At 43.2% G+C, this 60,948-nt stretch overlaps 4 protein-coding genes across 14 annotated transcripts; 2 read left to right on the top strand and 2 right to left on the bottom strand.

Moving 5' to 3' along the window:
• Window positions 1-8,757: 8,757 nt before the first annotated feature.
• Window positions 8,758-14,699, bottom strand: LOC306795503 (uncharacterized protein). The gene is made up of 4 exons (XM_079294036.1): window positions 14,282-14,699; window positions 12,236-12,479; window positions 12,009-12,117; window positions 8,758-9,252 (listed from the first exon to the last, which is right to left on the bottom strand). Exons 1-4 carry the CDS (start codon window positions 14,561-14,563, stop codon window positions 9,138-9,140), a joined length of 750 nt encoding a protein of 249 aa, XP_079150162.1. The 5' UTR covers window positions 14,564-14,699; the 3' UTR covers window positions 8,758-9,137.
• A 647-nt stretch (window positions 14,700-15,346) lies between these two features.
• Window positions 15,347-19,191, bottom strand: srsf2a (serine and arginine rich splicing factor 2a). Of its 8 annotated transcripts, none has more exons than XR_013772983.1 (4): window positions 18,635-19,191; window positions 17,246-18,169; window positions 16,879-16,971; window positions 15,347-16,430 (listed from the first exon to the last, which is right to left on the bottom strand). XR_013772983.1 is itself a non-coding variant. In XM_079293837.1 (3 exons), the coding sequence occupies exons 1-2, from the start codon at window positions 18,994-18,996 to the stop codon at window positions 17,848-17,850; spliced, it is 684 nt and encodes a 227-aa protein (XP_079149963.1). In that variant the 5' UTR covers window positions 18,997-19,191; the 3' UTR covers window positions 15,350-16,971; window positions 17,824-17,847. The 8 variants fall into 8 exon arrangements, 1 of the variants encoding a protein (XP_079149963.1); XR_013772984.1 differs by having other exon boundaries at window positions 17,313-18,169; XR_013772987.1 differs by having other exon boundaries at window positions 15,348-16,971; window positions 17,246-17,494; window positions 17,824-18,169.
• An 873-nt stretch (window positions 19,192-20,064) lies between these two features.
• Window positions 20,065-39,005, top strand: rnf157 (ring finger protein 157). 4 transcript variants are annotated; one of them, XM_079293983.1, is made up of 19 exons: window positions 20,065-20,229; window positions 22,763-22,881; window positions 25,319-25,407; window positions 25,967-26,116; window positions 27,126-27,243; window positions 27,350-27,416; window positions 27,510-27,553; window positions 27,870-27,917; window positions 28,070-28,141; window positions 28,304-28,463; window positions 29,543-29,655; window positions 29,747-29,976; window positions 30,322-30,424; window positions 30,577-30,685; window positions 31,436-31,551; window positions 31,654-31,716; window positions 31,793-31,841; window positions 35,033-35,143; window positions 37,015-39,005. In XM_079293983.1, the coding sequence occupies exons 1-19, from the start codon at window positions 20,142-20,144 to the stop codon at window positions 37,161-37,163; spliced, it is 1,998 nt and encodes a 665-aa protein (XP_079150109.1). In that variant the 5' UTR covers window positions 20,065-20,141; the 3' UTR covers window positions 37,164-39,005. The 4 variants fall into 4 exon arrangements, with proteins under 4 accessions (XP_079150109.1, XP_079150108.1, XP_079150111.1 ...); XM_079293982.1 differs by having other exon boundaries at window positions 31,337-31,551; XM_079293985.1 differs by lacking the exon at window positions 35,033-35,143 and adding an exon at window positions 36,199-36,233 and having other exon boundaries at window positions 31,337-31,551; window positions 37,015-37,148.
• A 1,830-nt stretch (window positions 39,006-40,835) lies between these two features.
• On the top strand, window positions 40,836-46,147 carry LOC306794586 (5-hydroxytryptamine receptor 3A; the record flags this gene model as incomplete). The annotated part of the gene is made up of 10 exons (XM_079292700.1): window positions 40,836-40,875; window positions 41,563-41,723; window positions 41,820-41,864; window positions 42,011-42,120; window positions 42,892-43,061; window positions 43,151-43,311; window positions 43,942-44,152; window positions 44,257-44,406; window positions 44,759-44,844; window positions 45,929-46,147. The coding sequence occupies 10 exons, from the start codon at window positions 40,836-40,838 to the stop codon at window positions 46,145-46,147; spliced, it is 1,353 nt and encodes a 450-aa protein (XP_079148826.1).
• Window positions 46,148-60,948: the final 14,801 nt, after the last annotated feature.

Genomic DNA, 60,948 nt, shown 5'->3' with positions numbered 1-60,948 from the left:
AAAACTGTCAGGTGGGACATCTGAAGCTATCAGTCATAAAAGAGGAGAGGGACAGAGAGAGAGAGAGGAATCGGAGGCGAGGGGAACGGAGAGGTGCGTTGGGAGAGACCGGGAGAAGAAATCGAGCCAGAGTCAGAGGAAGATGAGACGGAGGAAACCGAAAAGGAGGAAGGGATAGCACAGACAAATCGGGAGCACATCGGCCCATCGCGGAGTCAAGGTAAAAAAGAGGAAACGAGAGTGAGCATCAGACTGGGAAAAAAAGAGGAAATATGATGAAAAGTATCTGTGTCTGGGCTTCACTTGGATTGGCAACGCAGATTCCCCAAAGCCACAGTGTGTGGTGTGCAGTGAGGTTCTGGCTAACAGTCTGAAGCTCTTATTTACGTCGCCACCTGAACACCAAGCATGCCAGTGCAAGTCAAAAGCCCCTTAATGTTTATATCGAAATTGGAGGAGTTACAAAACAGCCAAAAACAACTGGAGTCTCATTCATGTTGGGTCTATAAATGACGCACTATGGGCTTCATATCTGGTTACAGAATAGCGAGAAAGGGGCTACCGCACACAATCGCTGAAGACGTGAGCTTGCCAGCTGCCAGAGAGATGGTGGAATGTATGATTGGGGAGAAAGAAGCAAAAAAGTTGGACATGATCCCGGTGTCCAACGACACTGTGTCGCGCCGCATCGATGCTTTGTCCGAAGACATCCTGGCTACATTAGTCGGTCATTAATTGTAAATTAAGTGTGATAATCTGCCTCTGAGCCTGTGCGTGTGTGCTCGCATCCGTATTGCTCTTTAAAAGTGACGCCTTGTGTCACTGAAAGTTATTGAAACTTTGTTGCAGTGTTTCAGGGCGTTTTCACACCTTCAGTTCGTTTGCTTTGTTGCAGTTGCTCCTTTGTTCGGTTTGTGTTCACACTGCAACATTTAACAGCGGACTAAATCTTGTAAACAAATGCCACGCGCGAGCAAACTGTTCTCTCATTGGTCCGATTCTTATGCGGCTATGAAGGCTTAAAAGGCTCTGTTTCTTTTTTTTTTTTTTTATTAAGGGGGGGGGGGGGGGGTGCGCGAACCCGGTCGGGATGTAGAAGGGGGTGCGCGGCCTAAAAAGTTTGGGAACCGCTGGCCTAGAGGAAATGACACAAGACATGTGGAACGCCCAGCTCCGACATTACCTCTCCAAGCACATTCAAACGGAGGCTGGAAGTGACACAGAAATTAAGACCTTGTAGAAGGCCCTACTCAAGAAACAACTCAAAGAACATGACGCGGCTGAGGCCGCCGCGAAATCTAAGGCTAAACAGCAACAACAACTGGTAGTCCAACCTGCACCGGCTCCACCTCCAACGGCACCTACTCCCTCTGTCACACTGGAGGCCATGATGGCTATGATGTCAGCAGGCGGTGAACAGTCACGCCCATGGGTCCCTCAGGGCCAATGGGGTGGAAGAGGAGGAGCCAGAAGAAGAGGAGAGCCTGGAGGCAGAGAAGCGTCCTATTTCTTCTACAACTGTGGGAAACCGGGACACTTCGCAAGACACTGCAGGGCAGCGCCACAGCAGACACAGAGAGGAAGAGGACAATACTCCAGAGGAGGAGGCGGACATGGCTATGACGGGCAAAGACCACAGCAAGGGGCCCATCAGGCTCCTTGGGACGAGGGACATGGTCCCCAAGGCGGGGCCCATGCCACACAGGCAAGTAGCCAACAACAATGGCCCGGAGGTTACAACAGTCCTCCCTATTGACACGCCCCTCAATCACTGGCGTCACACACTCTACATTTCGGCCTCACCAGCGAACCCTTAATCAGGTGCTCAGTAAATGGACAGGATCACACCTTCCTCGTCGATACTGGAGCCACCTATTTGAGTGTGATGACTACGCAACCGTTGTCGGACCGGTTTGTGTCAGTGGTGGGAGTCTCTGGCACTCCAGTTCGACAATGTTACACCGCCCCTCTCCCCATCACATTTCAAGATGCAACCCTCATGCACAGCTATCTCTCTGCTCCAAACTGCCCTGTCAACCTGCTAGGACGCGATCTGATGACTCGCCTCAATCTGATCATCTGGATGAACCAAGACGGTGTCCATGTCTCGTCCAACCCACCAACTAGTACGTTGTCCATGCCAGTACGCATTCTCTCCCTTGCTCCCATTACAGAGACAGTGTCCCCCACAGACGAAGAAGTTTACTGGCTACGCTGTCTCCAAACTGGCCCCCAGACCCCTGCCATCCAATATTGGTTCAACATTCTCAAACCAAAAATCACTCAGCTTTTCCCATACAAAACTCCCCTGGACCACGTCCACTGCACTCTAAATGTCACACCAGATCCCGACGACCCCTACACAGAAGACTGGGATGAAAACATGTCTCACCTTAGACCCACCATTCAGTGTCTACACATCTATTGTGGCCAGGAAGGAGTAGCATCAAGAGTCATTCTATCTCCCTTCCTTCGCTCATGGTACCAGCTGGATGCGGACTCATCACCCCATGTCACTTTGGCTGTTGGTTTTGGCCACGAGGCCAGAGGTCTGGGGCCTATGATCAAGAGAGCACTAACTCTCACTTGGGAACAAACCACTACTGAAGGTCTGCTCAAAGCCAAGGAGGAGACCATGTGGAGATGGACAGCCCCTGACACTGTTGAACACACTTTACCGGAGCACCTCCCTTTGCCTCGTCACCATGGCAAATCGTGTTCAGATCATCCAGCTACAACTGCCTGTTTGGCTCAGGTCCCAGGAAGGTTGTGGACCTCAGGGGCCTATGACGTTGGTCGCCTGACCACGGAACCCATCAAAGTCACATTCACAGACCCACAGCAGCTTCCAGTGTACAGACCCCAATATCGCCTGAAACAAGAACAACTGGAAGGCATTTGGCCAACGATTGAAGGCCTGATCCAAGCCGGAGTCATTTTCTAAGATTTTATTTGTACAGGGACAGTTCACATTAATTGACAGCACACATTAATAAAAACATGACTGTAAATGTGACAGTGTTAGCTAAAAAAGCTAATTTTCAACCGTTGTCCCTGGGCACGGTGTTAGAAGCCGCTAAAAACATTTAAACATTTAAAAACTGTTTAAAAAGACAACAACACAAAAACAAGCAAACAGAGCTGTGCAATACAATCCTGCAGACACAGGATCAAACATGACAGACAAGCAGGCAGGCAGGCAGACAGACAGACAGGCAGACAGACAGACAGGCAGACAGGCAGACAGACAGACAGGCAGGCTACATACGGACATGGCAGGCATGAGACTGTTAGTGCTGACACACCTGGTTGTTAATGAGCCAGGCTTTGAGGTTGTGTGTGAAGAACCTGTATGTGGTGCTCTGTCTTATGTGTGATGGGAGAGTGTTCCAGGTGACGGAAGCTGTGACAGAGTATGATAGCTGGCTAAACTTGGTTCTCCTGCCTGGGACCACTAGGTCCCCGCGAGCTGTTGCTCTGGTTAGTCTGCTATTGGTCTTTTGTGCTATGAAAGTGCTCAACGGGGGAGGTGCAAGGCCATTAAGAATTTTAAAGGTTAAGCAGCTGTTATGGAATTTGACAAGACTATCCCAACACAGAAGATGGTATTTGGGCAAGATGTTGCAAATGTGGTAGTGTCTGGGCTTGATGTCAAGTACCTTGATAGCCTGCTTATAGACGGACTGTAGGGGCTTCAGGGTTGTGTTGTGAGTGTGTGACCAGGTGGTTAGACAGTAAGTGATATGAGGGAGGATCATTGCATGAAAGTACAGTTTAGCAGCTTCAGTTGTGAGGTTGTTGCGTATGTATCTGAAATTATGTAGACTAAACTTGACCTTTGCCATTACATGCTTCACTTGTTTTTTGTATGTGAGTGTGGAGTCAAGAATGATCCCCAGATATTTGTAGTTAGGGACCACCTGAAGCTGTTCACCAGATATGTACACAGGATGCTCTGTTGTAATATTATTCACCCTCTTTGAGAAAAACATGCAGACTGTTTTTTTCACATTGAGATGTAAGCAAGAGTCTGACAGCCACTTAGTGACATGGACCATTTCTTCAGTGAGTTTGTCTGCTGCCTGTTTGATGTTGGGTGCATGTACAAAAATGACTGTGTCGTCAGCGTACATCTGTATATCCACCCGTGCACATACTGATGGCAGATCATTAATGTACATACTGAAAAGAAGAGGACCTAGCACAGAGCCCTGTGGAACACCGACACTGTAATTGAGGATGGGGGATGAAACACCGTTGATCTGTACACACTGCGTTCTATTGTCCAGGTAGGATTTGAACCAGCATAGGGTGTCAGGAGAAAAATTAAATTTGGCCAATTTTGTAATTAATATGGAATGATTTACTGTATCGAAGGCTTTCTTTAGGTCTAGAAACACTGCTCCCACCACTCCCCCTTTATCTAGCTTGGCTTTAACCTGTTCTGTAAAGAAGCAGTTGGCTGTTGCAGTAGAATGCTGGGCTCTAAAGCCAAACTTTTTACCCCACCTCATCAGAGTTCAACACTCCCATACTTCCGGTTCCAAAGGCAGGCGGAAAAGGCTGGAGAATGGTCCAGGATTTCCGCCCCGTGAACGAAATCACAGTTCCAACAGGTCATCCGGTTCCAGATCCCCATCTCTCTCTCAGCAACTTGAGCCCTGCACACTCCCACTTCACAGTAGTGGATCTGGCCAACGCTTTCTTCAGTGTCCCACTGCACAAAGACTCTCAGCCCATCTTCGCCTTCACCTTCAATGATCAGCAGTATACATATGCCTCCCTACCCCAGGGCTACAGGTGCTCCCCAGGCCTATTCAACCACCACTTACGCCTTCATCTTGCTGACCTCGCCCTCCCAGAAGGCGTAGTTCTGATTTAATATGTTGATGATCTGCTTCTGGCAGCAACGTCAGCTGCTCTCTGTCTTGATTCCTCTGTCCGACTCCTCACTCTATTGGCCGAAAAGGGCTACAAGGTTAAACGTTCAAAGGTGCAGTTCACCAGACGCCAAGTGTTGTTTTTGGGTCGCAATGTTTCATCAGACGGGATCGGCCTGTCACACACGCACAGGGCCACCATCTTACAACATCCCCAACCGCTCACTGTTGCCACTCTTCTCTCATTTCTGGGTTTAACAGGCTACTCACGAGCCCATATCCCAGACTACACCAACAACACCACCATTCTCAGAGAGATGTTGAAGGAAGTGGGCACCAGAAATCTTACTGCCACCCTCACATGGACAGCAGAGGCTGAAGCAGCCTTCTCCCACTTGAAGCAAGCACTTGCACATGCCGCCGCACTCATGTCCCCAGACTACTCCCTACCATTCCACCTTGATGTTTCCGAAAGAGACAGCCTACTCAATGCTGTACTCTTCCAGAAAAAGGGGGGTGAGAGACAGGTACTGATGTATCATTCTTCAAAACTTGACGCTGTGGAAAATGGTCAATCCACGTGCGCAAGATATGTTGCAGCAGTGGCAAAAGCGATTGAAAAGACTTCTCATATTGTCATGGGCCATCCCCTGGAAGTACACACGCACCATGGCGTGGCGGCATTCCTGATGAGTAAAGAATTCACGTTCAGTGCCGCAAGGAAAACAAAGATTCAACACACTTGCACCATGCCACACATCACCTTTGTGCCAGCCACAAGAAACATGGCGGCTAACTTCACGGATGGACAACCACATGTGTGCGAGGAAGTTGCAGTACAAGAAAACAAATTGAGATCGGATCTCCAAAACACTCCCCACCTCACAGCTGAGGCCTGGCTGTACACGGATGGTTGCTGCTACAAAGGAGAAGAAGGGAACATTGCATCCTATGCAGTGGTCGAACAGAAGAGTGATGGCTATCACCAAACAGTGGAGTCAGGGATACTGCCACAACCCGCTTCAGCACAACTAGCGGAAGTGGAAGCACTGATTCAGGCTCTGAAGTGGAGCACGGACAAAATTGTAAATATCTTCACAGATTCGGCTTACGCCCATGGAGCGGCCCACATCGATGGCCCTGTATGGCGAAGACGGAACTTCACCACTTCAAATGACCACCCCATAAAGCACGAAGCAGCTATGAGAAGGCTGGTAGAAGCAATCCAACTACCAAAGGGGGTGGCCATCATGAAATGCAAAGGACATGACACAATCGGATCACGAATCAGCGCCGGTAATGACGCGGCAGACAGAGCAGCCAAGAAAACTGGAGGCTACACACCTCGCCAAATGGTTATGAAGCCAACATCCGGCCCACCTGAGCTCACAATCGAGCACATCAAAGAACATCAAAAGAAAGCAGGACCTTATGAATGGTCCGAATGGACACGAAAAGGAGCCTCAAAAGACAAAGAAGGTCTGTGGAGAGCCCACGACGGCAGAGTGGTTGCCTCAGCAGAACTGTGTGCAGCACTCCTACCAGGGGCCCACGGACCTACACACGAGGGAAAGAGACGGACATTGGACAATTTAAAACAACTATGGTGGCATCCGCACATGGAAGCGATATCTTTCCTCTTCTGCGATGAATGTCAAATTTGTGGAAATCACAACCCAAGAAAACCATTCAAGACACCGATGGGATCTTATCCCGTGCCCTCTGCCTGTTTCCAAGACATCAGCATAGATTATACAGATATGGGACCAGAGAACAGAGTGCAGGGAAAGAGGTACATCTTGGTAATGGTAGACAGATTTTCAAGATGGGTGGAAGCAATTCCCACCAAGAGAGAAGACGCGCAGACAGTTGTAAAGTGGCTGCAGACAGAACTGATTCCCCATTACGGAGTGCCGAGATGCATCCGCTCCGATAACGGATCACACTTTAGCAACACCATGCTCGCACAGGTAGAGCAATTTCTGGGAATCACACACCGATTCGGGTCAGTCTATCACCCGCAATCTCAGGGCCTGGTGGAACGAGCGAATCAGACCCTTAAGGCCAAAATTGCCAAAGTTTGCGCGGGCTCCAAATTAACATGGGTTGAGGCCCTGCCCCTGGCCCTTATGGCCATGAGGTCCGGAAAAGGGGGAGAAACACATCTCTCCCCACACGAGATCATGACTGGCCGGCCGATGCCAGGTCCACCCAGAGATGGAGGTCATATGCCACCTCTGGATGTACAGCAGATTGAAATGTCTGACTATATGAGTGCCCTAACTTCTCTTGCTGAAGCTCTCTCCAAGGAGATCGAGAGGACTCGAGCAGTACCTGAAGCAGCGGCAGCTGGAAAGCAGATACAAGTAGGTGATTGGGTCAGGGTCAAGGTTCACAAGCGCAAGTGGACTGACCCCAGGTGGACTGGGCCGTACGAGGTGAAGGAGGTTACTTCACACTCGGTTCAGGTCAAGGGCAAATCAGGCGCCCCTTGGCACCACCTGACACATTGTGTCCCAGCACCGGTACCAACCAGAACACTGGGAGAAATTCGCACTAATTTGGAAAATGCATCAGGAACTTAGACGCTGTCTAGGGGACCCTTATGCAAACCCCACCGACCGAGGTCGGCAGCGCTTCACCTGGAAAGGGGTGGGATGTGGGAAGAAAACTATAATGGGGGTGGGTATGGGCATACTAGTTGCCTTACTGATCTGGGGATTAGAAACCAAGTATCAGACACACCAGCACCCATCTCATTCAACTGCCCCTCTTCCCTCACCATCCCCGAATCAGACACACACCCGAACTAGACATAGCACCCCACCAGTTTCCGATCCAGACGATTCAGATGATAGGGACCTAAACATCGAGTTACAGCCATTGAATGAGTAGTTCCAAAACATAGAAGTTCACACCTAGCAGGTGTGAAAAGGGGGATTTGTAAATAAAAATATACATTCATTCAATGTTAAACACAGCTTATACGCAGATATGTGAGTTCTAGTACACGAAGGTCAAAAACGCCAGGTGGGGCACTCTCGCACTCGCCTGAACAAAGTGGAAAATACTAGAACTCTGAAGGATAGCTTTTGCCCCAGTTAAATGTCACATAGTCTTACAGAGAACCAGTCTCAACTGCCTGCTCCATCTTAGAGATAGAAAGAGGCGCCCTTGCATATCTAGCGCCTAGCTTATCTAGTTGGCCGAACATAACAATATGCTGCTGAATCAACATCTCACACACACTGACGTTCCAGAGAAGGCGGATCCCGGACGTGAGCCAGTGTGGGCGGAGATGCCCAGAGCTCCATCAGGTCATCTGAATGCTAAAAACAGATCCACCTCCTACTTTGCTTTGACCAATAGGCTCCAAAAGGAGGACCTAATATATGAACGCATGCGCACTCTGTCTAAGCGCCTTTTAGCTTTTCATTCGCTCCTACAGAGTGAACTTTCTAGGTCCGTGCACGTTTAACTGCTGGACATAATACTTCTGTCACAAATAAACCTTATTGCTTGAATTGAGCTAAACGCCTCGACCTAAGTCTGTTCACCTGAGTTTTCTCCTCAACATGAGATTTATTCTCAACAGCAGCAATGAAAAACCCCTGAAGGTTTGGATTGCCATCCCTAAAGCGGAGAACTAATGTTTGGTTAAATACTGACGAGTGTTTGCTTTCTCCACTGATATTTCTAGACAGGTAACAAGTTATCTTTATTGCATCATGTGCCTAAAGATAAAGGGGTTGGGACGACAGCACGTCTGTCATGAAATCACAATCATGCACACACCTTCCCAACGGTACATTGCACAATAGAAGGAGAGTGAAAAAGTAACTTTTCAGGATTTCAGGTAAGTGTTATTTAATTACAACATTAAAAAAAAGAAGTTGTGTAATAAATTAAGATATTTAATTTATTGTATTACGATACAAAACTATGAGAAACAATAGTCCTTTATCTCCTTTATTTGCATATGGGTAGCTAGAAATCCTGCTCTATGCTGCAAGAGATCCAGCTGCTTTGGGTTTTGTCTTCATGTGTTATGTGAGACAGGTGGATTGAAACAGCAAAGACACAACACAATTCAAACAAAGTACATCATATTGAAATGTGTGAGCAGTAGTTGGGTGGACTGTGCATCTTGTTTTGAATACTGTGAATAAGCATTCAAGCATTCTGTGCGCTTGAGTAGTCTTTCAGTAAGTTACAGGAGCGCCGTCACGGGTGGATCCCAAAACACAAAGATGAGTCTCAGATAGAGTAGAGTCTGAGCTGCTCCTCCATTTCTCCATCAGACACCTCCCCAAACGTTTCCTGGTTGTCTTTCAGCAGCTGGAAGATGGTGGCCAGCTGCTCACGCTGCACCCTGAAGACAAATAAAGAATATTTGACTCGTGAAATAACTGCACCCTTACAATTCTGCACACTCTTTTGGATACATTTTTAATCAACGACGTTCATCAGGTAAATTCATAATGACAAATAGCATCCGTCCTGTAAATATGTGTTATCAACATTGTGTAAAAACACCAGGGCTCCTCCCAGTGCTGATACTAATAATAAATGAGCTCCTCAGCTTTTCAAATGGCAAAACAGGTTTATTTACAAATGTCAAAAGATAAACTACGCAGGTACATGATATTATTCCACATACAAGGATGAACCAAATAAATACATTGAGAATTCAAAAGAATATCAACATTTTTGGAAACACGCTTCAGCGCTTTCTGGCAGAAAGTGTTAAATGAGAAGAATGATAGCGCTCTCCTGCAGTACAGTCGACATGAAGCTACCACCAGCAGCCATTTAGCTTAGCTTAGCATGAAGACTGGAAATGGTGTGAAATCAGTAGCATGGATCTCTCCAACACTTATAAAATATGTCTTCCAGCACCTCTGAAGCTCACCAAATTACACTTTATATATTGTTTATGTGATCTGTAAAAAAAAAAGTGAAAGACTCCTGGAAGTTACTGGCTTCCAGTCTTTATGCTAAGCTAAGCTAACTGGCTGCTGGTTGTAGCTACTTATTTGGCGTACAGATCTGAGAGTGGTATCAATCTGCTCCCCTAACTCTGTGCCAGAAAGCAAATGGGTGTATTTATTTACCTTGTAAAAATGTCAGGATCAAAAAGTAAACAGATCAAGAGTCTGTAGGATTTATTATTTTAGACTGTCTACAAGACTCTCTGGTGTCCAATCACTTTGTAGTCATGTTTGGAGGTGCAAGAGCAGCTTAGAAAAACATGATCATCTTCAGTGTGTCGTTGTCACTCTACTAATACAAGACAAAGGAAACACAAGGACTGACATGACAAAGGGACTTTGTTAGTTTAACTTTGTTAACTTTGTTAGTTTAACTTTGTTAAACTAAGAACGCTCCCCGACCCAACCCTTCCATGACACTGGATGGCGTTGCATTAATATCCCCGCCCCGACGCCCCATCCAGTTTGTTTACCGGAATTAGTCCTTGACAGGTTAAAGGAGTGCCATCAGATCGTGGACCACAAAAACACAAAGAGGAGTCCAGTAGGGCCTTGGATCACAAGGCCCTACTGGACTGGTAGCTATACAACATTACAATATTATAGTATAGATGTATACTGTATTACATTTAACCTTGTCCTATAACGTCAACCCCATAGTTACACTATAATATGTTAGTAAGTCATACTGATTTATTACGTTATATACTAATAATAATAATACAGACTAACACTAATCACATTATATGTTACACAACTGATACTTTTGCCTTGTAATTTTGTCCTTAAATCGCTCTTGTATTACATTTTTAAACATAAATCGATTTGTTTTATATACCTTTTGTTATTTATTTCTTTACTCTTTACTTATTGCCATTTATTTCCGTCTTTGTGCTGCTGCAACAATTCGATTTCCCTTCTTTTTTTTGTTTCTTTCATTTTGTACAATCCAAAAAAATCCAAAAAGCAATAAAAACAATATTATCTGGAGATCAATATCTTACTTGACAAGAACTAGTCACACCTGTGCAGAAGCAAACAGTGTCACACACAACCCTAACCAGCAGTATTTAAAAACGTTTTCTGTAAATATTTGGTCCATCCGCAGCCACAGAGAATACATTAAATACAGGTCCTCTATCAGTGCTGCTACTTTAAAATCCTCTAACATGAATATCATCCCAGCTGTCTGTCCTCCTGACATCACATATTACGATAAGATTTATTGTCAAAGCATAAGCATAAGATGTTCTCGTCAACTCTCTCCATTCCATAGTGCCTGAATAGTTTTTGTGAGCGACTGGCGAGTCAGCCCAAGTGTCCCAGTGTTGCGTTACACCGAGTCCTCCTAGTGGCAGAACAGAGGAGAGTCCTGAGAGGATTAACTTACACTCTTCTGTCAGAGGTGACGACTGGAGACACAATCAACACCTGCTGTGACACCTGAGAATCACACGTCGAATGTGGAATAATGGGGCAGCGGGGAGGCGGGTGCGTGGGATGTTTATCAGTCGCTTCATGGCCACTTAAAGAAAAAAGCTGATGAGGCCCAAAAAAAATAAATCACTGCTGAGCTCGCAAAATGAGAATGCAAAATGGCTTTGGAGTAGTTTTCATACAATGGCCAGAAAGTGACTCCCCTGAGATAAACGGGTGAGAATAACTCATACTTTACCACAATAATTGCTCCTTTTTCAGGCTCACAGACAGTTAAAGTCTGTGCTGGAGTGTATCCTGCAATGATAAGAGCAGGGCATGCAGATACATTATAGAAAATAAAACTTGGTGCTCCTCTGTTTTCTATTTGTTTTTCCCCCAGCAGCCAGCGAACGCTTCGAGTGGTTTCTCTGAGTCTCGTGTCACTCATCCCTCAGCTAATGCCTGGCAGAGACTCAATCTGGCCTTACTCAGTCTAGCCTGAAGAGGACGTGGAGGGAAACGGCAACAGGTTGCCAGGTTGTAGAAAACCCTCAAGCATGACACTCGTCCTCAGCGCTTTAATTAATCATGGACCGTCCGGTGCGCTGCTACATGAGGAGTCGTCTCCCCATTTCATTGTTCTTATGAATGTCTTATGAACTCTTCATGAAGGGGCATTAATCAGAAAGTGGCTCCCATATTTGTAGTTTTCACTGACCTCCGCTCCTCCTCCAGCTCGTCCGAGGACATCATCATTTGCAGGTGGTGGGATCTCGCCTTTCCAGGGACGTACTTCAAGGACTCGTTTGCATTCGATTCCCCTTCATCTGGTGAAAAAGAAGACACAAATCCAAAACCTTGATTTTGAAGGGGAAAAAAAGAAAATAGTGGTATACATTTGAATATTTAATGCCCAACTTTTTCAAAGTCGGTCGAAGTGCTCACCGTTGATCTCCGGGCTCTCTGCGGCTCCTTCAGCCTGAGGGTATGAGAAAGCAAACTTTAGGAGCTCCTTATCAGAGAGCCCAATGAACGGCCTACGGCTCATCCGCGACGAGGCCTCGGACCACGAGTCTGCCTCTAAGCTCCTGTGCCTAGATCCAGGCCTGGGGATGGACAGGCTGGATGTGGAGGATTGCTCAACTGGTGCTGCCAGTCCTTCAGTGTGAGGGTGGAGATGTGCCTCCTCCTGTCAGAGGATTAAGGGGTCAGATCAGGAGCATCAAACTATCACTCTTTCATAGGATTTCCCTCCAGAAATTAGCAATACATGTATTTCTTTAAAGTTTTAAATATGTGCACGTCCATGCAGGAAGGTCGAGATTAAAAACTGCTGTGGAGATATTGAGATCCAAACAAATAGCTCGTTGTGTTACCTGTATTCCTCACCTCACCTGGATGCTGATCTGGCCTACACTCCAGGTGCAGGTGACAGGTTATCGTTGCATGCTTTGCTCCCTGAGGTGCTGATGTGACTTCTCTCTCCCTGTCCTGTTTTGTCCTCTCTACGAGCAGACATCCAGATGTCAACAGGGACCCAAGAGGCTAAAAACAGACCAGGGAGGGTCCTGACAGCTACCTGAGAGGTGTGTGGAGGAGGCTCATCCTGCCAGTTCTCTATTAATCAAACTAAGAGTTCAAAACGAGAGTCAAGCTTAAAGGCAGTTATTGTGTGAAATGTGAAATCCTCGTATACTTGTTGAGCTCTCCGCCTGTTATTTTGGTGCAAACCATGGACTGTATATAAGGTGCCAAGGTGACGGGGATGTCGTCTACTCAAAATGTCCGCAGAGGTGAAAATCAACCACATTTAAGATACTTAAGTACTGGGCTTCGGTACAGTTTTGAAGTACTTGTCCTTTACTTCACACTTCAACCTCTACAATTCACAGGTTGTAATAATAATAATAATAATAACTTTAATTTATATAGCGCCTTTCAGGGGACCCAAGGCCAAAACAAAAACAGTTTAGACAAACAGTCAGAAAAACAGAACAAGTAAACTAGGGGCCGAAAGCCTTGGCGAACAGATGGGACTTGAGGGCCCTTGTACTTTTTATTTGACATATAATGGACTGCAGCTACTTAGTTCATTCTTTTCATTGTTGAATAATCTGCTGATTATTTCCTGGGTTGATCAAATAATCTTTTGTCTACAAAGGATAGCACAGGCCAGTTTCCCAGACCAATGTGACGTCTTCAGACGTCTTCTTTTGTCGGATCAAGAGCGCAAAACCCAAAAAGCTGCACTGTTAAAGAAGAGCAAAGAAAAACCTGAAATGCAAACATTACCTTAACTTATCAAAGTTGATTACTGATTAATGTCCTGTCAATCCATTTATCAAATCATCAAATAATTGTTGCAGCTTCACACAGACAATTTATGATCAGCTAATACAATATAATGCAATGCTACAGATTAAACTATCATACAGCTTCATCTGGACCGACTACAACGTTAAAACGCTGCTTACATGTTCATGCATCACTAATAGTACTGTTTGATAATACTTGTTTTTGCAGGACTTTTACTTCTAAATTTATATTTCATTGTGGTATTTCTACTTTCTCTCAAGGATCTGAACACTTCGTCTGCACTGCTTAAAGACACCTTCGAGGTCATTCTAAGTATTTATCTCTTCAAATAATGTACTTTTTTACTAAATGCTGGCTGCTTCCATTCAATTGAATATCTTTCAATGTTTTGTAACTTCCCCTTTTCTTTTAATTGTGGTACTTGATTACTTTACACTACTGATTTATAATGCAGCTGTACTTGAGTATTTTTCTTCATAGCAATGTTTATTTTAGTTCAATAAAGGATTTGAGTGTTTCTTCCACCTCTGAATGGACACGCAAACTGTACCATGTGGTGGCAGGGGGGGAAGGGGGAGTCAGTAAATGAGATTAGGAGATAATTACATGATAAAATGCAAAAACAAAACAAACAACCGGGGCTCTCTCGTGACCGGCCGATTGCAGCCCACTTACTGAAAGCACAGATTTCACCACATCCCAGTGATCGTGGGCGCTCCCGCTGATCTCACACCAGTCGTCATCCGGCTTCTTCTTCTTCTTATTGTCCGGCAAATGCCCGTTCTGCGTCGGCCCCGGTGGTTGATCTAATCCTCTGACTGCACCATCGTCTCCTGCGCGTCTGAAATAACTTGCAAATAACTCGCCCGCGGACGAAGAGCCGTTAAGTAGCGACGTCGCGACCACGAGCGCGAGCAGCGTGAAGATAGCGGCGGACAGCACAAAAGTTAGATCCATGACCGCGGAGATCGGTGCGCGGTGGTGTTGTTCAGGCCCCGTGTTGTGACTTCTATCCCGCTTTACGGTTCGCCTGAGCTGGCTGCATTCACTCACAGTTGGTCCACCCCACCCCCGTGATAATCCTCTGCAAACATCACCGTTAACGAGCAGCGTTACCGACAATCTCCTCTCTGAGCGTGACGTCACATCCTCCGGTTCAAGGATCAGGTTGGAGCTGGCACGGCGCGTTTCATACTGTACTTTGTGTGTGCCGGTAATCCGATTTTACTGCACAGACCGGGAGATTGAAATGGTTCGTGACAGGACCCGTGGACCAGGTCTGCAGGGAGTCAAGCCGGGTTTACGGTCGGTGAGGGAGTGAAAGGTGTTTTTCTCTCACCTGAGATTTAAAGTCCAATTAGTCTACAGTGACATGTCATTCCTTGGTCAATGTTTTGCACACTATCCTATTTCTTTCAAATAGCCTACCATACAGCTCTTTCCTTAAACCTGATACTTATATAAATGCTATATATTCCAGATGACCCAAATTAAACTAACACTGATACTTCATGTTAGATAATGTTGCATCTTTAACTTTTGGATATCTTTATAATAAAGTAAAAACAAACACACTGATTAAATACATTTTATTTTTTATCTGTAAAACATGTTGATATACTTTTTTTCAACTCAGATTAGTGTCTTCAGGTTTTCCCTCTCAGCTCTAACGAGCTCCACGGATAACTTGTAAGCCAACATGCAGACAAGACCCTGAGAGAGCTTGGAGGAAACACCAAGAAGGAATCAGTCATGTTTAATTAAACTGCAACACTGTTCAGACAAATCTCTTTATTAAAATAAACCCTCTATTTCGGAATAAAGCTTGTTGGCCAATGTGACAACAGTAGAGCTGAAATGAATCACAATAATACAAATATTTAATGAATTATACATTTAAACAAGGGTGTGTTTTCTTCTTGCGCATAAGACAGTTTTCAGTGTTGATTGAAATACATATGCTCTCATTTCTTCTTCTTTTAAAAGCTACAGTGGTACTTTAACTGCTGGTTAAGTCCATCTTCATAACATCTGTCCTGGAAGTTTGACATTCCCACAGGGAGCTGTGCTCAATGCTCATTTTTGTCCGAAGTGCGTTAATCCGACCGTGGATGTTGTGCTTTAACACCTAACTGGCGTTATCCATCACTTTAACATGTGGATGTGTTACACCCTTAAAATACAACAATATAAATGTAGATTTACAAACATTATCCTTTTGACTCACTCCCTAATCACTGAGACGAGGCCCAGTGTCTTCTTGTGTGGCAAATATCGTATTACGATTCATATCATCGTCAAGACAAATTGTCTAGAGACGACATAACAAAACTCCCATCCACAATGTAGTAACAACAAAGATGTTTATTAGCATTCACCTGAAGCAATTACAAGACATTTGAGAGGTTCACAGGGGAATGACACACACACACAAATCATTCATTAAGCAAAATGGACTGCCCTTTAAACCCTTCACTAGGAGTCACACTGGACCCAATTAAAAAAAGAAACAAAAAGGCGAGCAGAGCCAGTTATAACAGTGGATAAACCACAGAGGGGGGGGGGGGGGGGGGGGGGGGGTGAGAATAAAGAGATAAAAGGAAAGAGGAGGGAATCTGTACAGCACATGGAGGGAAGGAGAGGTCACAAGACAGGAGAGGATGGATGATCTGCAACACCTGTGAGCTTACAAACCGGCAGCGGAGGGTCGAGCCCCGGAACAGCGCCGGGCACTCAGCACCGCAACACGCCACACCATGTCACCACCGCACTGCACCGCATCTTAACAGCTAACCAGCATTACTCAACTGCTACACAACTGCGCCTAGTGCACAAAAGATACACAAGAAAGAGGGTTAGAGTCATAGGAAAGCAACTGTAACCAGACAGAAAATAAGAGATTTTACAGAAAAGAAACTGTACGCTGCTCGATTAGCAAGTCACAAATTAAGTAGCACAGCGATACTTTAATGTTTTTGCCTTTACAGTAAGCCAAAGAGTGGTATGACATAGCTGTAAAGGCTTTGAACGTCCAACACGACACCCTGCAAATAAAACTGTCATGAGCATCTAGAAAGAGTTAAACAAGGGATTTCATTAAAAGAAATCTTTATCAATTGAAAAAAGTACAAGTGTAATCAAAACAAACTATTTAAATGAGAAAAACTCTTTGAAACTGCTCAACTTTACAAACAATGACCACATCAAAGTTACAGAATTTGATTATGTAAATTAGGTCAAATTTAAAACATTTTAGACCAAGCGCCAATAACCTTTCAGTCTGCATTCAGTGGTAATAGTGGAGTCCACTTGCTCAATGTGAGACTCTTCCTGATGTCCTCAGCAAAGGCTCAATCATCTGAGACCTGGAAGGAAAGACACAACGGAGTTAAGGAGTGCAAAACAAGATGGCGTCCTCAACTCCTGCAGCTGACCTGGATATTTAAATACAGTACTGGTCTGATATTCTCTCCCCCCCCCCCTGACACTTAACATTTATCAAACTGCATATTTGTTTCCCTGGGCATCCATCTTCATGTATTATACCCAACATTTCTAGTCATTTTCACATTTGTTTACACACTTCCCCCCCCCCCCCCCCTCCAACAACTTACACTCGGGGGAATTTGAAAAACAAACCTCGGGCTCCGTTCCCTTTGTGAGAGGTGGGGACAGTGCTCAGTGCCTGTGATCCCCACGAACGTACCTCACCACACCACCTCATACACCAACTGACAGCCCGAACCACCGCCATTGACGACCTGCTCCTTTAGCAACTGCCATCACTCTCTCAGCAACAGGCAGGTCACATGGGGCGGGTCACACACTAACTGCTCTCACACTGCCACACCCCCATCTCCTCCTCCCTTTGCAAACAGGAAGCCGCAGCTTGGAGGAAAGAATTCCACATTTAGGTGAACGTTTTTTTTTAGTGCAGCACCCCATGTCCCTCCTCCCATACACCCCATTTTGAAATGTATTGTTCAGCAGATCACATCAAATCTCCTGCGGTCCGTGTGTGCTTTAAATTGCAAACCAAAGCACAAGGACATCAGTTGCAATCTTTTTTTTGTGTGTTGAATTTCTAAATGTATTCAGGATTCTGCAGACTTCGTTGCTTGTGTTGCAAATGACTAATATAGCACAGAGACTGCAGAATACTAACCCAAGTGATGAGAGAAAGCCAAATAATAAAATCCACCCTTTCCCCCGAATACCGTCATGTTGTGTCCGAGGCTGGATTAAGTCTCTGCTCCGTTGTCTTCTGGAGATTTAGGCCTACTCTTGGATTTGGAGCGGGACCTGGATTTGAACCCTCTGTTGGAAGGCGGGGTTCGACTTCTTGACTTGGAGGACCGAGACCTGGAGGGAGATTTTGTCTTGCTCCGTCTGGGGGTCCTGGACTTGGACTTGGATTTAGATTTAGACCTCGACTTGGACTTAGACTTGGATCTTGATCTGGAATCAGAGTGGGACCTGGAGCGGCTGTAGTGGTGGCGGCTCCTGGATCGGGAACGGCTTCTGGAGCGGCTGTGGCTCCGTCTGCGGCGGCTGCCTGAGCGGCTGTAGTTACAGAGAGATACACACTTTAACTCAACAACAAGTGAAAAACCTAAATAAAAGATGGAAACTGACGAGTGTAATCAAAAAGTACATATTCATTTTAATGAACAGTCACGTAATGAAGCTTCTCAGACAGAGGTAGCTGCAATGTCAAAAAAGACCAACTTTTTAATTGATGAATCAAACAAAAATAATAAGTAGATCACTTCTGAAGGACAATAATAGCTAGTTGCAAACCTTGTGTATTACATCAACACAGTAGTCTATGCAAAACAAGGTGCAATATATATTTAACTACTTTATGATGCCTCACGAGTTTTAACAACTAGAGACATATTGAAATAATGCTTCAGAAAATCAGGCAGGGAATCATCGTTTTGCACCATAACTCATCTTTTTTTTGTTTTGTTTTAACACAAACATAAAATAGTTCCACAGCTAAAACTCATCACACCGGCCATTTACCTCCTGCTTCTGCGTCCGCCGTACCCTCCTCCGTATCTGCGTGGCGGAGCACCTCTGCGGCTGTATATGGAGTCCGGTGGTCGTCCGTAGCGGGCCATCTGCACCCGGAGCTCCCGACCGTCAAGCAGCGCACCGTCCATAGCGTCCATAGCGTCTTCGGCGTCGCGCTTGTCGAGGAACCGCACGAAGGCGAACCCGCGGCTCTCCTTAGTGTACCTGTCACGGGGGATATACACATCTCCCACACGGCCGTACTTCTCAAAGACTCGGCGCAGAGTCTCCGGAGAAGTACGGTAAGTCAGGTTGTCCACTTTAAGGGAGGTCATCCCTTCGACGTCTGGCGGCGCCCTTCCGTAGCTCATATTATTCGTCCCCTTGCAAGTCGAAACCCGTTAGTCCCCCGCCGTTAGGTAAACGGTTACTGCTAGTTTATAAATATCCAATTGGCTTCTGTGGTTCGAACTGGCGGATCCTTTCAATTGTTTTAATCGTCGTCTCTAATGCGCAGCATTCACGTGAAATGGCGGCAATAAAGCTTTCTTCCCCTCTTTCTTTGCACCCGTGTTGGCCCGCTCTGATTGGCTACTCAACTGTCTCTTCCGTCACATTGACCGTTACACTGCCCCCTGTTGACGCGGAGTCGCTTATAATGGCTACATTGAAACGGACCGTGTGTCCGTCTTTGTTCCATTTAGTTTATTAAAAACATCCCACTAGCTATTTGCAACGGTTCGTTTTTCTAGTTGATCAACGCCTGATATTGTTACTGTGAATCCTGGGTAGTTGTACAACTCTGTTTGAGTTTTGTGACTCTACTTTTGGCGTCAGTCTTTATTGTTGTTGGGCTAAAAAGCGCTTTTTTTTACCCCATTTCCACCCATGTACATATAATGAAAGCCTTTCATTGAAAGGTTAAGGGGATGTGACTGTTAGTGGCTGCTAGCGAACCTTAGCTCCGTGTTAGCTAACAGGAGAGTGCAGTGTATAGATTCATAACAGTCCATTGGGTAATGTAGTTTATGCTCCGTGTATCCCACAGAGCAGTCTGCACTGCAGTCAGAGGAAGAGAGAGAGAGAGAGAGAGAGACTGCGCAAAAAAAAGGCCCGGATTTGTGACGTCATGGGGCGCCTTTGACAGGATCCAACAACCACCGGAGATGTGTGACCGACATCCAGCGGACCGGGAGGTGTCGACGGGTACACGGCTGTTTTGAGCGACACACACTCGGAGGATTTTTCGCTCAGATTGTGCTGACTGCGCCCACCATGAGAGCGCCTCGCCGCTGTTAAGACTCCAACGAACGAGCTGTTGACCACTGAGGAGGAGGAGGAGGAGGAGGAGGGATAAGCAGCTGGAGAACAAACCACTAATCCACCAGGACGGTCACATTCACGGTGGAAGTGGACCGTCCAGGGTAGCGAGGACTGGATTAAATGATAGGGAATAAAAAGAGCGAACCTGAAAGTGTTATGCCCGTTAATCCGCGTGGTCTTTATGTGACTGGAAATGGGAGCTTTAACAAGCAGACAAAACATAGGCGTGGAAGAACTGGACATTCCGTCCAGTTCGGTGTACCGTTATCCACCCAAATCTGGTAAGAACAGACTAACTCTGAAATGCTTTTGAACCTTAATGATTTATTTTGTGCTTTAAAGGCATGTAAAGTAGACCTCACCATGAAAACCATCACCTTCTTACAGCTGCAGGCCTTCATGTGATCCTCTAACCTGGAGGAGCTACCTGTGGAGAGACCAATGCATGGTTTCTCTGTGCAGCCTTTCTTAAACAGCTTTATATTGTACATTTACGTTTATTTACTCCATCTTTATGTACTATTTGATCATGTATTCTAATGTATTTATGGCAGTGCAGCATTGTTGAATTGTCCATGGAGAGAAATTGATAACAACAGTTGGCAAATCTACTTATTTATTCATCTTTTAAAAGTTAATCTTTTAATTGTCATCTATTTGCAGAGTGTTAGACACATAACTGGGATTGGCTCTGTGAGCATCTAGCAGGGTGCTTGTGTTGATGCATCTGTAAAATAAATAAGTAATGATGGAGCCGAAGGGGATGGACATTAAAAGACCAACATAAGCATTAGCGGTGGAGAAATATTCAGTGTGTTGAGTGGAAATTAGTTTAGTTGTTGTTGATCATTTTCCCTTAGTTTGTAGATTTAGTTTATTATATAAAATGTGAGATTAGTGAAAAGTGTCATTCACAGTTTCCCAGATCAGATGTTGATGTATTCAAAGAGCTCCAGAAGAGGCACAAAGCCCAACATGTTGAATTTATTATGATAATAAACAGAGAAAAAAGCAAAGAAATCTTCACACTTTAGAAGATGGAATTAGAGAATATTTGGCATTAGTGCTTTGGTAATTTATTAAAATATAAAAAAAAAAAAATTCTGTGCCAATTGAATACTTGGCAGCTAATTCAGTACTAATTTAAATTAAAATATACACAATTGTGATAGATGTCTTTCCCACATATCAAATAACTTCAATAAATTCACGTTTCAGCTATTTTCTGTTGGAAATTGCTGTTTACTTATAAATATAATTTTGCCAAATCTATATAGTGTTATTAAGGTAGTTTTTGTACCACTGTTTACTTAAATACCTCGTAAACACTGATGCATACGAGAGGTTTTCCTTATATTTTAGAAATGCTTTAAAGGTTCATATTGATAATAAATTTCAGGTATTGGCACGTCTCAAAACAAGCTGCCGAACCTCACGCTCTTAAACCCAGTACACCCAAATCAAAACCCTCCATGCTGACTTCTTCTTATTGTTCCCCTGTGTGACATTTTATAAATTGCATCAGCGTGTTTATCTCCCCACCAGGCGTTGTAATCCAATATCGCTGTCACAAAATCGTATTGTGAAAAAAATAATGTCATTGCTTTTTCAATTCTATCGTAAGCCAAGACATAAAGGAGATGAAAATCTCTCACAAAATGAGACCTGGAACCAAATCGGAGGAATCCAAATAGAGTTTTCTTGTAGCCAGATGTGGCTATTTTCTGATATCAGAACAATATCTTAGATCTATGGTGATGTTATGTGCTGAAGAAAGGGTGGAGGGGAAGAAAACCTGTTGAATTGTGGTGGCCATTAGCGCCCCTTTAAACATAATTTAGCTGAATTTGTGACATAACGATCCTGGTGGTGGTGGGAAGGGAAGAAAGGAGGTGACGATGGCTGCTGGTGAAACCGATCTGTCAGCCACAGTTCCTGTTTCTGGGATCTGGTGACAAAGCCTCAGCCTCTCCTACCTGCTGTAAATAATAGGGAGGGGGAGAGCGTCATCATTGTGGCTTTTTATAGTTCATGATTTATTTTTCTCCGGTGTGAATGCCTTCAATTTCAGAGCATCCAAACCGTTCCGTTACTAAGAGGGAGAGGTGCCAGACTAGATGTCCTTTTCCAGCAGATACACAACCTGTCCAGCATGTATTTAAAGACTCCAAACCACCACTACGGTCTTATGATATCAGCTCACCCTGTGATTAAAAAGGCACAACGTCTATTTAAGTTTTGTTGTCACTGACCCACAGTCTTGGTAAACAGGTGGACAAACTACTGTAGAACCTAAAAACAACCCGTCAGTCAGAAGGCCGTCACAGATGCTCTTCAGGGCTTCGGTTGTCTTCTTCAAATCAGTCATTTGTAGTTTCACCGGCCGCTTGCACTCGATGATTTGAGGATTTGTCCGTCTGTGCATAACGGTGCCAGCCAAATAATTCAAATATTTAAGGGAAATGTTCATGTTTCATGCCAGTGAAGTGTCACATTGGTAGATTTTGCAACTGAAAAGAGGATAACGGCTAAAAAGCTCAGTTTTTAACAGTATTATTGTCTGTTACTGGACCCTAACATCTTATTTTCTTCGAACAACAGCATCTATTTGTTAAACTTTCCCATGAAAATGGAGCCTGATAATAAGACTGCCGTTTGTTTTTGCTTCACTCTTTGAATAGCTGGAAACTTGTTTGTAACCTGTCAATATTTACTAGATTGAAATGCTGTGATGTCATGAATACGTCTTTCAGATGACGTGATGTTTTTTTGAGTCGCGTGTGTTTTAACAGATGAATCGTTCTCTGTGTGCAGGCAGTTACTTCGCCAGCCATTTCATCATGGGAGGAGAGAAGTTTGACTCCACCCATCCGGAGGGTTACCTGTTTGGGGAGAACACAGACCTTAACTTCCTGGGGACCAGACCTGTGGCGGTAGGTGTTCTCACGCAAATAAGTATTTTGTTTTTTATCATTTATCAATCTGCCACCATTTTTTTGGGCTAATTGCTTTTTTCAGAAAACAGCATTCCAAAACCAAAGATATTCAATCAACAATTATATAAATCAGAGAAAAACATTCTGACATTTGAGAAGAACAAAACAGCACTTTTGATTGTGTTTTGGTTTGACAGATGACTTGAATTTAAAAGTAATTTTGCATCAATCGAGGCATTAGGTGTTGCTGTGTCTTCGTCACTTTCAGCAGCAGTGGCATTTAACAGGCTTTCAGACCGTCACTGATTGACATTTATTTCAGCGTCTCATCCTGTCAAACTAATTTAAAAAACGACAGTCTGCTGGCTCCCTCGTACAGAGAGGCTGATGAGCGGCGGCTCCTCCGGGGGGGGGGGGGGGGGGGGGGGGGTTTCGTTCAACCTAATCATGAACCTGAAGGTGACGAATGAAAGCTGCGGGTCAAAGAAAGTCAGGAGAGGAAAGAGAGGATTTGAGTCAACGTTTTTGACTGAGAGAAGCTGATATGAGGAGACTCTGCTCCCTCACTGGCTGTGCTAATCTCAGTAGCACTGCTATTTCAGTCTAGACCGGGGCTAAAATTAGGAGTGCAGTTTCTCTCCCGATTATGTGGGTGTTTATAATCCTCCTGTGGGCACAGGTTGCAGCTGGTGTTTTTTTTTTTTGTGTCTCTGTCTGGAGCTTTACCAGCGTTATATAATGTTTGGTGGTTTCTAAGCAGATGGTGCCGTTGAATCATAATACCAACCGCAGTTGTTGTGTTCTCGGTCTCCTGCAATATGACAATGGCCGGGGCTATATTTAGGGGTTTTCAGAAACTCCTGCATGAAGCACCTGGATTCACAAAATAGATTTTTAGCCATGCAAGCGGTCGTCTGACACTTTGGTCCGGACTGAAATATCTAACCAGCTACTGGTTGGATTGCTGTGGAAGGTTGCACAGACATTCATGGTCCCCAGAGGATGAAACCTCCTAACTTTGGTGATCCTCTGACTTTGCATATAGCACCATGATGAGGTTGACGTTTTGATTGAATACCGTGGAATTTGGTGCAGACATTCATCTTCCTCTCAGGATGAATTGCAATAACCAACTCGCATCTGGGGACTCCAGGTGTGTGAGCCAATGGGAAGACAGAAATATCCCCAGGCATGAGATGCATCACGTCCTTTACTGCCACAAAAGGCCACTACTTTCACAGTTAATTCAACTCCCAGGGAGCCACACAAAGAGTGAAAGGTTCAAGTAATTCTAGGCAAATATAAATGAACCTTCGCTCTTTTATAAAGACGTTTGTATCTAACATTAGAATTAAAATCAAGCAATCAAAATTAATTCAGAAAAAAGTAATTAAAAATGAAAGAAACTGGAAAATATGTTTTTTAATATCTATATTCTGTATGTTTCTCAGAAAACTACTCGCCTGTATTTGAAAAGGAAAGCAGTGTAAGCTTTTCTTAATTTCGCCTGAGCATGTGTGAAGAACCGTTGCTCTGGTGTTTCATGATTCTTAATACGTTATGAGACCCACAGTGTTTCCCGTGACTTTCCTAATGAATGGTCCTTTTCAGCATCTGTTACTCCGTGTGTGTCTGTTTGTGTAGTTTACAGGCGTGACTCCCGCTGAGCCCAGATGTGTAACAGCACTGAATATGGTGCCATTCACAAGCACACACACACACACACACACACACACACACACACACACACACACACACACACACACACACACACACACACACGGACAGATGAGGGCTTGTAGTGTGGAGGTATCTGATCACATCCTGCATGTTTCTCCCCCAGTGATCCTCAAACCACCTCGGCTCTCCTCTTACGCTCAGTCGGCAACTTCAGGCTTCAAACGCTGTGCTGAGAAGTGAACCACATATGAGGTCAAATTTAAAGGTGGTGTGGCGACGCAACGCCAGGGTTGTTAATATTGTTTTCTTTAATCGCCAATGATTAGGTTGGTCACAAGAGAAAATCGTGAAAAGAGGGTATTTTCACTTCCTTACCTCTTACCTGATGGTAATCTTCACTTCATCTGGTCTTTGAAATAAAGACTGCTTGACCCTGGACTGTTTTACAACCCCGTGGTGCCTGCGTGTGCAGCAATGTGCCGAAACACTTCCTGAGGTGTCAGCCTCGTCTCGGGAAAGACACAATCTGAGCAGTTTTTTTGCTCTGGCTCAGCACTTGTCAGCACGGATCCCACTGGTGCTGACCAACCGAAACACTTGTGTTAAGGTTAAACCAGGAGCAGCCGTGGTCATTGTGTAACCCTGTGGTTCAGGGCAGAATGTCGGGGCGGTTTTAAGGGAAGATGAACGCTGCTACTCTTCAGTCTCATAACATGTATTTTACATCGAGAGTTTGTTTTCTTTTTGTTTTCAGTTCCCGTACGCAGCCCCTCCACCTCAGGAACCAGTGAAGACGTTACGAAGCCTTATAAACATCCGTAAGGACACGCTGCGCCTCGTACGGTACGCACCTCTGTCCACCGTAACATACACCTCAGCCCTCATCACACCATTGCTGCACTTTATGTGCACTGAGCTATTTTTAGACAACAAGCCACAATGCCAAAGCCATAATTTAAGCGATAGTGTCATATAATTCATGTTTGCTTGTAATTTATATTTTTACTTTCTTTAACTCATGAAAGAAACACAATTAAGCATCACAACACAACATCCAATTACAAAATTCAAGGCAAAAATAAGAGCACAAAATGTCCCTTATGCATCAAAACAGCACAAACACACACCTACACAAAAAATATGCTTTAACAAACGTAACAAATATGAGAAGTGATCAAAAAAACATGAAGCCATATAATGAACATCATTGATATGGTCATTACATGGCTTCAAACAATAAATAAATCCCCCAGTTGCAGATCATTTCTGTGTGATTATTGAGAGAGCACTCTATAATTAGATTTCCCGCATGTTTTATAAATGCACACTCCCCATGACACACTCGTTTTCTCAGAAGGAAATAGCTTTTGATGCCGCTCAGATTTCTGTTCCCGACTCGTAGGTGCAGCGAGGACCTGAAGCTGCCGGGTGACGAGGCGGAGGGGAAGAACCGGGCCTGCTACAACGTGGAGTTCACCTTCGACGCTGACACGCAGGTGGCCATAACCATGTACTACCAGGCCATAGAGGAGTTTCACAATGGAGTGCCAGTGTAAGTGGAAACATGGTGAACAGATAACACTGGATGTGTTTAACGTAATTGCTAAAATCCATTTACCAATCTATTTGGTCGACATCAATATTTTTCATTTGACTGATCACTATGTATCGATTCTTAATCAGTAGAATTTGCCTGCTCTTCTGTGTCTGTGTTGACTCAGTTTTCTTAAAATTGCCACTTTATTGCTAAACACTAAACTGTCTGCCATCACTCTAGAAAAGCACAAATTACTTCCGCTCCAATATTGAAAAGGTGTCATTTATTTTGCCATAAAATCTTCAAATGTTTTTGTACAGACAACTTGTTGACAGCAGGTGCATCCTTAAGCACTTCCTTGTAAGGTACTGACTTCCACACGGTGTCCTCAAAGGTGTGATCAATTATTCCACTGTCGATTGGGGTCGAAGACTACAAGTTTGAGAACAAAATAAATAAATCTGGGGGTGTGGAGTTAGACAGAAGTGAGCTTTGTAGCCCGACTCGGTACCAGCAGATGAGTTGAGGAATCAGTATCGTATGGAGTCATTGCATCTCTAGTAAACATCAAAAGAGGGACATCTGCTGCCTTTAGTCATCGTTTAAAAAATAGAAATACAGACTAGTACAGAAGAGAAAAGCACTGCTATAAATATCCACGCAGACACTCATAAGGTATGCCAACATGGTCTTACATATATTGTACATATCTTACATTATACATCAGCGTTTGCATATGTTGCATAAAGATCTGTCTGTGATTCTATTTCTGTTCAGACATGCAAGCAGACGATGACTATCCTCCGCTTCACATAACATCTTTAAATACGTAAAGAAAATGCATTCAACACTTGTAACGAACACATTTAACCAGAAATGACAGCCTGTTATGTGTTACATTTGTAACCAACAAATGAATCATCCACATGTCAATCTGCAGCAGCGGCTTCCTGGTACCGATGAGCTGACTGATTTGATGTATTTTGTGCATTGATTGACTGTATCTGTGTATCGTTTCCTGCAGGTACCTGCCCCAGGACGGCTCTCTGCAGTCGGAGACGGTGCACTTCAAGAGGGGAGTGGGCCAGCAGTTCTGCCTGCCCTCACACACCGTCAACCTCAGCGAGTGGGCTGACGAGGAGGTAAGCAGCCTGTGCCGGTCGGCTGAACACTGAAATCTGCGGCTGTGCTGGGAAACCATTTTTTTTTTTACACATGAGCAGATAGAAATCTACTTTCTCTCCTCAGCTGCTGTTCGACATGAACAAAGAGGTTTTCCCCATGGTGGTGCAGGCTGTGGTAGACGAGGGGGACGGTGAGTTACTGTTCATCACACTGACGGTCTGATGTGAAAGTAGAGCCGCTGAATTTTAAGCAACGACGTGCCCGCTGTGTTTTATCTTTACAGAACATTTGGGCCACTCTCACATACTGCTGGCTATATTTGAAAAGGTAAGAAAGACTCTCTTTTGTGGCCGGCACAATATGTTTGCAGGAATTTGTCGTTCTACAGACTTTGCCGAAACGATTTATCGACAGGAAATCTTTCAGTAGCTATTTTGATAATTGGTTAATATTTATCGTCACTTTTCTTGCCCAAAAAAATGAGGCAAAACTGCAAGAACATGAGAAGTCCTCTCCACAGCATTATAGTTCAGTTGAGTGTCAGTCAAATATAAACAATGCCAAAGAAAAGCAAATGAAGGGCTTTCTGAACAAGTTTTTTAATTATTCAGACAAATTAATAAACAGTTGCTTTCTTCTACAGCACATGGACGGGAGCTACTGTGTGAAGCCTCTGAAGCAGAAACAAGTGGTGAATACACCTGTTTTCTCTCTCTTCCTTCCTCCTTTTCGTGAAACATTTTTTAAGTGTTTTTGAAAGACGAAGATACACAAAGTTTTTGTTCTTACCCCTGAACCCACGAGACCTGCATCCGTCATTCTTCACTACCTTCCTTTTCCCAGGTGGATGGAGTGAGTTATCTACTGCAGGAGATCTACGGGATAGAGAACAAATACAACAGCCAGGAATCAAAGGTAAATATCTGAGTTTATTTCTCCGTCTGATCCTCTTTGAGTGAGTCAGAAGTGTCACGGCAGTGTAGTAACATAAATCAGCGTAACTGTCTGTCTGTAGCTCGACTGGATGGCTTATAAATTGTCTTTCCTCCTAACATTCAAATGCTTTTTTATCTCCAGGTTGCAGATGACGAGATCAGTGACAACAGTGCCGAGTGTGTGGTGTGTTTGTCGGATGTGCGAGATACACTCATCCTGCCGTGCCGACACCTGTGTCTCTGCAACGCCTGCGCAGACACTCTGCGCTACCAGGCCAACTGCTGCCCCATCTGCAGACTGCGTAAGTTCCCACCTATGATGAAGAAATTATTTCCAAAATTAGAGTTCTGGAAACCACTTGCTGGAAATGGATTGTTAAAATGGATGAAAGGTGTTTTCTAACACCGTTAATGCTCCGTTTAAAATTTCAATTTTACTATAATAGAAAAGTGAAATATTTGGAGCCAAAATTTGTACAGAGGATCAAATGAGAGACTCAGGTGTGTATCATTAAAAAAGGATTGTTTTAATCTGCAGACTGTTTAAGATTGTTGCTACACAGGAATCATGGTTACAGCTTGTTTGACTCGGTACCTGGAAAAGAAAGATGTGTTTTATACCCAGAGGACAATTTTTGAACGCAAAATATTACGTTTGTTTTTGTTTCATTTATTTAAAGGGCCTGTTGATGTTTGGTTTGTTCTCATACAATATCTATTTGTAGCCGTTCCTGTACAGAAGCAAACAAAACAAAAAAGCGAAATTTAAGCAACCGATTCATCGCTGCTGACTGACCACTGCAGCAGAGAAAAACTACTCAACTAAAATGTAACATCTGGGAAAAGCAAGTTAACAGACACACACAGAGTGAGACTAAAGCAGACAGAAACAGTGAGTGAGAGAGACGGAGTAGAAAAAGAGAATTGTGCAAATGAAAGGTTACCTTAGCAGAGCTCTCTGTTCAGCAACACGACACAGGCAAAAAACTGTTATTTTCCCCCTTCTGTGTCCTGCAGTCGTCTCCTGATTATTGTTCTTGAGTTTTTGTGGCTCTGAGCAGCTGCTCCAGTTCATGACTCATAACATTTTTTTATTTTTGTTGAGCTGATAAGATCAGGCTTTTAAAAAATATTTTCTCACATATGGCCTTCTAGGATGAATACACGCTTGTACTTCCAAAAGTGGCCTCCCTTGGCCATTGTTCAGCAGAAACATTGAGCAGCAAGAAACACTTTCTTTTGCACTCCATTTATTTCAAAACAGTGCGGCTGTATATTAATCGTGGCTTCAAAATACATCTGTGTAAATGTCATTGAAATTATTATTAGATATACAAATTATTTAAATACATTTATATTGTCATCTTGTTTAATCTTTAAGCATTCAGAGCTCTGCTGCAGATCCGAGCCATGAGGAAGAAGCTCAGTCCTCTGTCACCTACCAGCTTTAACCCCGTCATCACTTCCCAGACCTCTGACTCGGAGGAGCACTCGGTGAGACAGAGCTGACCCAGAAAAACTGAGTAAATATGACATAACGATCATTCCCAGTAAACTCACCAGCGTTTTATCTCCTCGTTTGCAGGCGTCGGAGCACATCCCTCCAGGATACGAGGTTGTTTCTCTCCTGGAGGCCTTGAACGGCCCCCTCAACACCTCCTCGGTGGATCCTCCTCTCAACTCCGGTCCCAGCCACGTCTCCGGAGTGCTGCCCCCGTACAGCAGTGAGCCTCACCCGGCACCGGCCCGCTCCCTCTCCCCTCTAGACCACTCCAACTCCAGTCAGGGACTCAAACTCCAGAAGAGCGGTTCGAAGTGAGTGTTAGTGACAGTTAATGGTTTGTTTTTTTGCTTGGCATACCAGATGTCTTTGGGACATGATCGTGAAATCTTAGGAATATATTCAAAAATCAATTCACTGTCGTCTCTCCTTCTGTCTCCTGCATCCAGAGTCACTTGTGTCAATGAAGATGTCTTTAGTGCTACTAGTTTATTTGCTTTTAGCAAAAAATACCCAGAATATTTAAATGCTAAAGATTTCGACATCCTACCAGGATACTTTTTTTAAAAATTGTTCTTGTCTGTGTTTTCACAGTAAAGATACAACAAACCCACTTACTGTTATTTTTGTCTGAAGCTCATCCATTGTGCTTATCTTAGGTCTCTCTCCCAGAATTCCTCTGTGCTCCCTGAGGAGGAGGATGAGAAGTCTTGCAGTGAATCGGAGGCCTGCCACCACAAACTCGCCGTGGACCAGCAGGAGGTGTGTGTGTGTGTGTGTGTGTGTGTGTGTTAAACAAAGAGAAAATACATTATTGTGACTTCTAAGGCTATGGAAGTGTACACATTTGTTAGTGTGTTTGGGGTAACATGTGGTGTTGTGAGCTCTTCTCTTACCTCTGTGTTGTTTTACAGAGTGGAGTGACTCCAGACAGCGAGAACCTGACTCTGTCCTCGTCTGGAGCAATCGACCACTCGTCCTGCACGGGAACCCCTCTCTCCTCCACCATCACCTCCCCTGAAGGTACACACACACACGTTTGTCTTTCTATACCTACCTTAAAACTAACTCTAAGCAAGTCATCACCTTCAAACAGCCCTCTGAAGCAGTGGGAACCGGCCAAAATGTCCTCCCTAAAATGGTTTTGAAACTGAAATTGGTCCTCACAGAGACAGCAATGCAAGCCCCCACACACAGAACCGAACCTAAACTGACAAACACAAAAATTCTAAGTAGCAGTGAAAATCGCAACAACTTAAATCCCTTTCCCAAAATATGTTTTCATGAGACAGTGTCAGGTTAGCTTTATGCTAAGCGACGCTAATCAACCTCCAGGCTTTAGCTCCGTACACGCTTCAATGTGCACAGACACGGGAGTGTTAACGATCTGTTCATCTAATTCCCTGAAAGTAAGTGAATAAGCGTATTTCCCGAAATGTCGAACTATTCCTTCAATGTGATGAGACAATGGAAAAAAACAAAAACAGAAAACATTTCTTCTTTGCCCACTATTCAGAAAGGGCAATAATCTGCTGTTCTGCTGTTGGTAATTCTGTGAGAGTAGGGACTACTTTCTTTTACAAATGGTGGAAATCTCACCTGCGACAAACAGACAACAAAAAAATCCTCTGACCCGGAGCCCAACCGTGATGTGTGTCTCCGTCTGTCTGTCAGACCCAGTGAACAGCAGCCTGGTCCACTCAGTGATGTCCATGGCCTCGTCCCACTCGCAGCACTCCCACATCAGCACTGACACCATGTCCTCCATGTCAGGGTCCTACCTGGCCGGGGCCGAAGGCGAACCCGGGGGGGACGAGGCGGGAGATGCTGAGGGCGAGGAGAACCAGGACGCCCCCATGGAGAGCCGAGGACCGTCGCAGCAGGACGGGGTGAGGAATCTGGAGGATGGAGGAGAAAATTGGCTGTGAGATCCAGAAATGTTTTATAAACATGTTGGACTGTCTCCCTTTTGAATCGTTTCTTTCATTCAGGAGTTTTCCCAGGAGCCAAAGGAACAAAACTACTCAGTGGCAGTAGAGGAGCAGGACTCAGAGGTGAGTAATACACTAATTTTATGTATTTATCTAAGTTTTATTAAGTCTTAAAAAGCTTAATTCCTGTTTTCTCCAGGGAAACGATGTCACTGAAGAGGACTGCTCCTCCCCGTCGAATGGGAAAGGTAACTATGTGGACCATCCCTCACCTTTCACCTCTGATCTCTCACCTCCCGTTGCATTTTGTTGCTCTCAGCCCATGTGAAAAAGAAATGCACCTTTTCATACAAACATTACACATTATGGACCGAGTGGTCGATATTGTTGCTGTCCGTAAACGTTTTTGAATCATGGCTGAGTAATGACAACCCTTTCAAATAAAGGGATTCTATGTCAGATATTGTCCTCTAGATGGGGCAGTCCCTTTCAAAATGCACGTGATGTTGGCCGAAACCACCACAACATGCACTATCTGGAGTGAATGGCTTCTCATACAGTATGTGTGCACTAGAACTCCAGTCTACTTCACAGAGAAGGCTGAGCTCCTAAGACTGACCTAATTAAAATACCAGTTGTCACTGATTGTCCCACTTTAGTCTTCCTCTGTGGTCACAGAACTGGACTGGACGAGGCAAGAACTGGCTCCTCCATCAAATCAAAGATCAAAGATGACTGTTTCATCCAAAAATGATCCTGCTTTAGTTGAGAAAAGGACTTTCCTCTATTACCTGTCCTTTAAGACACCAGCAGCCCAGAGATTCTGCCTGAGCAAGTCCCACTACAGAAAACAGTCCTTGTCTTTATTTTGTTAAAGGATAAACGGGAACATTTACTGTCTCAGTTTATGTACCAATTCAGGGTCTGGATTCTCTGTATTTCTGGACTGAATATGTTGCAACAACAAGACCTGTTTCTCCAAATCTGGCAGATAAGCAAGTTTAGTTTGTCCTCTGTAGCTCCACCAGGTGATTCCTGAATGTAGGCTAACATTCGCAAGCCAGCTAAGAACATGCAAAATGTAAACAAACGTTGTGAAAGAGATCAAACTGATATCAACCCTACATCCTTCAGAGCATCCATGACCCTGACTTGTTACACAGCTGACAGATCAGACAGAGACAAGTCTATTTGAGTGACATTTATTCATATTCTTCTCATATTTTACAATCACTGTTTCCTTATTGCTGAATTTAATGACCGGTAGTCAAGCAATGAGCCACAAATATCAACATATTCCAATCGACCGGAGCATCCTTTCATTCACAACGGGAAATGAGCACGTACAGGCATCCTGTGTTGTTTAGATGAGGTTCTGCTGCACACCAGGCTACGGGCTGCATTTGCATGATTTGCACCGCTATATGAATATTTGTGTGTACACGTGTGTGTGTGTGTGTGTGTGTGCTTGTCGATTTAATGTAAGTGTATGAGGTATATCATTTAGATGTTTATGTTCTAAAAAGCTCAGCTATTTATATTGTTTTTGCTGCTGCATCATGAAGGGAAAGCTTCTTCATGCTCCATCTGTGTGTGTGTGTGTGTGTGTGTGTGTGTCTGTGTGTGTAAGAAAGAAAGAGTGATGGAGTGAAAGTGTTGTGGTGTACAGAGAGTGTGAGTCAATGAACCGAAAGGCTTGAAGCAAAACAACACGGTCACCTTCATTAAACTACAGTTTGAAATACGTATGTAAATTAGTTTCTCTGTGGATTGTGTGTATGTGTGTATGTGTGTAGGTGTGTATGTGTGTAGATGTGCGTGTGCTTGTGTGACACCTGGGGCCAGACTGAAACGATCCACCTGTGTACCTGTGAGTTACCGAATGACCTTTCAGTTCTGTAGGAGACGAGCGGACCTGTGCTGCCTGACAGACTGTGAATGTGCACACGCGCTGGAGGATGTTGTGTTTGCATCTGCACCAGCGCTGACAGACAGCTTCTGTATGTGCCCTGTCTGTGTCTCTGTGCTGAGCTGCCAATCATCCAGTCATCCTCTTCCTCATTAGCACACACACACACACACACACACACACACTCACACACACACACACACACACACACACACACACACACACACACACACACACACAAAAACACACACACACACACACACACACACACACATAGGCTTGCTGCAGGCATGAGGCACTTAATCAAACATGTCAGTATCTGTTATCTGGCCATGCCGGAGAAGCCAGAAACATGCTAATACAGACAGTTCATGTTAATATTTCTGTCTCATGTCGGCTTACCTTATTAATGAGAAAATAGAACCGAAAATCAGAAGATCATATGATTTATGATATTATATTGTACTCCATTATCTTGTATTTTATTATACTATATTATAAGTAGTATATAATAAATAATTGTTATCAGTATGCTATGCCACCTTCTGTACAAAATAAATTATTAACAAATAGATTTATGTACAACTGGAAAAAAATCCCTGAACTGCCAGTTCTTAGTAAGAAAATACCAAAAATATCTCCTCCTATATTGATGGTAAACTAGAGGGCAAGATGAGCTTTGTTTGTTTTTCTTTTTCTTCTCTGTAAACAATCTTACCATTTTGTATATTCTTTCTAATTCAATTGCTCAAAATGAGACTTGCAAGAATTAGATCACACTTGTTGGATTATTGTTGATTGTTTCTTCAGAGTGATTCTTTCAATTTGACATTCTGCTCAGTGTGATCATGCGCACCCCCTCAACTGGATTATGGAATATTATATATTTGTTAGAATTCATGAAGCTTCAGACCAAATGGAAAACATCAGCAGTCTTTGTGTCGAAGAATCCGTGGACACACACACACTTTGTCAGGAAAACGGTCCCCACCAGTGCAACGACACACACCGCAATACCCTCTATGACCACTAGGTCATGCAGAAAGTAGTAAAAAAATGTTCTTCAAAAAAACTGCACCAGGCATATCAACAGGCTGTTTTCTATTGATTGCAATGCTCGTGCCTGTGGGGACCAGGGGCCGGTCCCCACCTAGAAAATTGTTCCCCATGGCGTGAGGATATGTCAGGTGATGGACCCCACCAGGATAGAAAAATGCACACACACACACACACACACACACACACACACACACACACACACACACACACACGTATCACACAAGTCTGCTAAAGACACTGGATCAGAGCGAATCAGTTGATTTTGGTGTCCTTTAAATCTCACGTCGAAGTCAGACACATGGTGGTAAAATCATTCATCATTTTATGAATGCCGTTCCAGCATGGCCAACCCCTCCACCTCTGACACCATGCCCCCCCCCCCCCCTCCCTCAGCCTGCCTGTCCCACTCCCCCCCCCCCCCCCCCCCGCTGTGCCTGGCTGCTCTTGTTTGACTTTTGCCCTCGCTTGCAGGTGGGCGGAGCAGGTGTCCAGAGTTGGCCAATAACAATCAGGGCGTCGTCCTCTGTGACACGCCCTCTTTGGGGTTGGATAATGAGCAGCCTCCCGACAGCCGAATCGCCGGTGAGTGGCAACCCCTCGAACATGGACCGATGAGAGCTGAGGACTGGGCAGGAGAGTGAGAGGAGTAAAGGGGGGTGGGTGACGAGAGATGCAGGAGGGGAGGAAATGTGAGGAAGATGAGAGAAAGGGTGCGTGAGTCAGAAGACTTAAGAATTTCTGACACATCAGCTTGCTATGCTAACATGCCAATGCACATTAAAGCTAGAAAGAAACAAAAAAAACTAATTAGATGTATCATTTAGTCGCAGTTAGTGACCACGGAGGAGGTTTTGTAGCATCTTTGCCCAGCATGACGATCTGGAGCTCTCCTTCTCTTCATCTCTACACTTTGGTGTTGTTCTGGTGCTTCACTGCTTTTTTCAGTACTTGTTAGCTGTGCACTCTCTCCCTCCTCTCCCTCCTTTAGCTGAAGCCCTGGTGTGTCTTTCTGTGTGTGTGTGTGTGTGTGTGCGCGATGAGTGCATCTTTCCGTGTGTCTGACGAGCGCTTTCTGCATGCTGTATTTTTTGTTTGTGTGAGAGAGAGAGAGAAAAAGAGTCTGGTCCATCCCAGAGTTTGAAGTTCATGTTCAGTGTCTGCCAGCTCTGAGCCGCTTTGCCAAACATTTGCAACTCATTCTCACACCCCTCCATCTTCCCTCCCGTCCTCTCCTAATCATCCCCCCTGCTTTGAAACACTCAGCTGGTGGCTGTGATGAGAGCTAAAGGTGTCAATTTAGTTCTTGAAGTGTTGGTTGTTTAATTAACAATTGAGTGATTTTGGGTTCAAATTAGCCTGCTTTGCTCTACATCCTTCTTGTAGCTCTCAGCCACTAAAACCCTGATTTATCATCATCACCTTGAACCTAACGTCACCTCTTTGGTCTTTTATGGTGGATGGTGTGACATGTTTTCTCTTTCTGTGTCGTAAAAGTGTTCTGTTATCTCTCTGTTTCTCTCCTTTCCCCCTCGTCATTCTTCACATCTTCTACTGTCTTTTCCTGGACATTTTCCTCCCGACCTCTCTCCTCTTTCTTTCTCCTCTCTTCCTTCTTTCGCCTTCTTTCGGATGGACAGATGAGGAGTCGTGCCCAGTGCACATTGAGGACTAGGTATGGAGTTATGGTTAGATGGTAGATCAGACATCAGGGCCGTATATTGTAGTTTGCATGAACCATAACAATCACCCTCTTTTGTTGTTTACTTGTTTGTCATGATTCAGTTTTATTTGAGATTGTATTCCCAGACAAATACAGTAAGTACAGTCATCAAATATCTTTGAAAATGTGATGGGGAGTCTTTCTTTTCTCAATCACAGCTCAGAATATAACTTGCTGATTAACAGCTGATATCACTTAGGGAAACTATCAATAATGATTTCAGTCCTCGGCAGATATTGAGTGTTATTCACTGTGAGTTAGGACCATGTTGTTGGTTGGCGAGGCTTTGAGTTTATTCTAACCGAAGTGAACCGTATTACAGGCCACGAGGACTGCAGTGTAGTGCTTGGTGTGGGCATGTGCAAAGTCTTAACTTGGGTCAAAATGATCATGTCCTTTGCAAAGGAACAAGTCAAGAATGTCCAAGCTGCAAACTTGTTTTTAACTTTTTTTCCCTTCAAATTTCCAGCATTTCCACTCAGGTTTTTCAATGCACAAATTGAAAATGCGCATGGAAACACACTTTTCAAAACCAGGCACGAGAAGATAGAAGTTGCCCTATGAGTAGAGAAATAAGTAGAAAATTAGTAAGACAGTACTCTGCTGTCTTCAAGCTGTGTCTCGCTGTTGGGACATTAATTTACACCAGAGAAATCCAACTGTGCCCTCAAGAGGTTTGAGGTTTTGCAACATAACCCTCTTCTCTTTCTCTCCGTCTCCTTCTCTTCTTCAGGCCTGATGTACCTCGGGGGCTACAGGCCTGTTCTGGAGCCCCTCCCCCACCACACCTCCACCAGCAACATCAAACTGGAGGAGCAGGGGCCTGAGAACAGGGACGGCCAGAGTCCTAAACATCCCCGCCGCGGACCACTCATTGTGTAACGCACCTGAAACACACAGACTTCTCCATCCAGAGTCGGCTCTTCTTCTTCTTCTTCTTCTTACCCTGCCATAGTGCTGCATCCCTGGATACTATCCTCACACACACACACACTCCATCTGTCGCCGATGCCGTCACTGAAACTCATAGAAAGAGGAGGGAAGAGGAACAGAGGGGCATCACATGTCTGTCGTCAGTGCACTTTTATCTCACGGGAGTTTCTTTGTTTGTTTTTTTTGTCTGTGAGCTTACTTGTGGGATTTATTAGCCTACTGCTACGTTATTATTTATTACATGTACTCCTAACTAATGAGAGCTGTGTATCGTGACACTATCTCCAGAAAAATACCTGCTGCTCCTCTCCTCTCCTCTATTACCAGCCAAACAGTCAGGGGCTACTGTGATGGGCAATCTGATTTATTACTAATGTACTTCTTCTTCTCTCTTATAAACTGTATGTTGAACAAGTGTTCGTACACTATTTAAAAGTCAGCTCACACCGGACTACCTTACCTTAGCGAGCTAAAACCTGCTGACTTCTCTCTTCGGATCAGGAAGCTCCCTCCTCAACTTCGCATGCAGCTTTTGACCTCTGCTGATGTTTTCCCCTCATTCCCACCATGATTTTCAAACAGCCTCTGCCGAATGTGAACACAAGAAGCGGTCGGACTTGAAAGGCAAGAAATACTGGCCGAAATGGACTGACGACAACATAAAAAGACTTCTTCACACAGAATGTAGGATGACGAACGTATATCTCTTAGAAGGGAACGTACGAGACAATTCAATTGTCATCTAAACTGGAATGAAACATGAACTTTGAACCCTAAACTGGTTCTCCAAACACACACACACACACACACACACACCACGCCACGCCATCCTCTCCTTCTGCAGCTCCATCTTAGCATGTCAGTATTAGCGTATTGCAATTGGAAACCAACAAGTACAACCAAGCAATAAAGATGCCGAAGCAGGGTCTCCTGCAGGAGGAGGCTCACATGCAGTTCAAACAAAAACTGTGTTTGCACTGGCCTGTTGCATTCAAATCATTTCAATGTGTTTAAATGTTTTTTTTTATTTATTTAAATATCCCTTGTTTTTTTATTTTTATTTAAATATTGCCATTTCATTTGTGAGAAAAACATCCTACGTATAATTTGAAAACCTAAACGTGAGATTTAGGCCACACTGGTTAGCTTGTTCATCCTCTTATTAATATCACCTCGACGAGCCCTTTTCTCCTCGTTTGTGAAGCTTTTAGTTGTTTTGGTTTTGTATAACTTTAATGTGTATCTCACCAATTGTTGATGTTCTCTGTTGCTGTGTTTTAAGTTGTTGCAAAACACTGTGTTGTTTACTAGGATGTGAATGAAAAGGATGAAAAGGTTTACACACTTGCGCACACATAACGAAAACTGAAAAGAGACGATATCAACATTTAATGCACTATTCTCTGTTTCCTAGACAACACACTTTGCGGTGCATGAGGCGGTTGTAGAGTCAGCATGTTAGTCTAGGTCAGCCTGCACCCTTCTGTAGAATACTTGATGATGGATCATTGCATACACACAAAGCCGGATCATATCCATCTGTAGTGTTATATATCGGTTGCTGGCTCCCTAATTCCCTTGACCCGAACTGTTGCGGTCAAGAGGACTGCACATCTATATCCAAGCTGCAAACAGTCATGTGACCACAGTCCGAATGTGTAGATGAAGCCGTTCTCTGGCACCAGTCGCAGTATGATATCAAAGGAGTGGGTCCTGAATCTGCAAGACCCCCACTTTTCTAGAACTATGGGTGAAAAATTGACAAAGATAACATCAGATGGACAATAAAGTTTTTGCAACTAAATCGACAGAGCGATGTGATGTTTATTTAAAATGGGAAAGACCCATTAATCAGTGCAGGGTTATGTTTGGTTCATGTGGCTGAAGATGAAACGCAGCTCTGAGATGTTTTCCTGACATGGTCACCTTCACTGAAATTCTCCTCGCTGCTTCACACAATCATTATTCAAACTCTGCTCTGCAGCTTTTTACCACCACAGAGCTAAATTTATATTTCTGCCACCAGTATAAATAACCTCCAAGGACTGGAAATGACCATCTTTCCCACAGAAGAAATTCAAATATTTGTCTGCTTTGCATTATTTGCATTTGACAAAATTCTTTTTTGGTAATTCTTTTTTCCTTTATAAACATTATAGTCACTGTTTTCCAGCACAAATGCATCCTTTTTGCAAGCATTAAAATGTGGCCAGCCCCGTCTCCATAAGGATTATTTAATAAATCAACAATATACAATAAAGAAACAAAACCAAGGAACAAAACAAAGCATTTTATTTAAAGGTGCACAAATAAATATATTTATGTTAACAAAAGATCAATTTATTGTGTCAGAGAATTAGTACCTATTGACTCTGTATTTCCCTTCAGCTTTTTGAAGTGTTTTAACATCTTTTAGGTCATTGTTTTTGTTGACAGTGCTCTTATCAGCATGGTTTTCAGCTAAAAAAAAGCTGCTCAGCACGAACTGGCAGACAAACAAGTTTAGCAACTAGCAGCCGGTGAACATAGTGGAGCACTTAGCAGCTGAAAAGATATATTTCCCTCAGAAGTTGGTGCAGACCAAAACCAGAGCTAAAACAGAGTGAATATTGGACTTAAGTTCATTAGGTGGGCAGAGAAACAACTTCAAATGAATGCTAACGTTGCTTTGTGTCTGCCCGATATGTGCATACACAATTATTTGCTTAAACATAACTTTAGAAGGTGATAATATATCAGTGTTGTGTTTGCATTGTGTACCGCTGCACCCAAGTAGCCAACAATCCATTAGTACAGCTTTGAACTTCAAAATTCCGATCAAACAATATCTTAGAAACTTTTTTTTTTCCTCCATATTTCTTCTCAGACACCCAGGTTACCACTTAGTTTTTACCACGGCGTTTATAAGAGAATGAAAATAATCATGAGTTGTTCATGAATTAAAATACAAAACCATTATAAACATAATTTTCTCAGAATTAAAACTGCACCAGCAAAGTCACTTACAGTCCAAATAGAGACTTTATGCATGAATGATTAATCTGATTGCATGCTCTGCTGCCCTGTTCATGATGTCATTACCACGTTGTTTTGGTGATCAAGTTCCGCTTTAATTGAATTCTACTTTCTCATACGATGGGCTGGGTAAACGTCGGTTTTGTAACTGTGCAGATTTACACCCACTCTCCTTCAGTACCCAGTCTCAAATAAGCTGTGAGCAAACTGTAAATTCACATGATGTCTCCTGTCGGATGGATGAATCCTCTCCACCTGCCTTTTCCCTTCGTTTTTTTCTTTTGTTACCTTCAATCTCGCCTGCCTTGAGAGAGAGAGAGAGAGAGAGAGAGAGAGAGAGAGAGAGAGAGAGAGAGAGAGAGAGAGAGAGAGAGAGAGAGAGAGAGAGAGAGAGAGAAACCAAGGCCTGTTAACCAATTGCAATGTCAGTTCCTGCTGCCCACTGTAGGAGGGGTTTCTCATTTCAGGCAGAGATCATTCATTCAGCCGAGCCCTCGTCAGCTCAAATCAAAGCTTCACAGATTCGGTCTGGTCTTACAGCAGCGACACATACTGCTCTAACACACACACACACACACACACTTAAACACACACACGGCTGCAGATATGATGCACCTGGCTTTTCTCCTCCTGATCATCTTCACAGGTAAGACTTTGTGCTGTATGAGCATGTTTGAGGTGTGTTTACTTTAGTTGTAATACTATTTTCCATCATTCCAGCACTGTTTTGTATCTGTTTCATAAACGGTTTGAGAATGTGGAGCGTGTGCGTGTTGTTACACAGCATTTGAACCAAAAATGGTCTGATTTTCATCAAAGTCAAAGCCATGACTTAATTTAAAAGAGGAAAAAAAAAAAGAAATCCAAAAGCCTTCCTCTTATCAAAGCAAAGAAGATTAGTCTAATTGCTCTGTGTCAACAAGCTTAGAATTAATAGAAAGGATGTTTTTTATGATGCAAAAGAATAAAAATCAAGCAAATGAATGTCAGGGCTTTAGAATCGAGTGGGTTTTTCTCATACGCTCAACATTTGAGTAAAAAATAAATCAACAAGTTAAATCAACAACACAAACTACATAACTACATAACCTCCAGTCGTTTACACAAAAGACCATTTAACATTAGTTACAGTTACGTAGCATGTGTTATATAATCCAAAGATTAGCATACAGTCATTGCAAACATTAAATAATACAAATCTAATAGTAGTCATGAAATTAAATGAAATATATACTTAAAGAATAAGCAAAACTAAAGTGAAGCAAAGGAAGAAACATATTGTTCTATTGACGTTTTAAGATACAACTTATTTCTAATAACTGTTTAAATGTAGATGGATCGTCCTCTGACAAAGTGTGTAGTTACCAGGATGTAGTGGACTACCTGAACCTGACCGCAGCCAACAGTGCGTTTAAAATGACCCGACCCGTTCTGGACTACAAACATCCCACCGTGGTGCAGCTGGACATCCTCCTCTATGCCATCCTGGCTGTGGTAGGTGCTGCATTACTGTGTTGATGTATCATTCACCTGCTAAATGTTGCCATACAGTTGATCTGTTCTGACGTGTGTATGTGTGCTTATTCCCAGATTGAGAAAACCCAAACTTTTATTCCTTTTGTCTGGGTAATAATGGTGAGTTTTGCAAAATGACTCTTCTTTTTACCCGTGACTCTCAGCTAACACTCTCTTTGGTCATCTGTTGTTCTGTATTTTATTCTAATTTGTTTGCAACTCACGGTCTCTTATTTTTCTGGTAATTTACCTTTCATTTACTGCAGGAGTGGAGCAATGAACGCATCTCATGGGACCCTGATCAGTTTTGCGGAATCACTCAGGTTTCAGTTCCTAAGGACATGCTCTGGAAACCAGACCTCTTCATCTATGAGATGTGAGCCTGCAGCACATACACAGACAGTATAGTTTATTCAAAGATACGCGCAAAAGAAAGCCCATGAAAACTTATTTTAAAGTTAGTTCGATGAGAAGATACCACTCTCATACTGTATTTGAGAGCTGGTTAGCTTAGCTTAGCTTAGCCTAGCACAAAGACAAGAAACAGAGGGAAACAGCAAAGACAATCCACCAACCAGCTCCTCTAAAGCTCACTAATTAACATTTTATATATTGTGTAATTTAAATTAAAACTGTTACCCCCACTGTGGTCTTTATGCTAAGCTAAGATAAAACGCTGCTGGCTAGCTTCATCATACAGAACATCTAACTCTCGGCACAAAATCAAATTAGCACATTTCTCAAAATGTTTCGCGAAGTAATCCTTTGAAGGTGAGATAGAAACTGTCAAGGGTCATCAAAAATAGAAGAAATGAAAGAGAACTTAAAGGGATTTGGATTTGATGGACAGCTAAACAGATGTGAAACAGGTAATGGGAGCACAGAGGACAAAAGGAAAGCAAAGGTTTGGTGGAGAATGGGAGGTATTTATTTGAATCTCATGAACACACAGCAACTTTATAGTTTTGTGAAGAGCAACAGTTAGCAAACACATTATCATCAGGTGGTGACAGGAGGAGCTCCCTCCTGTCCCTAATTCCTAATTCCCTAATTCCTTCAGTTAATGATTAACGTGAAATACCTTGTGGTTTGAATTTTTTACAAACATAGCATGAAAAGATTTTGTGTGTGTGTGTTTGTGTCTCAGGATACAGAAGGATGACTCCCCTCAGAATCCGTACATGTACGTGTCCTATGACGGGACGGTCACTTTTGAAGAGGATATGAAGGTGGTCAGCACTTGTGAAATGGATGTCCACAAGTTCCCCTTCGACACACAGAGATGCAGCATCTCCATTGGATCTGCAATACACTGCAGTGAGTGTAGGACTGTGTGGTACAGCTGGGCTGAATCGTTGATGTTACCACCACCTCCTTTCACGCAAACTTTCTCCCTCTCTCCTCAGTTGAAGAGATTCGTCTCCTTCCTTTCTCCAACTCGTCTTTGGCCACCAAGTTTTCCCGAGACGTGATAAAGACTCAGGGAGAGTGGGAGTTCCTCCATCTGTCCGTTACCCGTTACAATTTCACCTTAGACAATAGAATGTGGGAAAATCTTGCATACAATGTATGTATATGTATGTATGTATATATGTATAAACATACAGTGCAAGAAATACAACTGCGACTGTGTAAAGGAAATACTGCTGTTAAAAAGCACCTTATTTGTTGAAAGTGTTTGCAAACCAAATGTTATTGCATTATTGTTCATATAGCAGTACTTTTAAAATAAGTGCGCAATACATTGCTTTTGAATTCATTATTGAATTTTGCGCATAACAATGCGATTAATCGCAGAAAATCATGCGATTCAAAATTGTAATCATTGCCCAGCACTAATATATATATATATATATATATATATATATATATATATATATATATATATATATATATATATATATATATATATATACATGTATGTATAAGGAAACAGGTGAACTCAATGATAAGACAAGGAGGTTAAACCTTCCCACTGCTGCAGGAGGATCAGCACCTTGGGGAGCTCCACAAAGCGTTTTATAAATGACTAATCTGTGCATACATATAAGTAATTCAAGAGCGAATTAATTATTCGCACACACAAGTAAAGAATAATCTTTTGTAAATGTACTCCTGACGCCTCGAACCCCCGAATGTCATAATTGCTGTCGTCATTTGGTCGATCTTGTCTGACCTTTGAACCTATTTTCCATAGTTCACCATGAAGAGGCGGCCCCTCCTCTATGTCACCAACTTCATGCTGCCCATCCTGTTCTTCCTGATTCTGGACCTCGCCTCCTTCTTCATCGCAGACCATCGAGGAGAGAAGCTGGGCTTCAAAGTCACCGTGCTGCTGGCCATCTCCGTCCTGCTGCTCATCCTGAATGACATCCTGCCCTCCATGTCCAACAAGACTCCCCTCATAGGTACCGACTCACGCTTTAAGGGCATACTGCTCACTAAATTATGATTCACACAGTCAAGAGCTCACCAAAACAAAAAGTAGTAATTTTCTGTTTCCTCCTCTCAGCGACCTACTGCATCGTGATCTTTGCTCTGATGCTGCTCAGCCTGCTGGAGACCATCTTGGTGACTTATCTTATGGAGAAAGACTCCGCATCCCAGGAGAAGCTCAGGCTGAGGGACGACAAACATGATACAGTCAAAATCGAGAACACAGGTGAGACACAGATCTTATGGGAAGCTCCTTGAATGGACATTTCTGGAGGAATTTTCTGGCTTCTGTTTTCTAGTCTAAGTTTATAATCTTGAGGTAATCTAGACCTTGAAAACTAATTTTGTCAATCACCTATTTCCTGTGTATCAATCCAAATCTGATGACATTTGTTGGTTTGTTTGCTACTCTCATTAACTTGTAACTGGGGATGTTTTCTCTTTTGTATTTGGTCACAGGAATGTAATAAAATAGAAAAACACAAACTATGTTTTCCAGTGCTTTATATGTGCAGCATAATTGTGAATCATATTTCCTGTGCAGCCAGTCTCTTGACAAACCTGCTGTGTGTTTTCAGAGGAGAAAAGACAAACCTGCTGTTCGTGCGTCTGTAAAGCGTCGGATGATGAGAAACAGGATGAATTGCTGCCGTTGGCTGATGAGGTACAGACATTATAGGTTCAAATAAAACATCATTATTACAAGACAGGTGGACGAAACTGTGTTGTTTCTCGTTCATGTAATTATGCTGGATCTTTATGTCGTTACACATAACAAATATATTGTTTTATCGGTGCGTTTGAATTTGATTTTAAACTTCCTAATGTGTTCAAAGCTAGGAGCAACCACTCTTTCCATGATTTCTTTTGCTTCGACTGAAATTGTATGCTGTGTTGCTTTACAATTGCCCTTCACCCTTCGATTTAGTCCTCCTAAAATAGAAAATTGATGGTGGAATATATATGTAATTATATATATATAATTAAACTATGATCACACACCTGCTTTGATGCACATTTTCATTTACAAAAACTTTGTTTACCCTTGGCTGAGGTGGAAAAAAGAAAATGCACTTGTGTTGCAATGGAAACAGACTGAATAGATCACGATGTACATGAAGAATGTGACTTAAGTCTACTGAAGAGATGAAAACCAGACTGTGTGGCGTGATGAGGAGACTGTAATATTATTCAAATGGCTTCATAAAACAAACATTAATGTTTTACATCATGGTTTTCCCTCGTTGGCGGTTTGACTGGCGCCCTGTTAATTACGTAATCTTGTTGTGTCCTCTTATGCAATGGTTTAATGGCACCCAACAGCTCCATCAACTGCTTAACTCAATGAAACAACTCCTAATATTCCTTATGGTCGCATTACAGCAGTTGATCGAGAAGTCCATTCCCATTTTCTGGAAATCCTGTAAAAATAATTGAGCGACTGGGGTATATATATACTGTATATATATATATATAGGGTTGGTAGATCAGTAGGAAATTACAGTGTATCTTCATCACTTAAGGGCAAAATGTTACGCTTCAGTCAACATTGTTGTGATAACATGGCAAATATCAACGTATTTACATCCTCTTAACAACCTAAGGGGCCTGATTCAACACATTAAAGTATTAATGACTTGGCCTGTAAAGATAACATACACAAGGTGATTTTGTCCACCTGCCTTGTAATACATGAATGCATGAATATTCCCAGTCTAACATGACTCTGTGACTCCTGGTGTGTGCAGGTTAACAACAGCATTCAGTCACTAGAATCTAATGCATTGCTGCTGATCCTGGAGCAGCTGAAGGAGCTGCAGAATACTTTGAATCTGCTCCTCGGCTGCAGACAGGAAGGAGGGAAGTCCGGCCACTGGGCCGCAAGAATCAACAGAGCTTTCTTCATTTTCTACGTCACCACCGTGTCACTGTTTCTGTCCCTCATCTTCACCGCATGGAGCACTTAGAAATGTAAAATAATACCTTGTAATATTTAGTTTGTTGTATCACACCTTTATGTTAACATGTGATGTAAAAAATTCACTGTAGAATCTAGAAGTTGTGCCAAGTTCTGTACTTACAGTATCTCGTTGTGAATCTATTTAGCTTAGTTTAAATGAGATAACTTTTCTTTCGTTGAAAGTGTATTTGCTACTTTATCCTGTAGACATGTGGTGCCGACATTTATACCATTGGTGAAGAAAACGTCACTGCAGAGGCCCGTTTAGTGCATTGCCTTTGACTATGAACGTATAAAATGTGTAGTGAATAATCCACGTTCACACTCTCAGAAACTATGAACAACTAAAAATGTTTGAATTTTGAAAAAAGAGGAAAAGAAAAACAATGACCGCTTTAAACATATTGGAATCTTTTTTGTTGGCTAAAATAAATAACAATAACCTTGATGTGTTTTTTAATTATTAAAGACACTTCCACCGGAGGTTTAAAATCAGCATTTAAAAAGTCAGATACATCAATAGTTGCATTGACGTAAAAGCCAAAACAAGGTTGATATAATTGTATGAATGAAGGTTGCAGCTGTGTCCGGTGATGTGATTCGCAAAATCTTGTGTGCACTACGAACAGAGACAGATGTAATCTCACTTCATCCAATCAGGACAATCGATTGAAGGAGATGAAACTTTCCTGCCTCCAGTTCAATCCTTCACTTTGTCGACAGTCTTAGTCACAGACTCACTGACCTCACTGACGGCATATCTTTTACACTGTAACGTCTCACATTATCTCGCTCTCCTCAGACAAACAGATCTGTCCATCTTGTGCTGTTTCTGTCTACTTTCACCTCACAGCTCATCTGTCACTCGGACTTTAAACCAATCACGTCCGTTATTGCAGTGGATGCAATAACAAGAGGAGACAAAAACACATGCACACTCATCACTCAGGTTTACATGTTTCAATGTTTCGCCACATTTAATTACAGTTGATGCAATTTAGTTTTAGCCATGTTTGCAGGAAATGTTGGTGATTTTGGTTGTTTGTCTTCAGATGCTTTGGAATCTTACAAATGCCCTGAGGAGCACTAAATGTAGCAGAGGGACCTGATTACTTCACAGATTACCTGTCTCATGTACAATCACGATATTCTGACAGTTTGAGCAAATATGATGAAAATATATTTAAAAAATTTTTCCAACTGTAGTTTCAGTTTGAAGTTGTTCAATATTTTGGTTCATAACCAAATACCTGCTCAGCATCAGCATGTGAGAGCATGTTGGACGTTAGCTCCTCCTCCCTCTCCTCTCCAGCCACCTCCTCTCACATCCAGCCACTTCCTCCTGCAGTAACCACCTTTCCCTCCAGGCCCAGTCACCTGAACTTCCCCGCCCCCAAGCTCACCTGAATCCACTTTCATAATCAGCCCTGCAGATATTTAATTGGCCCTTTTCCACTCGCTTCTTGTTAAGTCATCAACTTTGTCACAGTTGCTTTGTCTGGGAGAGGAGGACGTCATCAGTGTGTGACGAGACCAGAGAAAGAAAGTTTGTTGGAAAAGTGGCGGAGTACGAGAAGAGAGCAGAATTGTGTGGTTGATCAACAACTGTACCGTGAATGCAGATATCATGGGTGATAGTTCAGATGGCGAGAATGATAATATGCCATGGCAAGAAGCTAACAGAACGAGGAGAAAGGGGAGCGGTAGTTCAGGCCGCTCCGGAAGTGATTTTGGCGAGGAGAGTAAAAAAGTGAAGGCTACTAGATCAAGTGTGAGGAAGGAGGATGACTCAACTGAATGGAAAGTTGTGATTGCGTTTAAGAATGAAGGGGACCATTATCACCCGTTAAAACTGACAAAGGCAATAGATAGATAGATGGACTTTATTTCAGACTCGGGGTCCATACAGACGGATACATAAAAAGACAGACACAAACAATAAAAGTACATAGGCCTAGCAATGCCTTACAAAGAGACAGCTGTACCAATGTCGCCATAGCTGGGACTGGTAGTGGTAGTGTGTTGACTCGTGCAGCCACAAACATTTCACGAGCACTACTCCATCTCGGTCTCTTTAAAAGTATTCTCATGGCGTCATTGTACGCTACTTGAAGTCTCTGTAAACTCTTTTTTCTGTAGTTTGACCACAAGTGTGCAGTGTAGAGTGGAGTACAATATGCTCTGAACAGAGACATCTTCACTCCATCTGTACACAGACCAAACTTGCGTGACAGACTGTTTGCTTGTGCATACATCATACGACATTGCCTGGAAATGTCGTTATCAGTCATGTGTTCTGTTAAAAAATGACCAAAGATATTTTACTTCACTACAGACACCAAGATTATTTTAAATGACTTGTTCACAAGTCATAATTTGGCTTTTTTATTTCTGACCGGGACCTGGCAACGGAATATGGAATGCATCCATTTCAATGAACTCTGCCCTGTGGACTGCTCTTATGTTGGGACACCGCGTTTGACGGGACGCGGTGGAGGCCTCGCCGTGGTCTGGAAGAATCAGCTTTCCTGCCAATTGGAGAGTACAGAATCCTATGCTACTTTTGAGCTGCAGCTCACTAAAGTGGGCCGACTAAAGCCGTTTTTCTGTTTTTTTATTTACCGACCTCCAGGTCCTGCTGGTCAGTTTTTATCAGAGTTCACAGACTTTCTGACCTCTATTATCAAGCTAGACAAAGTGCTTCTGGTTGGTGATTTTAATCTGCATATCAATGATACCACAGACTGTATTGCTACTGAGTTTCTCAATATTACTGAATCTTTTAATTTCACGCAACATGTTTCTGGCGCCACTCACAGGGGTGGTCACACCTTGGACCTTGTGTTCTCTCTGGGTCTTGATATTGATAATACCCGTTGTGAGGACCTATTGATCAGTGACTATAAATGTATTTTCTTTGATCTTTCTGTCAATGCTGACCCCTTGTGTCTGAAACAAACATTCCGCTCCCGCATTATTACTCAGAGTACAGCTGATCAGTTGTCTATGCACTTCTGCTGTGATATTAACACAAATCTCAATGATGTTGAACTCTTGATACAGTCATTTAATGAACATTGCACCACTTTGCTGGATAAAGTGGCACCTCTTAAGGAAAGGACCAGGGCAGCCTATAACACTACTCCGTGGATGACAGACGCTGTGTGCAGCCTGAGACAGAAGTGTCACAGGACAGAGCGGCTCTGGAAAGCTACTGGGCTAGAAGTGCATCGTTTATATCTCAAAGACCTCAGAGTTTCTTTTAATACCGGAGTAAAGGAAGCTAGAACTGCTTATTTTGCCAACCTAATCTCTTCTTCAAAGAGAAATCCCAAGATTCTGTTTGACACAATTAAGAAAATTGTTTCACCGTCTGTCTCCACATTACCATGCTATTCTGTTGACGATTGCAACAAATTCCTTATCTATTTTATTGATAAGGTAACAGGTATTAGGTCTGGCATTCAGCCTGGGATCTCTTCATCTACTTGTAGCTCCTCGCAATCTCCTGCTGGTCTGGACTCTTTCCAGCCTATCAGCCTTCAAGACCTGATGGACTTAATTAACAAAACAAAGCCATCATCTTGCCCTCTGGATATAATACCATCCTCTCTATTTAAGAAAGTTCTGCTAACTATTGGCCCTGCAGTAACATCTATTGTCAACACCTCATTATCTACAGGAATTGTCCCTTCCTATTTCAAACATGCCACCATCCAGCCCATATTAAAGAAACCTAACTTAGATCCAGCTTTGCCCATGAACTACAGGCCCATATCAAAACTGCCTTTCTTGTCCAAAATTTTAGAGAAAGTGGTGGCCAAACAACTTACTGCTGCACTGGAGAGGCACAACATGTACGACAAGTTCCAGTCTGGGTTTCGTAAGCAACACTCTACTGAAACCGCTCTCCTGAGGGTTTCAAATGACATTCTCATGTGTGCTGATGCAGGTGACTGCTCTGTGTTAGTTATTCTGGTCCTCAGTTCTGCATTTGACACTGTAGACCATGACATCCTGATTAAGAGATGATGATGATGGCGGCGCGTGTAGACGCAGCGACCCCTCTCTGTCCTGACCATGTGGTGTTTTGTGCTGTTACTAAATGTTTGTACGAAAGTTGTTCGTCTTCATCTCGTCTGTCTACGTCGGAACGCAAGTACAGTCGCCAGGCTCTGTTAATCATCGGCAGGACCAAGCTATACAACACTCTGGATACTGCACAAGCAGAAACAATCACGGAGCTAGGACTACTCCGCTGGCCTGCGACCACACCGAACTCGACTGCTACTCCTCCCCCGGAAAGGAGGCGCCGCAAGCGGTGTGAGAGGAAGCAGAAGAGGGGCAAGCGCGGGGGTATCTGAGCTAGGCTAGCGGCTAATCCAACTCGCCCAGCCATACCATCCATTATCATGGCTAATGTGTGATCCTTGGACAATAAAATGGATCACATACGTCTGCTGAGGACGGCGCAGCGAGACGTGAGGAACTGCTGTGTGCTTCTTTTCACGGAAACATGGCTAACTGACAACATCCCCGACTCTGCTGTGAAACTGGAGCAGCTAACATGCTACCGAGCAGACAGAGTCCTGGTTACAGGAGGAAAGACTCGCGGCGGCGGGGTATGTGCTTACATCCGTGATGCATGGTGTCGAGACGCTGTTGTGGTATGTAAACACTGCTCACCAGTGGCGGAGTTTATGATCATAAGGTGCCGTCCTTTCTATCTGCCGAGGGAATTTACGGCAATTCTGCTCGTCGCTGTTTACATCCCTCCCACCCACAACAACAGTGACAGAAGTGCGGCCCTTTGTGAACTGTATCAGGCCATCACTGAACAACAGACAGCTCACCCAGATGGCTTCACCATCCTCGCTGGAGATTTCAACCATGCTAACCTTAAGACTGTCCTTCCCAAACTACATCAGCATGTTGATTTCCCAACAAGAGGGGAAAACATTTTGGATCTGGTCTACACTACTCGCAAAGGAGCGTACAAGGCCTCACCCCTACCCCACATATGACTCTCTGACCACATCACCGTCCTGCTAATGCCAGCATACAGACCAAGAGTGAAAGTCACCAGACCGGTTCTGAAGCAGGTACGGGTGTGGCCAGATGGGGCCTCCTCTGCTCTCCAAGACTGCTTTGACACAACAGACTGGGGAATGTTTAAGCAGGCAGCCACATACAACAATCACACAGACATTGAGGAGTACACAGACACTGTTACTTCTTACATTAGTAAGTGCATTGATGATGTGACTCATATAAAAAACATCATCACTCGGGCTAACCAGAAGCCATGGCTGACAGGGGAAGTACATCGGCTGCTGAGGGCCAGAAACAACGCCTTCAGAGCCGGGGATGAAACTGGCCTGAGAAGAGCGAGAGCCGACCTGTCCCACGGCATCAGAAAAGCAAAACAGAAATACTCGAAGAAGATAACCAGTCACTTTGAAGACAGCAGAGATACACGGAGCCTGTGGCAGGGCATTCAGACCCTTACGGACTACAAACCCGTGCCACAGATCTGCGGCAGCAACATCTCTCTGCTAAACAACCTCAACAGCTTCTTTGCATGGTTTGAAACACAAAACAGCACACGTCCACACAAGACTCCGCCCCCTCCCCACGACCAGGCTCTGTGCCTGTCTGCTGCCAGCGTGAAGAGGACACTCTCCACTATCAACACCCGCAAGGCAACAGGTCCAGATAACATCCCTGGTCGCGTGTTGAAGGACTGCGCAGAGGAGCTTAAGGATGTCTTCACGGATGTCTTTAATACTTCTCTGAGACAAGCTGTTGTTCCATCATGCTTCAAGGCCACCATCATCATACCTGTGCCAAAGAAACCCACTCCGTCCTGCTATAATGACGACCGTCCGGTGGCACTGACCCCCATAATCATGAAGTGCTTTGAACGGCTAGTCATGTCACACATCGAATCCATTCTTCCCCCCCACCCTGGACCCTTTCCAGTTTGTATACCGTGCCAAGCGGTCCACGGAGGATGCAATCTGCTCTGCTCTCCACCCAGCCCTCACCCATCTGGACTCAAAAGACTCATATGTGAGAATGCTGTTCATAGACTTTAGTTCAGCATTCAACACCATAATCCCACAAAAACTCATCTTCAAACTTGACCAGCTGGGGCTCAACACCTCGCTGTGTAACTGGCTGCTGGACTTCCTCAGTGAGAGGCCACAAGCAGTATGTGTCGGCAACAACACCTCGAGCAGCATCACACTGAGCACAGGGGCCCCTCAAGGCTGTGTGCTCAGTCCACTGCTCTTCACCTTGCTGACACACGACTGCACTACAACCTACAGCACCAATCACATGGTCAAGTTTGCAGACGACACAACTCTGGTTGGTCTCATCACCAACAACGATGAGACCCACTATAGGAAGGAGGTCAGCCTTCTGACCATGTGGAGCAGAGACAACAACCTCCTTCTGAATAACAGCAAGACCAAGGAGATTATTGTTGACTTCCGGAGAGGCCACACTCAACACCCACCACTGACCATCAATGGTGCTGACATAGAGAGAGTGAGCAGCACCAAATTCCTGGGGGTGGACATCAGTGAGGACCTCTCGTGGACAACCAACACAACATCACTGGCAAAGAAAGCGCAGAGGCGCCTCTACTTTCTCCGCAAACTGAAGAAGGCAAGAACACCACCACCAATCATGTGCACCTTTTACCAAGGCACCATTGAGAGCATCCTGACAAACTGCATCACTGTGTGGGGCGGAAGCTGCACTGACTACAACAGGAAAGCCCTGCAGCGCATAGTGAACACAGCTGGAAGGATCATTGGTGCCTCACTCCCCTCCCTGCAGGACATATATGACACTCGCCTCACCCGCAAAGTGACCATGATTGTGCGCAACTCCAGCCACCCCTCACACAGTCTCTTCAGCATCCTGCCCTCTGGGAGAAGATACCGGAGCCTCCGTGCTCGCACCACCAGACTCTCAAACAGCTTCGTCGACCAGGCTGTTAGGAAGCTGAACTCTCTGAAATCTCTCCCTCCTCGTCTTCTTTAAGACTCCCCATTTCCAACTGCTGCTAAATACAGATTGATAGCTTTTTTTTTGTTTTTTTCTCTTATTATATATATTTATTGTCTAAATGTTTTTTAATGTTTTTTAATCTATTGCACTGTATTCACTTTCTATGTTTATGTTGGACTAGAGAGAAACGTCTTTTCAACTCCCCTGTATGTTCAGTACATTGTGGAATTGACAATAAAGCAAACTTTGAACTTTTGAACTTTGAAGGGGCTACGTGATTGGGTGGGCATATCTGGCATAGCATTAGACTGGTTTACATCTTACCTCAATGACAGAAGTTTCAATGTCTCTGTGGGTGATTTTGTGTCTGTTACCTCTCCACTGTCTTGTGGTGTACCGCAGGGCTCGGTTCTGGGGCCTCTGTTATTTTCCCTTTATCTGTTACATTTGGGGCCGATTATAAAAAGCTATAATGTGTCCTATCACTTATATGCAGACGACATCCAACTCCATCTGTCATTCAAACCCAGCGAGGCATTCACATTAACTAGGCTCCTGGACTGTGTCAATGCCATCAGAGACTGGACGGCAGAAAACTGCTTGCAACTCAACGACTCTAAGACGGAGGTCCTAGTTATTGCTCCAGAGGAGTTTGTCCCCATGATCAGGCAGATTATTAGTCCACTCTCCTCTGCTGCCCATTGCAACCTGTGCAATCTTGGGATTTTCTTTGATCGATCCATGTCGTTTGACCCTCATGTTAAGCAGCTGTCCAGGACATGTTTCTTCCATCTAAGAAACATCAGTAAACTGAGATCTGTAGTATCAACACCTGAATTAGAGATGATCATACACACATTTATCTCTTCACGCATTGACTACTGCAACTCACTTTTTACATCACTCAGTGCATCTGCTCTTAACCGTCTGCAGGTCATCCAAAATGCTGCCACCAGATTACTCACCAGGACAAATCGACGGTCTCACATCACCCCCGTACTCCGATCTCTCCACTGGCTTCCTGTAGCATCTAGGATACACTTTAAAATTCTCACCATCACTTACAGAGCACTTCACGGTCAGGCTCCGGCTTATGTAGCTGATCTACTTCGCCCCTATTCACCCGCCCGCACTCTCAGGTCAAACGCTCTAGGTCTTCTGTCAGTCCCACGCACACGATTTAAGACCCGTGGTGACCGAGCTTTTGAGGCAGTGGCCCCGAGGCTCTGGAATGCTCTGCCTGCAACTCTGCGCCTCGCAAATACTGTGGATACTTTTAAAAGCCAGCTCAAAACCCACCTGTTTAGGCTGGCGTTTGTGTAAAACTAAACCCATGTCCTAGACCTGCTCTTAAAATATGTTTTAAATTTTTATTTTATTTTTTATTTTATTTTATTTTTTATTTTTTACTTTTCTCTGTGTATATAATTTATTGACCCTAGGGTCACATTGTGTTTTTTATGCTTTTAAATGTCTGCTCTGTTAAGCACTTTGTGATACTATTGTCTGTGAAAAGCGCTATATAAATACAATTCATTCATTAATTCATTCATTATTGTCAGACAATTTGAAGTCAGGGAAGTTTAGACATTTGTCCTCTTTAGTTCGACAGATCAGGATAGCACTCTTACTGGCGTTGTATTTGATGTCATGTTCCACACCATACACAGTACATATAGTGAGGAGCTGCTGAAGACCAGCGCTAGATGGACTAAAGATCACCAGATCATCTGCATACATGATGTGATTAACCAGAGTATTTCCAATCATGCACCCAGTATTACAGGCTTGGACAGATCATCAATAACAGAATTGGGGACAAAATTCCCCCTTGTCTGACACCATTGCTAACCCCAAATGGGGCTGACACACTTTTACCCCATTTTACTTGCATACTCTGGTGCGCATACCAGTAAGCCAGAATTCTCACAATGTATGTGGGGACACCTCTATGGCTCAGTTTAAAAAATAATTTACTATGATTAACACGATCAAAAGCTTTGGAGGCATCAATAAAACACATAAGAAGTGATGCGTTTTGACCTCTGTATTTGTTTACAATTTCCTTTAAGGCATATATACACAAGTCAGTGCCATGTTTGACTTTGAAGCCGAACTGGTTATCTGTGGAGGTGATAAAGTCCTGTATTCTGTCCAGCAGAATTCTTTCCAGGACTTTTGACAGTACGCTGGCCAAAGCAATGGGCCTGTAATTCTCTCGGCTACATACTTGACCAGCTTTGTTTCGAATGACTGGCACTAAGAGAACAGACAGCATTGAGTCTGGTAACAAGCCGTGAATCATGAAGCCAGTAAAACAAATAGCGAGGAGAGGCGCTAACCTCGGACTAGCATATTTAAGGTGTTCAGCAGTAATATGGTCTGAACCACTTGCTTTGCCTTCAGACAGTTTATTTATAGCTTGGTGCACCTCATATGATGTAATTGCCATTGACTCATTACTCTGAGAACTGTCCACGCTATACAAATCACTTTTGATGCAGTTAAATTAGGTGCTATAATGCTGTCGCCATAACTCAGCAATGTTGTCTGTTCCTGAAATTCCATCTATAGTGCATGGTAAAGATGTTTTACAGTTAAGAGCTCTCACTTCTTTCCAAAAATCAACTACGTTGTTGCTTAGCAGCTTCTTGGCCATGGAGTCAGCCCTCATGGCTTGATCATTCTTGCAAATGAAGCAAATGGCATACTTATATCTTGCATTGGTGAGCTTCTTGTACTCAAGCACTGGTCCTTGTCTGGGTCTACCAGCTAGAGCCCATGATTTGAAGGCTTCACAGGCTTCAGCACGATACTCAGCTACATACTCGTTCCAGCCAGGTTTGATGTTATGGGTCTTATTATGATGCTTGTAGTAGGGCTTACTGTCTTTATACAGAGCACTTACTATATCATTGTACATGAAGCAGAGATCTCTCCTATGCACCACATCCTTACAGACGATAGAGAAGGAAATCGGAAAGATCAAGTTTGCCAAGTTTTTAAGCAACAGGCGACTTTTGATCTTTGCTACAGATCAAAGGCAACGAGAGAAGATCCTCAGAGCTGAAACTTTGAATGGAAAAAGGATCTGCTGTCATATTCCAGGGAGCATTTCAAAGCTGAGAGGTGTTATACAGGATGTGCCATTGTCAGTGTCCATAGATGAGATAATTAAGGAAGTGAAAGGAGGAAAGGTAGTGAAAGCTTCCAGACTGCAAATAAATCGAACTGGAACGAAAACTGATAGCCTATCAGTGCTGCTTGAGTTTGAAAATATCTTGTCTAAGAAAATAAGAATAGGATATATGAGCAATGATGTAAGAGTTTATTCCAGCTCCTTTAAGATGCTTCAAGTGTCAAAGAATGGGACACACCGCAGGGCAATGTAAGGGGAAGCAGATGTGGAGGCGAGCATGAATATGGAAAATGGGGTCAAGATGTAAAAATGAAATGTTGTAACTGTGGCGGTGAACACAGCGCTGCTTTTGGAGGATGCCCAGTTCAAATTCAAGCAAAGGAAGTGCAGAAATATAAAATACTTAATCAAGTGTCTTATGCGGAAGCAGCTAACAAAGTGAAGGAAAATGATAAAGTTACACCCAGGGAAACCCACATGAATGATATATGGGATTAGACAACCTCCAGTGGACCTTCCCCCTGTCCTAGATGTTTATTATTGTAATGTGGACGAAGGTTCTCTGACCTACGAACCCAAACCAGTCTTTCCCCTAAATCCAACCAAACCTTAACCAGGGTGTTCACTGGTTCAACTACATTCTACAGAGCATGGACCAACAATTGAACTGACTTGTTTTTATTTTTTGGGATATGTTGAAACAATCTCAAATAATGAGTGTCTGTAGACAATCAATCAGTTACTACTGTAGAAGAAACAAAGCTGGACTTGATGAATCTCATACAACTGTCAGAGGAGTTGGGAGAAAAACAAAATGATTGTCATTTATATAAAGTCTTCACTCGGCTGATTCAATTGTTTGTGAAATAATACCTCAGGTTCTTATATTGACATGATCAAAAGAAAAGTACTTCAACTAAAGATGAAAAAGATCCATAATCTGTAACACAGAAGAAGACAGGAGAGTTGACATGAAATATACTTTTGTTGTCATCCATCAATTTTATTGCTATTTCTGATTGAGCTCTTATTAATCATGCCATCATTGTTATAGACAAATCACTTCCTCGACACATCGTAAAAGCAACTAATTTATATGCCAACATCATATGAAACATGCTTCTTGGACCTCTTTGAATCCTTTATAAAACCAGGAGTAAAAGATATTAGTTTCAATGTGTCCCTGACTTCCTTCACCAGATTTGATCCCATCAGCATCCGCTGGCTGTTTCTTTGTACCGCCACAAGGTGGTGAGCTCTACTTTTTGCAGGCGGCCAGCTTTGTATTTTCACATTCCTCTCAATGGTGCTGGTCTTATCCCAGTAGGAGTGAGATCAAAGTTGATGATTACAAAAACTGAATAAGCAATTATTTGACTTAAATGAAAGCTCTGAAATGTTAAACAAAACTTTGCCTCCAAATACAACTATATTATATTATTATATTACCTGCAACTTTACAACCTACCGGTAATATGACACTTAAAGAAAAATTATGTGATAAAAGACATTTTATATAAATAATCATCAATTAAACATATCAGTAAAAGAATAATCCACTTCAATAACTTGTTATGCATTCTAAAAACAGGGTTGGGATAAAAGTGGGTTGATGTTCATGAAATTTAAGATAAAGTTATAACTCTGAACAGATTTCAGTGTTTAAAGACTTTGCCAAACAAAAAGTCAGCCATTTGTGATCGATGCCCAAAAACTCTTGACACTTATTACCCATAGTCAAACTGGTTTATATTTAGATTTGCTGGGCTTAGTCATGGCACGTTGACTTCCGTTGCATTTTTGACGCATGAAACTTGGCCGACACATCAAAACCTGTGACCATTGCAAGAATATAAGACGATCGGGTTCATGTGTATTTTGGCTCCGTAGCCCCCCCTCTTATGCTTGCATGGCCTTAGTAGGGACGAAGTTTCTCTGATATTCACCACATTTGGTACTCTCATTGCTCTAATCATTCTGACATATTTGACATTGGTTTGATTTAACTCCGCCCAACCGGCAGCAATCCATTTAGAATGTTGCTTGTTTTTCCTGTTTTATGCTAACTTTTTTGAACTCCTGCTGGTTTATTGGATCCATTTGACATTTGGTTGGTATTACTCTTCGATTAATGTGACGCTAAATTGCAAATTAATAGTTAACATCTCAAAGGATGATGTCATAGGTCATGGAACAACACACCATCTTACGTGCTAATTTAGCTTTTAACTTGCTGCAGATGTGGAACAATGAACACAGCTCATGGGACCTCGCTTAGTATTGTGGAATTATTGTTTTCAGTGTTGAGAGAAATGCTCTGGTTACCAGACCTCTTCATTTATGAGATGTGAGCCTGCAGTTTGTGAAAAGATATGCGAAAACAAACACAAATCTGATTTTAAAGTTAATGGACTGTATTTAAAGAGCTTAGTTTACAAAATGACTGAAAACCGGGGGATACAGTTGGCCTGGCTCTGCCTGAAGCAAAACAAAACTCACCTACCAGCAGCTCATTTACATGTTATATATCGTTTGTTCAATTTGTGAGTATAAAGAAAAGGAGCTGTGGCTTCGTGGCTGGTGTCGTGCCGGACTACTACTGACTGGGAGCGGTAGAGTTTCCCGAGCGAGCTATCAACATTAATTAAATAGCTTGATATGTACTGATGCTGCATGCCTTGTATTTGCTGAGAAGATTAATAACTTCAATGTGTGCTCACTTTTTTTTTAAGTACACACAACAGTCTTTATACTATTGTTAAGAGAAATAATAAGCAAACAATATCCTGAGGTGGTGACAGGAGGAGCTCCATCATCTATTCATTCAGTTCATGATTAATGTGAAATAGCGTGTCGTTTGAGTGTTCTGCAAACATAACATGAAAACATGTTGTGTTTGTTCATGTCTCAGGATACAAAAGAATTAATCCCGTCAGAATCTGTTCATGTCCTACCAAGGTACCATCACCTCTGGACTCATCTTTATTTATTGTTTATTGTAGAATACTTTTTAGTTTTAAAAAGACTAAGTCTCACAGCTGGTAGGTTGTGTGCACAAATTAACAGAACATTAAATACTGTCACATTATGACTTACAAATTTGTGCTCTCGGATTATAAATTGGCAAATATATCGTAAAACAGTATTGTTGTCTTTACAAAAAACTTAATTCAAGCTCTTGAATTCTGTGTTCTCAAGTTATTAATTTTTGAGCACTGGAATTTCAAATTCATGCTCACGCATTGTGTTGACTGTCTCTCGAGTACTAAATCCAGTGCACAAATGAAGAGTGTAATGTCAACAGTATTGACCGTTTTACGATGGACACCAGATGGATACTGTGGGTTTAAGCCTGTCGTTGGCCGCGTGTCTGACACAGCAGTTGTCCTTCTCGAGATGCAAAGGACACAGATTCCTTGATTTGTAGTTGGATGATGCTGCTACAGCGCTACCTATTGGCCAATTGGCACAGCTTTTGTCATCCTTGCTAAGACATCATATCTACACATTTCCACAAAATGCTGTTGCAATAGCACAAAGCGCCTACGTCCCCCGCAAACTGATAGAAGAGTACCATCAAGTGAGCTGAGAGAGATGGAGAAAACACTGTCACTGCTCCTCAACAACAGGAAGGAAGAGGAGAAGCCCGGCTACTGGACCAGAGTGGCCAAAAAGGTCAACAAATATTTCTTTATTTTCTATATAACAGTGGTCAGTCTGTTTTTGATTATTATCTTTTTTCAATGGAACAATGAATAAAGGTGGTTATTGCTACATAAAGAAAAAATGATTGAGATGAACGGTTTTCTTTATTATGACTAGCTGTACCCAAAGCTAAATTTAATTTCCTTCTTTTCTCCTGCTGTTTTTGATCTTAAAGGCCTGAACACACTGTGGGTTTTGATTGTGTGCACTTCAATATATTGTTTTCGCTGTTTTGGTCATGAATACATTCCGTTTGCACGAATATTACACGGCAAACAAGCGATGGATGTTTGTTTTGTTTTGAACGAGGTTGGTTTTTCGCTCCGCAAATAAAGAAATCAACCAAACACTTTGTGTGGAACAGACATATAATACACTATAATGTACAACAACACAGAGGCTCCTTAATCTGAACCAGAGGACAAAATTAATTAATCCTTTCAACTTTGTCAAAGGTAGCGCATACCAGATCCACTCCTTTCATTCTTACTCTTCACAATGAAAGCTAGACATGCACACCACATAACGTTTACCAGAGGGAACTCCAACATAACGTTTACCAGAGGGAACTCCAACATAACGTTTACCAGAGGGAACTCCAATTCACTCAGCATTTTGATAAATGAAAACGTAAATAAAATATCTTACAGTCGTGTTTCTGGAAGTTGTTCCTTGGATTTAAATCAAATTAAATTAGATGTGATTGGATTGCACAAAAGTGGGCACAGCTCAGCGAATACGGCCACTTATTAGAGAGGGAGCTGCAGAGGACTGCACACTGCTCTGTGCTTTCATGTGCGTCTGTGTATGTGTTTCCCCGGTCAGTCCATCTGACTGTCAGTGACCGAGCGAAGTCACAGACAAAGAGAGAGCAGACAGGCCGCAGTAGGATGAAGCGTGCCTTTGGCTGCATTCATTCAAAATCCAGCACCTTCCTGCAG

The sequence above is a fragment of the Melanostigma gelatinosum genome (genome assembly GCF_949748355.1).
Source record: "Melanostigma gelatinosum genome assembly, chromosome: 21".
Taxonomy (NCBI): Eukaryota; Metazoa; Chordata; class Actinopteri; order Perciformes; family Zoarcidae; genus Melanostigma; species Melanostigma gelatinosum.
Note: the sequence above shows the minus strand (reverse complement) of the source record. Positions and strands in the feature narration are given on the sequence as shown.

Coding starts and splice junctions, on each gene's coding strand:
- LOC306795503 (XM_079294036.1), bottom strand. CDS start 14,563: ATGGATCTAACTTTTGTGCTGTCCGCCGCTATCTTCACGCTGCTCGCG. Junction 12,480..14,281: donor TGGTGAAATCTGTGCTTTCA/GTAAGTGGGCTG, acceptor ATCCTCTGACAG/GAGGAGGCACATCTCCACCC. Junction 12,118..12,235: donor AGAGAGCCCGGAGATCAACG/GTGAGCACTTCG, acceptor CTTTTTCACCAG/ATGAAGGGGAATCGAATGCA.
- srsf2a (XM_079293837.1), bottom strand. CDS start 18,996: ATGAGCTACGGAAGGGCGCCGCCAGACGTCGAAGGGATGACCTCCCTT. Junction 18,170..18,634: donor GGCGGACGCAGAAGCAGGAG/GTAAATGGCCGG, acceptor CTGTAACTACAG/CCGCTCAGGCAGCCGCCGCA.
- rnf157 (XM_079293982.1), top strand. CDS start 20,142: ATGGGAGCTTTAACAAGCAGACAAAACATAGGCGTGGAAGAACTGGAC. Junction 22,882..25,318: donor TGGGGACCAGACCTGTGGCG/GTAGGTGTTCTC, acceptor TTTTGTTTTCAG/TTCCCGTACGCAGCCCCTCC. Junction 27,244..27,349: donor GCGAGTGGGCTGACGAGGAG/GTAAGCAGCCTG, acceptor TTCTCTCCTCAG/CTGCTGTTCGACATGAACAA.